The sequence below is a fragment of the Physcomitrium patens genome, chromosome 2, assembly GCF_059467195.1.
Source record: "Physcomitrium patens ecotype Gransden chromosome 2, ASM5946719v1, whole genome shotgun sequence".
Classification (NCBI taxonomy): domain Eukaryota; kingdom Viridiplantae; phylum Streptophyta; class Bryopsida; order Funariales; family Funariaceae; genus Physcomitrium; species Physcomitrium patens.
In genome coordinates this window covers 21,483,424-21,554,374 of record NC_143411.1, presented here as the reverse complement: position 1 = coordinate 21,554,374, position 70,951 = coordinate 21,483,424, and the positions used below count along the sequence as shown (strand labels likewise).

At 36.4% G+C, this 70,951-nt stretch overlaps 7 protein-coding genes and 2 long non-coding RNA genes across 14 annotated transcripts in view; 7 read left to right on the top strand and 2 right to left on the bottom strand.

The window, feature by feature from the left end:
- The window catches only part of LOC112274092 (uncharacterized), a 3,346-nt gene extending 1,635 nt beyond the window's left edge, over positions 1–1,711 (top strand). For both annotated transcript variants that reach the window (XM_090248326.1, XM_090248325.1), the window contains exon 4: positions 1–1,711. This exon is cut by the window's left edge and continues 245 nt beyond it. The gene's annotated coding sequence lies outside the window, so the exon portion shown is untranslated.
- Positions 1,712–4,217: 2,506 nt separating this feature from the next.
- Positions 4,218–7,709, top strand: LOC112278470 (uncharacterized). 5 transcript variants are annotated; one of them, XM_024512046.3, is made up of 4 exons: positions 4,329–5,049; positions 5,160–5,637; positions 6,011–6,187; positions 6,789–7,709. In XM_024512046.3, the coding sequence occupies exons 1-4, from the start codon at positions 5,019–5,021 to the stop codon at positions 7,516–7,518; spliced, it is 1,416 nt and encodes a 471-aa protein (XP_024367814.1). In that variant the 5' UTR covers positions 4,329–5,018; the 3' UTR covers positions 7,519–7,709. The 5 variants fall into 5 exon arrangements, with proteins under 5 accessions (XP_024367797.1, XP_024367788.1, XP_024367814.1 ...); XM_024512038.3 differs by having other exon boundaries at positions 4,442–5,049; positions 5,149–5,637; XM_090248324.1 differs by having other exon boundaries at positions 4,511–5,049; positions 5,149–5,637; positions 6,062–6,187.
- A 26,100-nt stretch (positions 7,710–33,809) lies between these two features.
- On the top strand, positions 33,810–36,066 carry LOC112278489 (uncharacterized). Its single transcript, XM_024512060.3, has 3 exons — positions 33,810–34,530; positions 34,737–34,880; positions 35,154–36,066. The coding sequence occupies exons 1-3, from the start codon at positions 34,118–34,120 to the stop codon at positions 35,875–35,877; spliced, it is 1,281 nt and encodes a 426-aa protein (XP_024367828.1). The 5' UTR covers positions 33,810–34,117; the 3' UTR covers positions 35,878–36,066.
- Positions 36,067–39,462: 3,396 nt separating this feature from the next.
- On the top strand, positions 39,463–41,588 carry LOC141045091 (uncharacterized). Its single transcript, XR_016501886.1, has 2 exons — positions 39,463–39,744; positions 40,919–41,588. It is a non-coding gene; the product is annotated as an uncharacterized LOC141045091 (long non-coding RNA).
- Positions 41,589–46,700: 5,112 nt separating this feature from the next.
- Positions 46,701–49,246, bottom strand: LOC112278808 (inositol phosphorylceramide glucuronosyltransferase 1). The gene has a single exon (XM_024512600.3). It carries the CDS (start codon positions 48,980–48,982, stop codon positions 47,279–47,281), a length of 1,704 nt encoding a protein of 567 aa, XP_024368368.1. The 5' UTR covers positions 48,983–49,246; the 3' UTR covers positions 46,701–47,278.
- Positions 49,247–49,589: 343 nt separating this feature from the next.
- Positions 49,590–52,064, top strand: LOC112278809 (vacuolar protein sorting-associated protein 20 homolog 1). Its single transcript, XM_024512601.3, has 5 exons — positions 49,590–49,871; positions 49,986–50,138; positions 50,345–50,428; positions 50,700–50,967; positions 51,477–52,064. The coding sequence occupies exons 1-5, from the start codon at positions 49,614–49,616 to the stop codon at positions 51,500–51,502; spliced, it is 789 nt and encodes a 262-aa protein (XP_024368369.1). The 5' UTR covers positions 49,590–49,613; the 3' UTR covers positions 51,503–52,064.
- A 573-nt stretch (positions 52,065–52,637) lies between these two features.
- On the bottom strand, positions 52,638–53,526 carry LOC149989797 (uncharacterized). The gene is made up of 2 exons (XR_016501836.1): positions 53,200–53,526; positions 52,638–52,973 (listed from the first exon to the last, which is right to left on the bottom strand). It is a non-coding gene; the product is annotated as an uncharacterized LOC149989797 (long non-coding RNA).
- A 1,163-nt stretch (positions 53,527–54,689) lies between these two features.
- Positions 54,690–63,263, top strand: LOC112278807 (dynamin-2A). The gene is made up of 21 exons (XM_024512599.3): positions 54,690–55,695; positions 56,634–56,684; positions 57,002–57,122; positions 57,287–57,382; positions 57,692–57,756; positions 57,945–58,062; positions 58,216–58,549; positions 58,635–58,782; positions 58,938–59,039; positions 59,147–59,266; positions 59,454–59,537; positions 59,665–59,792; positions 59,932–60,016; positions 60,551–60,650; positions 60,778–60,851; positions 61,136–61,358; positions 61,653–61,849; positions 61,962–62,081; positions 62,215–62,282; positions 62,436–62,599; positions 62,699–63,263. The coding sequence occupies exons 1-21, from the start codon at positions 55,531–55,533 to the stop codon at positions 62,938–62,940; spliced, it is 2,805 nt and encodes a 934-aa protein (XP_024368367.1). The 5' UTR covers positions 54,690–55,530; the 3' UTR covers positions 62,941–63,263.
- An 851-nt stretch (positions 63,264–64,114) lies between these two features.
- On the top strand, positions 64,115–65,732 carry LOC112292871 (small ribosomal subunit protein uS8). Its single transcript, XM_024541794.3, has 3 exons — positions 64,115–64,337; positions 64,763–64,923; positions 65,383–65,732. The coding sequence occupies exons 1-3, from the start codon at positions 64,205–64,207 to the stop codon at positions 65,479–65,481; spliced, it is 393 nt and encodes a 130-aa protein (XP_024397562.1). The 5' UTR covers positions 64,115–64,204; the 3' UTR covers positions 65,482–65,732.
- The last annotated feature ends 5,219 nt before the right edge of the window (positions 65,733–70,951 follow it).

The window sequence follows — 70,951 nt, the reverse complement described above, 5'->3', positions numbered from 1 at the left end:
TCGGGATTGTGCCAAGGATTTCCAAAGGATCGAAGACCACTATTCCTGAGCCTACAAGTCGAGTTTGGAGGTTTGGGAGTCAAAGACATCATGCACAGCCCTAAAACAGACGACGAGAAAGAGCTTTTACAGAAGTACGCATGGATGTCAGCCGATGGACAAGAGCAGATGAGCATCGTTTGAAACTCGACCTCAAATCCAGCGAATTGAACATCTGCGTAATTTCATGCATTTACAGCCGCCCGTCAAGGTCGGTGTCCACGTAGCACGTTTTGTCGATAGTACTCTCGAATATGGTAATGGAACTCACTTTCTTTTTATGGTGGTTTGAGTGTCGATTGGCACCGAGATGATGGTTAGCCGTACCTGATGGGTGCAAGAATTTTAGGACTCTGTGCAGATTTGTCGACACGTTGCAGATGGTAGATGTAGCGCTCACCCCTTAACACCTCGTCCCGCGAAATAGCAACCTGAAATGCAATGTTGACGCGGCAGTGACATCCCGAATAAATTGATTACCCGCAAGGATGATCACCTCTGAGACATTGGTTACATCACAAAAGAAGACGATTCTTCTGAGGAGCTACGGTGGCATAGAATCGATACAGCGCGAACAATCTGTCCAAAGCCAATTCGACACCACATCCTCTTAGACTCAGAGTCGTCGGGTCGTCTTCGTTGACTGCTTTGACCCCTCTTCAACCCATTACCTCGAGTCAAATACTGATGGATGGGACAATACGACTGCCACTTGCAACTTGCAATGATGATGCTATTATGAACATTGGCACTATCCATGACTGATTAGTTTATTCAACTTATGTCCCGAGGTCCATTTCTTGGACTTTTTCAATCTATCTTGGAATCTTGTGATCCATAGACGTGTGTTCGCAGCAGCCCTCGCAAGCTTCGAATGTTGTGTTTACTTTACAAGGCACTTTTTTGACACGAGGATCGTACGTAGTCACTCTTCTATCTAAGCTTCGAGATGAGGCATTCTGCGATCATGATTGTGCTTCACCAACGACGAGGCGTGAATGTAACTCGCCCGATTCCCGGTTTTAACGGTGGAGCTCGTCTGACCCTACAGATTCCGTGAATAGTGGATCTCCCAAAAATGGGTGGTGGTACCAATTACGGAGGGCCTTGACACGCGGCCACCGATGAAGATGAGCGCCAGCGTTTGCAGGGAAAGTTTATAACAACAAGCCAAGATTCAGTAACTCAACTTCGAGGCTTGCCGATTAGAGCTTCTTCTCAATCACTGCCCTCTATTAGTGGCCACTTCTCACATAATTGTCTTCACTTTATTGACAGAATTTTAATTACAAAATGCACTTCCTGCCGTTCCAGCTCTTATGCTAGCCGTGAGTTAACTCGAGGTTTACAATTCCTTACTAATGTTTTAGTACTCATCGCAGTGTTCAATAACATGTTTCTAGTTTTCTTATCTTTAAACCCACCCTCAGTTATAATGGATAGTAACAAATTTTTGGTGGCCTCTCCTTGAGGTCCATAGCAGTCAAAGGTATGTCAACTGAATGCCTGAGCTCCGGGTTCTCTATCACATCTCCAGTGTGAGTCGTTCTTTATTCTGGGGCAATGTGTTGTAACAGCTACATTTGTGTGGTCTGCATAATTCTGTCCACATTCGTCGCATTAAAGGAGAACTCTTTGAAAACCGGCAACATAATGTTCCGAGTTCCTGGACGAGTGCGATCTTATATTGACTTTTGTTTCTGTTGAACATAGTACATTTCTTTTCATTTCTTTTTTCTAATATTTAAATATTATGTACCATACTTGTTCCATCTAATATGCGGAATGCATCGTAGCCATCTAGAGCACAGTGGTTTGAAGAATCCAGCATAAGCTGGAAGTTAATTATCATCGAAGTCTGTTGATATCTCTCTCATCTAGTGTGCAAAGGTCAAGTTTGTGCCTTCTTAGTGCAATCTTACCCGATGGAAATGCACTGCTGATTCAGCACAAAGGCATCAACCTCACTTAATGGATCCACACGCATAGAAAAACTGTTTCGTTGAACCTGTGACTGGAATCCCAGGTAGTCGGGCTTGTTGACCAACACGACAGATTCACAAGGCTTGATGCCTTAAAAAATGACACCCCGCCTGTCACATAGGATGTCTCACAGATGAGATTGAATTCGGCGAAATAGCAGGAGGGCCCTGGTGCAAGCTCTCTCTGCAACGCATTCAGGTCAAAGCTCCTAGATATGGGATTCACGACGCTGAAAACCATTAACGTTTCAAGGTTACTAGTTGTTCCATGTATAGGATTACCCATGTCATAGACTGCTGGAAATTGCAGATCCTTTGTTGGATTATTTGCTGACAGTGGATGAGTAACCAGTAAACATGTGTCGTCGTTCCTCACAACAAACTTTCCTTCAAACCGGACCACCGATGAAGGATGGAACAAGTATTAACCCCCCCCCCCCACTGAAGGGCTAGCAACTGACTGATGACCGAGCGAGGATCAAGCCCATACCAACTACGGACGACTAAAATTCAATCCAAGCTTTACGTGAGACGACTTTTTGAGAGAAATAGACACACACACGAGAAAAAAGAAGGCCATGAAACTGAGTGTAGCAAAGAAAAACCGGAACCCAGAGTCAAAGTTGCGATCGATCTGCTCGCCAGATTTTTGAGAACTACGCAAATGGGTGCAGGTTTAGGAGAAGATTGGCTGGTTGATTCGATCGACTGACAAAGGAGCCGGGAAATAACAAGCGCAGGTTCTATCATTGACACCAGATCTTGCAGCAGGCGTGTTCCCTCCACCACCACCATCACCACCGGAAGAGGGTCCTAAATTGGGGGATGCATTATTGTTTATTGACTTGCAGCTCTAGCAACGGCACTGACGATCTATGAGGTGGAGCCTCAGGCTGCGGTAGATCCTTGGAAGTTAGTCTAAAAGGATGAGAGGTTCATTATGCTGTTCATCAAGACTCTGACGCAACCAGTTCGGCTTCTCATTCGGAGATAGCCTCCCGCGCTGCGTAGTACCTGGCCGCTAGAAACAGGAACGCCGAGGCTTCGACTTCAATTCCGTGACGGAAATAGCTCGCCCATGAGTGACACACGTCGGGAAACTCTGCCGGAAGCTGCCATGTCTGCCGGAGTAGGCCCTACCGACAAGGGCGCCCTCTATCTCGTTCATTCATTCCCACAGTGAACTGGAATTTTTCACGGTGTTATGTAACTTTGAACTCCTTGTCGTCATTATTCTCATTTATCAACATGTCCGTGTGTATGTGTGTGAATTTTGGTGTTTGTTGCTTTATTTTTTTGAATTTTATTTATTTATTCATTTGTTTGTTTGTTTGTTTGTTTGTTTTTTTTTTTCAATAAGTGTAAAGCATGGCACACAGAATATACAGTTCATTTCTTAGCTGCTGACAGTGTTGAATTTTTATTTTTTTATCTGTTAGTTTTTCTGTGATATTGAAATTTCTTACCTCATTGTATAAGTAGAAGCTAATTGAAAAAGATTAATTTCTAAAAATTGAAAAATTGAAAACATTGAAGATTATTTTTCAGTCAAATGATACAGAACATCAGTGACACCTGATTAAAATAAACTCCAATAAATTCATAATAATCGTTATAGTTTGGCAAGAGCTTTTTAGGCGTTACAAGTAACCAAGAATTAGTCTGACCCAATAAAACTAATTTTATTGAAATCATTTGTATGAAGTCATACATGATAAAACTTTTCAAATGTGCAATAATATGTCAAATTATAAATCTATGAGTGGACTTCATCTGGTAGATTTGCTTCTAAAGATTATTTATGTTAGCGATTCCCAATTAGTAACAATATTTTCTTATCGTCGATAGTATTGAATAAGACCTACTAGCAAAAACCATTTTCGAATTTAACCCTATTTATAATACAATGCGATGTATTGCATTATTTTCTTGCTTTGTTTTTGTAATATTTAAATCATCACCTTCACAAACCCTAAAGCTGTACAGTTTGCTGTCAAGAGTTGTGCATGTTCAACTACGATATGGGTTGAGTGTATTTCACCTTACAATACCCTTGCTACAGTTTTTTCTAGTACTCTCATGTACGAGTAAGAACTGTGGATACATCCAAAGCGGACTGAAAACTCTCTCTCTCTCTCTCTCTCTCTCTCTCTCTAGATATATATAATATCTGTAAATTTGTTAGTATATCTATGTTTGTGCATAAATCTTGTGCATGTGTTTGTGTGTTTGTTTATGTGCCAGCCGAGCATTCTTCTTAAAGAAAGGCATGTGGACTGCGAGGAGTAGACTTAGTATTATTTTATTGCTGGTTGTGAGTTTTCCGGGATATTGTTTAATGATGCTGTCTTCACCGTCGTTGACTGCTGTAGTGTGCCTTGCACACGAGTCGCTGCAATCGGCGTCCATTCGCATGGTGACTTTGGATGTTCTAGAGTCTCCGGAGAAGGTCAAAACATGGCACCGGCTTCGGAGTTGGTATAGCACTGAGAACTCCACGCAGTCGGATTGACTCACAGACCTACACAACCAATTCGGCAAAGTCGCTGGCAATTCCGGGAGGGTGAATATCGCTCTCTCCCACTCTCTATCGATCCCTCACTTTCTCCCCGTGTTCGACTTGGTAAAGCAGGAACCTGAGGGTGCTCAACACTGAAGATTGCGACGAGGCTGTAGAGTACTGGTACCGTCGACGGTAAACTTCGGTTCAGGGATCCTGGTGCTACCTTGGTTGTTCCCACATGTAGTTGGTTGAGTTGGTCTCTGCAATGGATCCAGAAGGACGTGGATCTGCCGGCAGTGGCAGTGGCCAACCTGAGAAAGATGTCCCTGGTGTGGGGAGTGGTACCGAGGACGAAGGTTTCTCGGGGGGTGGATTTGTGTCCTCTCCTCAGCGGGGATCGACTTCGTCGTTTGCGGATGCAGCTCCTAGCTTTGCAGACATGGATTCGACATGGCAGATGTTAGGCAGCGCAGAGTTTGATCAGCCAGAGGCACATGCTCCGTGGTGGGACAATCGTCAGCAAAGGTATCAGCAAAGAAATGACTTGAGCAATATTGAGCAATTAGCAGGTTCATCTAGTTTTCCTCGTGATCTTGAAGAACTTCCTAACGCGTGTCAGCTTAGAGGTCATGTAGCTCCAGGTTTAGATGCTTTCGAAGGATCAAGCCACTTCACACAGTACCAAGGGCTAGTACGACAGGAGTCATTGAACTTAATTACTGCCCAAATTGCGCGTGACCATGAGATTGAGAGGTATTCCCAGGAAGAGCTCAGAGGATTTCGAGACGAAATGGAGCGCTTCCTTTTTGACCAATCAGATTCCTTAACGCTGCCTAATCTTGAACCACAGTACTTCGGCACCAGCGGCACCAGCGGCACCAACCCTGACCCATTGGGCTATGCCGACACACCGGTGCCGGAAGTGTCGTCTCTCAGCATTGGACCTGACACCGAAGTTGATTTAAGTGATGCGTCCACCAGGGACTCGCAGGGTGCTTCTGAAGTGTCGTCTCCCGGTTCAAAGAGGAAATTGGAGGGAGTTTCGGCCGACCATGCTGGGGATCCTAATTATGATGGCAATTCCCCAAGAATTCGACAGCGCGTGCAATCCAGGTGAGCACTGCAGTCTCCAAATCATTCCCCGAGTGATTTGTTAAACCATTAAACTGGAAAGGATGGAATTAAAATACCTTAATTTAGGATCGAAATTAAAATTAGAATATGGGGAGAAAAAATATGGATAAATGCTGGAATACGGACTTATTATTATTTTCATTAATTGTTATATCTCGAATAGCCCGAGTGTACTGAACTAAACTGCCTCAACGTTTTAGATTCGTTGGTGTGACCTCTTGAGTATTGCCTTACTTCCAAAATCATGTGAACATGGTTATTTTCGCAAATTTAATGGGATTTCAACGTGCTGAGGATATTAGACACTGACTATATGTTCAACAATATGTACTAATACTATGAAGAAAATTAGCAACGACACTCTGCAGGAGTACAAGGGCAAGGGTTTGAAGGTTATAAACAGTCCTGCAGGTCGATCGCCGCAGTCACGAATAGCTATTCAAACTAGGACAGAAGTTGACGTGATAGACGATGGCTACAAATGGCGAAAGTATGGCCAGAAGCCGGTGAAGAACAGCGTTCATCCCAGGTCCTGTTCTCATCTCCGACTGTTTATTCATTTGCTGCCTCAATCAATTTTCACGTTCATAAGTATCCAGTTCAATGTGAATGATTAGGTGGGTCTTTGACCATATCTTTTAAGAACAATATTTAACAAAAAAGTATAAAGAGAAAAGAACAAAAGAAGAAAAAAAGGAAAGAAAACTTTTGTATGGAGAGTATAATATTACAGAACTCGTCTAAACGACAAATCTACCAGTCGAAACTGTTCATCTGATCATAAAATTTTAGTGAAACAAGGCGGAGTTACCAGTCTTCGTAGAAACAAGGGGTCCCCAAAAGCGGTTTCCATCCCCCCCCCCCCCCCCCCCCCCCCCCCCCAAGAAGAGCACCCTCATTGCACGACACATATGCTAGCATGCTGTGGAAAGATATCATGATTGGTTGGACGCCCATGTGTTAAGGTCCTTTTAGGAGGGTGTGTAGTCCTTTCCAACTGTTAAAATTATTCCTCTAAAAGCTAACATTCTGAGAGTATGTGAAGATAATACATATTGAATTTTCGGTGGCGGAGTTGACGACGCGAATTGATACTAATGCATCCACACGATGACCATAAATTGATGCAGAAATTACTACAAGTGCACCACTGCCAACTGCCCAGTTCGGAAGCGAGTGGAGCGCTGTACCGACGACCCCAGCCATGTACTCACCACCTACGACGGCACGCATACGCACCCGGAGACTTCGCCGCAAACTACCGATGGTTCCAATCCTCCTCGGAATGTCGGGTGTAATTTGGAGAGGATGGTCGATGAGGATGTATCGACATCATCAGCTCCTGTAACCCCGCTGGGACCACCCAGAGTGCCTAGCAATTACTGGCCGGTCCAGCCTAACGGTCTTGCTAATCTACTACTGGCCGGCTCGCAACTTCCAGATCAGAGGCGATGGAGTCATCCAGCGGCACAGCAAATTTTCAGGTTACAGTTCCAAACGCAATACCCCCTCCTCTTCAACATGCTCAATCTTATGCGCACATTCCCTCGAGCTCGTCCACCCCTCGTGGACCCTAGAATGAGCCCTAGGTTGGATTCCAGAGCATTACATGCAGCTCAGAGCTACGCCATGAGGACGGCAAGCGGCCACATCAATCAAGACGTAGTTGGTCCTGCTTCTGCCAAGGCATTGGATCCTCAAAACAGCAGCTCCGGGCTTGGACCTTCGAGCTCTGTCCCCGTGAGCTTCTCGAGAGCTCAGCAACGTCTCTTGTGGATGCGGCAACTGATGGGCGAATCGATATTGGGCGAGCAACGTACTGGTCAACACCCTGCCTCTGATTCCACCACAGACAACTAAGATCCGATGAGTAACTTGAGGGATCCTGCATGAGTATGCAACGCATCGTGTCTAAATTTTTTACTGAACAAATGCCCGGTACATGTGGATTCATGGTTGAGCGACCAAAAAAAAGTTGTAATAATAAAAAAATATGCACCGATCGTGCGAACCAGTTGTAGCTAAAGTGCTGACAGCTTTGCCTCAACAAATCCGATCTCCATAATGTCAAGCTATCTAGCTTCATTGAAAGTCCTGTTCGTCAATGGTTTTCTAACAAGTCATTGTGGGTCGATGCCGTACTAAACCATGCCGCCAGGAAAGAGTCAACAGGATACTCGCTTGACTTCCAAAACCCTGAATTCAACAACTTATCTCCCCAAATGCAACTCTGATACAGATTTTCCTGTTCCGCTCCAGTGCGATCTAGACTGACCGGTCCTATGTGCAGATTCTGATCACTACCCAAACATGATCCAAGCAACCATCTCCACACACACAGTTACATGCATACACACCTATGCATGCACATCTGCAGGAGTATTATCCGCTAGTTAGGTGCTGCAGGAGGTACAGAAATCGACGCAACAGCAGCAGGGGGTGGCCAAAAGCGAGTCAGGAGCTACTTGAGGGTGGGCTTTAAAGTCATCGGGTACTGTGTCGCGATGCACAATGACCTGGGCGCCGGACAAGGGGCGAATTGAACCAAACCTCCTTCACTGTTGCCTTCGCATTGACCCCCACCTCGGCTCCACAATCTTGATGGTCCGACTGCTTTGACTGCAATTCCTGGCGCCCCGCCTCTCCCATCCTCGCCGCGGCCGGCTCGTCCACGAATCCGGATTCAACCGACGGATGAACGCACGGTTGAGAATCTAAATGAACGAATGAATGAAAATTCTCGTTCATGACGAACTCAGTGAATGAATGAAGTCGTTCATAGATGTGAATTTCGATGAATAAAGATGTTCGTTTCATGGATGATGACATATTGTGGAGGATGAATGTGACGTGTTTTTCATTCATCGATAGATCCAAGCTCACCGATCATTTCCCTTTAATGGGGGCTTTACAAACGTCCGTTGTGCATTTGAGCAATTGTAGGTTTTTTATGAATATGCACTTAATTCTGGCGGACTTTCTTATGCTTTTCTGCCATATATCTCGTGGAATGATGCTACATTTATTGGCTGACTTTCATCCTTTTTTTCAACACATATATATTTTTTAATTTGCATGTGGTTGGATTTTCTAAAATTAACTCTTGATTAGTTTGATTATTTTGTTGTTGACTTAAACTATTTCTTTTTTGTTGTTGCATGTCAGAAGGCTTTGATTCTAGTTGCATTTCGGAGGTGGAATCATTGTTCGTAAATCATAAACTTTTCTTTTGCGCATAGTTTAAAACAAGCATATTTATGTCATTTAATGTGAACAATTGATTGTTGTTAAGTTTGAAAAGGATGGGCACAAATAATAACCTATACTATCTAAATTACAAGTTTTTTGACCTTAAGATAAACCATTTTTAACAAGAATAATAAATAGAAGTTTAATAAAGCAAGAAAAAAATATTAAATAGTGCCTAAGTGTAACAAGAGTTGTAAAAGTGGTTCAACTAGCTCCACAAGCCAAAACACCTTTGTATAGATATGTATTTAGAATTATTGGCAATATTGATGTTCTTTTCAGTTGTAGTAATATACTTGAATAATCATAAATGCATAATATTGTAACTATATTTAAAAGAATGATAAAGCAACTCAAATTTTTACTAAAGCAATTCACTCTATCTTAACCTTTATTGCACCCTTGTAGCCTCCATCTCTGTTCCCAGCCATTCCCCATTCTCAATTGTTGTTAAGGATAGGCATGAGAGATTGGGAACGTCAAGAACAAGGGCGATGGTTGAGAATAGGGGAACAATTGGAAATAGAGACAAGGTTAAAAGGGTACAATGATGGTTTAAACATGTAGGTCAATTTATTAAAAAACTGGATCACTTTATCATTTTCTTATATAAATATATAAAAATATCATTTGAAAATTCCAATCCTAAGCTATTACAAGTTATTCAATATTTGGTTCTTCAAGAAATTTCAAATGTATATATTTCAAAGCGTAATGTTAAATGCAAAACCACCCATAGATACACACCTCTTAAATTATGCTCAATATTCTTAAAGCCAAATAGAAAGATTAAATAAATAATTCAATCCCAATATTGGTACCTGTTTAATTCTATCGTTTATTATTTTTCTTTCTATTGATCTTAGGTCTTTTTGGCTGGGAATTCTCATTCTGTAAAAGATTTGAATGTCAGTCTAATTATTTATATATAAATTTGAATTTGATTTTTTTTGTAATAAAATAAAATTCTGAATCTTGAATATTGAACTTAACATATTAATTTAATTTACAAATATACAATAAAAAAATTATTCAAAAAAGAGAAATAGAAATCTTTAAAAAATAATCTCATCTATACTTCTTTTTAAACCATTTTTAATTATTAAATACATGAAAATGAATTTACTAATTTTTCTATACACCCAGATCTAGAATTAATCTTCAAAAAAATACATAGTATCTATTAGAATCCAACCACATTTTTGTTGCAAGTGGTTAATTGTAGAAAGTTATTTTTTAAAAAATGAAAGAAATAAATCTTATTATTCTTCTTCTATTTTAAGAATTGTAATATTATAAAAGTTAATATTGATGTCCATATACATACATACATACATACATACATACATATTGTATAAGTTCAATGTAAGCAAGTATAAGATGGAAAATTGTCAATAAACACAAAGTAAGATGCCATATTTTTTATTATTTGCTGAATTGGGAATTACCTATGAATTGACAATGATTGGACTTATATTATCACACAACGTTTTGGAAGCATGTTTAAATAGAACAAGATTCAAGACAATAATGAAAATAAAATAGAATAGAAATAAATTCTAAAAAATATACTTAAAAGAACAATAATCTATTGAAATATTAGGATCCAAGGACAAAATGAAGAGGAACTGTAATTTGACTTTTATTGTCTCTTGGAAACTGTATAACATTATATGCACATTCAAACACCATTTTATGTGCAATTTTATAATTTTGCTTCTTTTAGAAAACTTTCTACTCAGCTACTATATTTGTATAATGTATTAGAAATAATTTATTTTTCATGATATTTGTAATTCAATTAATTATCTAAAATGATTAGAAAATTAATAATAATATTTTAAACCTTTATTAAAATGTTTTTTTATCTTACATACATAAAATAACTAATATGTATATATATATATATATATATATATATATATATATATAAAATAGTATCATTATATTGGTGATTTTTTGTATGGATAATATCATTATAATTTTCTATTTTTAAAACAATCATTTAGATATTCAATAATTAAAATATCATAAAGAATTAGTCAATTTTGAATTTTTCAATTATAGGTTAGAGTAAGAAAATTTGTTATACATATCGTTTTTTATTCTTGATTCTATTAAAATCTTACATAAAAAATTAAAGATAAATTGATTATTATTATTATTATTATTAATTTGTAGTATTAAATCTTAAACTGCAGTATGTCTTTAATATAATAAATGAAATCTTAAAGATTAGATACTAAAATTATTCTTTAAATTATTTAATTTCAATAAAGATTTAACTTATAAAGATATATGGTTTATTTAATTATAAAAACCATATATAATGTGAATCCTAGTGAATCTTGATGTTTTTTGAAAAACTGACCCAATTGTTTCAGTCAATCAAAATTTTGACTTTGTTGAGTCAAGAATTCAATTAAATTGACCCTTTCAAAATGAGTCAATTCGACCAACTAAATGAATCCTCCAAACTAAGTCAATTTGACAAATTGCATTGAAGTTGATACTTGACATAAAATAGTGCTAACAACCAAATAAATTTTAATATAAAAGTGTTTAGGGATCAAAAAACATATTATATGATAAATGAAAAAGAAATATTTGGAAGAGAATAAAAGAATATATCTAAACAAGTGGCTGTTGAGGAATTGTGATTAAATGGAAGTGGAATTAATATAAGAGGATTATGTTTATTATTGTTGTGTTGGCAATTTTTTAGAAATTCTTTATTAAAAACTCAATATAACTTTATACATTTTTAGAATTAATCGTCTTTTTGTGAATTGTATGTTGGATTGTAATTTAGTTCTAAAAAGCTTAATAATATTACATGCAAATGTATGTACAAAGTCATCAAATAAGTTAACTATCATAATTTAAGAAAAATTAGTATAACAAGAAAAAAATAAAAATAAAAACTAATTAATTGAAGTAAGCTCTAATTATATTAGTAAAATATTGAATTGATTTTAAATAAAAGAAATCTTGCCAATATGCTAGATCACCAAACTAACATCCATACTCTAAGGATTGAAAAAAAAAAAAAAAAAAAAAAAAAAATCTCATTTTGTGGAAAAAGAGCCTAATGACATAAAGTATAAAAAAAAAAAAAAAAAAAAAAAAAAATAGAAACTGTTGATTGAAAAGATTAAAATATCAAAATATTATTGAAATTTCAATATTATGAAATTCCAATTTAATTTAATACTAAATTTGATTTGATGATAGGCTTAGTAAAAGCTAGATGCTAATTCTTTAGCTTCAAGAAAAAATAAAGATTGATAGTACCTAAAAAAGAAAAAAATAATTATAGCTTTAACATTGATTCTAAAAAAATCTTAAATATAGAAAATTTAAATCCAAATTTAACTCTAATAAGTCATTAATTCTTATTTCAATAGATTTTAATCTCATAAAATATGAATATGTAAATAAAATTAAAAATAAAATTAAAACTAATCTGATTAATTTATTAAGAAATTAAAAATTTTAAGAATTGATAATAGAAATTAATAATAATATATGAAAGATGTATTATTACAATTTTTTTTCAAACATAATATGAATTATCACAAAAGAGATTCAGAAGATATATATAAAAGATACAAAAGACATACAAAAATGGTCTTTTAGAATTTAGCAAGAATGTATATATATAGATAAAGAGAGAGAAAGAAGACATATATAAAAGATAAGAAAGACATAAAAAAAGTCTTTAAAAATTTAGCAAGAATATATATATATATATATATATATATATAAAGAGAGAGAGAGAGATCGGTTATAAAAATAAATAAATAAAATTATTTTTTTACCAAAGTAAATAAGAAAATTTTAATCATATATTATTACTATCTTTTTTTAAAACATTTTCTACAAATTTGTTTTTTAAAAATATATGGATTCTGTATCTAATTGGAAAATTATATTCTTTATTTTATTCTATTCACTTGAAAAAGATAATCTTTATTAAAGTAATAGAATTGTATTAATAATTATACTATTTACTTTAAAAATCAATAATATTCTACCACTACTTTTAGCTCACATAAAAGATAAATTCACTTAGATTGCTCTTTACAAAAATGTTTTAAAAAATATTGGACTTTACTATTATATTGTAAAGATTAAATCTTTTTTTAGTATACTAGATTCATGTATTATAAATGCTTTAAATATGTTTTTATTAATATAGCATCTATGAATATAACTTATATAAAACTTTATTTTTTTTTAGCATTAAATGATTTTGAATTATAATAGATATATATATATATTTTTTTTTTTGTTTTTTTTTTCCTTCTTATACCTCAATATTATTATTTTTTATTCTTAAAAATAAATTTCTTATTTTTCTCTTATCATGGACATTAAATTAATTTCTTTTATAAATTTTCTCTTTGAGCTATTCATTAAGCAAAGCTACATCTTTGTACAACCAAAAATTAGTATTGTGATATTTTATTCTAAAATAAAATATAAAAAATTCAAAATTTTGGATTTTTTAAATATTAATATTTTTTTGATTAAGAGATGTTAAACAAGGGTAAAAATTGCATTGCTTTTATCTAGAAAGAAGTCAAAGAAGAATGAAAAATGAAATTGCATAAGATAATATAGATATTGATGGCATGCCATTAATTAACAATTTTGCATAATAGATGTAAAAATAGATATTATGTCTTATTTTTAGTTGTTGTCAATGAATTTAACACTATTGTAAGTAAGAATATGAAAATATCATGTGTTTGGAATGCTGTTAATTTTATTTTTTTATTTTTTAAATAAAATCAAACATGTATAGTTTCTTATCTTTTCTAACATATAAGTCAAATTTTTTATGCCCTACTAGGTTAATTCAATTGTTTTGAATGCAAACTATTGATACCTAATAAAAATGATGTCATTTGTGATGGACCACAATTTAAAGGAATTAGATGGTCGAACATTGATTCATTTTGCATATCAAAGCATTAACTGCAAGTAATTTTTCATACATTTCAAATTTCATGATTATATAGTGTTTTTATTTTTTATACTTTTATTTCTATTTATTATACAATACTCTAATAAGTTATTAGGAAGTTAAATTCTTTATTTTAGATAATTTATTTTTTAAATCTTTTTAATGATATAAAAGATATGAAAATCTAAGTTAATAAAATTAAGTTTTGAAGGTTTAAAGATAAAAAGTGGAAAATTATATTAAAAAAAATTAATAAAAATATTTTAATTGAATGGTGATTTGCTTAAGAAATCAAGAGTTAAAGCCTCACTAAAGCTCACTTAGTAGTATATATGATGTTTTAGAGAGACCAGATGGACTTAGTCTTATACTCTTAAAGTAATATTAAAATAATTAAGTAAAAATGAATGGAGGATAAGTTATCTTATAGAAAATATTATTTTAGGTGAGTTGCTAATGATCAAAGGATTTATTCTTGGTATATGAAAAGCACATCCTATGGATATAAGATAAGGTTAAGGACCAAGAGTCGAAGTCAAGATTATAAAATATTAACTGGAAAATATCCAAAGATTAGATAAGAGTTAGTCTTTAGCATAGAATACCTTCATAGTTAGTAATATGTCAAAGTATCTTAGGAGCATAAGATATCCTCATGATAAATCAGATATCAAAGAATCTTAGAACCATATGTATAAAGTCAAAGAGTGGAATTTGTCTTTTAGGACAACAACCACTGCCTATAAGTAATGGATGTTAGAAATGACAGATATTTTATTCTATACTCTCTTTTTGTACAATCTTAATGATGCTATGTATTGTTACTTCAAAGAATATATATATATATATATATATATATATATATATTCAATAGATTATAAGTCCATCCATCTTCAATTGTGAGTTTTGAAGTTCTTTAGTTGTCACGGACACAGAATACAGACTGGATATCTACCAAGAAGTTCAAGAAGAACTGGCAAGAACTAGATTAATCAGATAAATACAAGAACAACACCAGAGAGGTGAGCTAGAGCTCCAAGAGATGTGTTGTCGAGACTGAAGAACTCTTCAGCCTCGATTCCAATATATACTCCTATTTGGGAAGCTTCTCAAGCAACTTCTACCAACTAGGAAGCTTCTAGAAGGTTCTAGAGACTTGCTTCTAGAAGGTTCTAGAAACTTATCTCTAGAAGGTTCTAAGGACTATGTCCCTAACATCTTCTATTAACTAAGAAGCTTCTAGAAGGTTTCAGAGACTTGCTTCTAGAAGGTTCTAGAAGCTTGTCTCTAAAAGGTTCTAGAAACTTATCTCTAGAAGGTTCTATGGACTATGTCTCTAACATCACCCCCTCTTTTAGCTTCGAGGTCTCTAAGAAGCAATGTTATTGTCAATCAGTACCAACGCAAGAAAATCAAGATCTGTCGCATAACGTCTGCTATGAATTCCAACTCTTGTTCACGAGGTAAGTGGTTCATCGACCCTTGAAGCCAACGTTAGTGGCCCACTCCTTCAACTTCTGACCAAGCATGAACTTCCGTGTCTTCATTGTGAAATTGTCCTGCAAATATGCCTTCTGGTTGACCATCGTAAGCAGGCTCGGACTCAAATACAATCACCAGTGATTGGTTACTTGGTATCCTCCGTCGTCGTCGTGGTGCAGGTGGTTCTTCATCTCGGGGTCGCCTTCGTGAACTAGTTGGTTGAGATAATCTGACTGGCATAGTATCTATCTCTTGGCTATCCATATCAAAAGACCAAACTATGGCTACTGAAAAAATTCCATTTTATCTTGGAAAAAATAACTACATCAATTATTAATTTTGGTGGTGCTCTCTCCCTTTCTTATATTCTTGGGTGAGCAAACTTCAGAAAGAAGCTATTGTCGAACCGACTAAGATTTATGAAGATGTTGTTGATGAAACTCCTGTATCTTTTGTGGCGCATTGGTGAGATTTTCAGCTAGTTCCCACGTTCGCTCATTAATGTCGTAGCTACACCAATAAACAAGATACTTCAACTTGCCCCACCTTCGCCTAGAATCCAGCACTTTTTCAACCTCGTATTCCTTGTGGTTCTCGATCTCAATACTAGGTGGCGGACATTGCACTCTTCAAGAAAAAGATGACTCTCGATAAGGCTCTAACAGAGAAACATGAAAGACTAGATGTACCTTCATAGAAGCCGGTAATTCCAAACGGTACGCCACTGGATTGATTTGCTTTTGGATGATAAATGGTCCCAATCTTCGATAGTCAAACTTATCACATGGTCGCTTGGTCTTGATATTCCGTCGAAGAAGCCATATTTTATCTCCAATTTTGAAAGTAGGTGCTTGATTCCGAAATCTATCCACAGACGCCTTGTAGGATTCTTGAGCGGATTGTAATTGAAGCTTCAACGTATTTTGAAGCTCTGATAGTTGTTTCGCAAATCCTTCAGCTGTTGGATTATTATTTGTTGATGGACTCAATAAATCAAGCTTTGGATGATACCCATAGTTGGAAAAGAATGGTGTGTATTGAGTCGACGCATGGAGGGTGTTGTTATATGCAAACTCGGCTAGCGGCAAATATGTGGTCCAATCGTCTTGCTAATAGTTGATGCTGCATCGTAAGTATTGTTCCAAGACTTGGTTCACCCGTTCTGTTTGACCGTCAATTTATAGATGAAAAGCCGAAGAAAGCTTGATATCCACCTTCAGTATCTCAAAGAGAGATCTCCAAAACTTCGATACGAACTGGGTTCCTCGATCTGATACGATATCATCTGGTAGTCCATGATATCGATACACATTATCGAGAAAGAGCCTTGCTGTGACTTCACTAGACGATGTCTTCTTGTAAGGGACAAAGTGTGCCATTTTTGTAAGCCGATCTACCATGACAAAGATGCTGTCAAATGAATTCGATGATGGCAGGTCCGTGATGAAGTCCATGGAAATTGAAGACAATGGTCGACGTGGAATCGGTAATGGTTGTAGGAGTCCATAAGGGCGATGTCGAGGATTCTTGGATCTTGAACAGATGTCGCAGGAGAGGACAAAATCTTTCACATTCTTCCACATTTGGGGCCACCAAAAATCTCAAGAAATAAGCTCCAAGGTCTTGTTGAATCCAAAATGTCCCGCAGCTGGAAAATCGTGGCGAGATTGAAGAACTCAGAGTCGTGCTGGTCCTTTTGGGATATACAACCGCTCTTCAAAGTATAAAAGATCTCCTTCTACCTTGAACTTGTCGTCATTGGCACGCTGCTTAATATCAATGGCTACTGAATCTTCAATGGTTACGGCACGTACCTGATTCAAGAAGTCAGCATCAATTGGCACAATAGTAGCGCAAAGCTGAAATTGCTCTGGCTTCAACAATGTCGTACATTGTTGATCAAACGCTGCTTCTCCAGCCTTTGGTACAAGATACGATCTCCTCGATAAGGCATCAGATAGTCCTTGCTGCTTTCCAGGTCGATAAGTGATAATAAAATCGAACCTAGATAGCAACATACTCCATCGAGCTTGACGTCGATTTAGAACTCGAGCCGACATGAAATACTCTAAATTCTTGTGATCTATGTATACGATGACTGGTTGTGTAGCTCCTTCAAGAAAGCGATGCCATTCTTGGAAAGAATCCACTATAGCAAGAAGTCATGGATCTCATAATTGATTTCAGTAGCAGAGAACTTTTGAGAATAGAATGCAACCGGATGGAGCTTCTTGTCTTCTCCCATTTTTGAAAGTACAGCTCTGAAGCATCAGTTTCTAAATAAAAGGCCTTTGTAAAGTCTGGATGTACCAAGATTGGAGCCGTAGTAAATGTCGTCTTCAGGTCTTGAAACGCCTTCTCCGCTAGAGGTCCCCATTCCAACTTATCCTTGCATGTCAACCGAGTGAGAGGAGCAGCAACTTGAGAGTAATTCTTGATGAAGATCCGATAGAAGTATGCAAAACCAAGAAAGCATTGTACGTCTCTAACTGTCTTTGGAACCTCCTAGGACACCATTGCTTCGACCTTCTTGGGGTCCATCTTCAAGCCTTTCGTAGTCGCTACGAATCCCAGAAACTCCATCTCTATTTGGTGAAATAAACACTTTTCTAACTTGGCATATAGTCCTCGCTTTCGTAGTTTCTCTAATACCAAACGAACGTGTTTTTCATGCTCTTCCTCATTTTTGGAGAATATCAAAATATCATCCAAATAGATGACAACAAAATCGTCAAGGTACTCTCCGAAAATGTCATTCATCATATGTTGAAAGACCGCTGGAGCATTGATAAGACCAAAGGGCATGACATTATATTCAAAATGGCCATACCTTGTACGGAACGCTGTCTTCCACTCATCTCCTTTCTTGATTCGTACGAGGTTGTAAGCTCCCCTTAGATCAATTTTTGTAAAGATCCTTGCACGTCCAAGTTGTTCTAAGAGACCAGAAATCAAGGATAACGGGTAATGATTCTTCTTTGTTACCTTGTTGAGGCCTCGATAGTCCACGCACATCCGCAACGAGCCATCTTTCTTCTTCACAAATAAGATGGGTGCTCGAGCTGATGATTTTGAATGACGGATGAAGTTCTTGGCTAGATTCTCGTCGATGTACTTCCGCAACTCTGTCAACTCCATCTGCGATAGATTGTAGATTAGGCCAAAAGGTGGTTGTGCTCCTTCTTGTAAGTCTATGGTGCAATCATATGGTTTGTGTTTCGGTAGCATGTCGGCATTTTTCTTTTGAAACACGTCTTTAAAATCCTTATATTGCTCCGGTACACTTGCTGTCGAGATCTTCTCTCCGGTAGTTGGAGCCGCATAAATGACAAACAGTGTGCCTACCTTGGACAATCTTATAAATGCTCTTGCTCCAATAAATAAGGATTTCTCTATTCCGGGTTTTCTACTAGGCTTGCTCTTGGGTGGTTTTGTGGGAAAGGTCATCTTCCGCAACTTCCAATCTATGGATGGATTATGCTTTTCCAACCAGGAAAGACCAAGAATATTAGGACTTGATGGGGTTCTAATAATATTGAAAATAATATGACTACTATGGTCCTTAAACATCACTTCTATAAGTTCTGATTCATGGATGATACTACCAGACAATAAAGGTCGTCCATCTATGATCTCAACGTGAACAGGTTTGGATTTTTGTACTAAAGGGATCTTATGACGCCTTGCAAATTCTTCGTCTAAGAAACAAGGTGATGCTCCTGAATCTAATAATGCTAAGGTTCTCAGTTTTTGAGGGCCAATAAGCAAAGGAATTGTAAAACAAAGGGCAGGTTGAGCGAAAAGAAAGGAATCTGGTTGTTGTTGCGATATTTCACTGTCCAGCCGCACGGTTCCTATTGTGGCTGGGCATCTTCATTTTCTTGAATATACGCATCCCTAGTCTTGATAATACGTTGATTTTGCTTCTTGGGGCAGTTTCCAACCTTGTGGCCTTCTTCACTACAATACAAGCATAGACCTTCCTCCATACGCGGCTTTTTTTCTTCTAGAGTAAGAGATTTGACACGTACCGCATCAATTTGCATGTCTTCTACCTCTGAATGTGAATTCACGCTACTTGCCGACATAGTTGGGGAGTGGCGAACCGTATGTTGTCTTGAACATTGGTCTTGGTGACGTTGGAATAGGCGGTTATCGCACTTCACAGCTTGGCTAATAGCTTCGTTGAGCGTTTGCAGATCAGGAAGAGTTAATAGCAAATCCTTCACATCGTCCCTTAAACCTCAATAGAATTGACTCATCAACGCTTCTTCATCCCAACTGATGTCGCATGCTAATTGCTTGAAGTCCGATGCATAGAGTGATGTAGAACGCATTTCTTGTCGTAGTGATCGGATCTTTGTTGTAGCCCATCGAACCTTGTCGTGTTCAACAAATGCTTCCGCAAATGCCTCCAAAAAGGTTTCAAAGTTGTTTATTATGGACGATCGTTTCTCGAACAAAGGAGCAAACCATGATAGAACTTGTCCTGTAAGTAAGGTTCCAACAAGCCCAATACGTGACTCCTCCATTGGATAGCATTCGGGCTGTAAAACCGTTATCAACTTGATTTGGTTGATGAATCCTCAAAACTTGGAACGTGTACCATCGAACTTATCCGGAAGGCTAACTCGGGGTTCCTTATGTTGTAGAACCAGCGGTGCTTGTCGAACTTGAGGCAAAGTTGCTTCTCCAAGTGTAGAAGTTTGAGGATGGTGCAACCTAGATTGTGCCATCTCAGATGCTCCATCATTATGAAGCCTTGCCACGACTCCTTCAATCGCTGCAGTTCTTTGTGATAACGTAGCGAGGGCATTCATGATAGCACCTAACTTGGACTTTGAACTTTCTGTCATACTAATGTCTTGGCCCCCAACCATTCTAAGAGAAGGACAGAAATGACTCTACAAGAAGACAATATCGGTTTAGAGGAGGGTACTCCACAACCTCTAAAATGCCTTAAGAGCTTCAAGAAAAGGGATAATCCGTTCTCTCCAAGAAGAATAAGACTCCAATATTGTAATAAAAGAAGTATCAGTTTAGAAGAGGGTAATCCGCAACCTCTAAAGTGCTAGTACACTTTCAAGCAGAGGGGTAATCCACACTCTAACAAAGAAGAAACTAGCTCTAATATCTGAGGTGAGTGAAGTCTCGACAAACTATGACGGACACAGAATACTGACTGGATATCTACCAAGAAGTTCAAGAAGAACTGGCAAGAACTAGATTAATCAGATGAATACAAGAACAACACCAGAGAGGTGAGCTAGAGCTCCAAGAGATGTGTTGTCGAGACTGAAGAACTCTTCAGCCTCGATTCCAATATATACTCCTATTTAGGAAGCTTCTCAAGCAACTTCTACCAACTAGGAAGCTTCTAGAAGGTTCCAGAGACTTGCTTCTAGAAGATTCTAGAAACTTATCTCTAGAAGGTTCTAAGGACTATGTCCCTAACATCTTCTATTAACTAAGAAGCTTCTAGAAGGTTCCAGAGACTTGGTTTTAGAAGGTTTTAGAAGCTTGTCTCTAGCAGGTTCTAGAAACTTATCTCTAGAAGGTTCTAAGGACTATGTCCCTAACATTAGTATCTTTTTTGTTGTGAAGAATAGATTCTATGATTGTTGCTAATGCTAGAATTTATTATCTTTTAATTCCACTTTTCTATCTAATTGTTGATGTCATTTTATTCTTGCTTATTATTATATACTTTCATGGTCTTAGAAGTTGTTAAACATCTTAAAATGATGTTTCAAAATACTAATTGTATATTTCTTTGTTGAATTAATCATTGATACACCAATATTATGCTCTCATGTACTTAAGTTCTTAAAAGATCTACTTATTGTGAAAAGAGGTATTTTATGAGATTAAAAGTATTATGTGAGATTAATAGTGATTAAAAAATAGAAAAGCTTATATAAGGGATTTAAATAGAATATAAGACTTGTGGTAAGTCTTTTAAATGAAGTTAATAGAGATTAAAGAATAAAATCACTATTTTATTTAAAAAGTGGGCATTTTAGATTTTTAAGGTAGTAATATTTATTTTTTTTATTTTGAAAGCTCTAACTTTTCTTTTTTTTTATTTTTTTTAATACATTTCTCCTTTAGATGCGACTTTAATTGAGCGTGAGGGCTTGAGAGTGATTGAAAAGTTTAAAAATGACAACTTTTATCATTAGAAGAAGAAAATCAAACTTTTATTTATTTTATTGGATCTTTGAAATAATGTTGATGAAAATGAAGAGCTTCTAAGGAATAATGCTAATATCAAGGTGAAGATATAATATAAACATCATACAAAGAATGCTTTTAGTTTAATTGTAATAAATCTTAATGATGCTAATTTTTTACATGTAATTGCTTGTAATAAACTAATAGAAGTATAGAAGTCTCTTTGCAATATCTACAGAGTAGAAATCTTTACAACATTCTATAGATAAGAAAGAAATTCTTAATGATATAGATGGAAGAAAGAAATGACCTCATCGCTCATGTTAACAAGATAAAAGCACTTGCAAACCAATTAGAAGTTGTTAATACAATAGTTGACATTGAATATGTGTTGATATTGCTCAAGAGTATTTTGAAATCTTATAACTACATCACTGTAGCATTAAAGGATATCAATATGAAGGAGTTTATCATAAATTATGATACATTAAGACTTATCTATAAAAAGACAAAGAAGTAAAAAAAACAGCTTCAAAAAGAAGATTTGGCTCTATTTTCAATACAAAACAAAGATAGCTACTATCACCAATTTAATAATTTAAAAAATAATATGAAAAATTACTATATTTGTAAAAAATTAGATTACTTTGTAAAAAATTATAATAAGAAAAAAAAAGGAGATATAGAGAATGCAAACAATGCTTATGATAGTTTTGGTAGAGATAACTATGCTTTTATAATAAGTGAAAGAGCCTCCATATCTAAGTAGATTATAGATTTGGATGCTACAAAGAATATGATATCATATAAGTATTTACTTGGTACTTATGAAGCAATTACAGCGACAAAAGTTTAGGTGGGAGACAATGATATAGCGTAAACCATTAAAATTGGCTCAATTATAGTAAGGATTGTTGTAAAGGACCAAATAAAGAAGATTGGATTGAAAGAAGTCTTGTATGTACTATAAATGAAGAAGAAACTCTTTTTGGTGAACAAACTTATATCACATGGTTGTAAGATTTAATTTCATATAAATGGATGTTTTGTAAAGATATTTAGATAAGATGTTGCCAATGACTTTAGAAATTACAACTTATATTTTATCAATTGTAAGAAAGTCAATAAAGTTAAAGTAGTGGCATTTGCTAAGTTTTTACAAGATTAAGACAAGTTTAGAACTTAGAATTTAGCATCAACAATTTAGTCTTTTGAATTCTAAAAGCATGAAGGAGCTCCAATCCATGATAAGTGGCTTTAATCTTAGTCAATTTAGTCACAATGCCATGATACTTGCTTGTGAAGGTTGTATCTAAGCTAAACAATAAAGAGCTTTATTTTTAAGTAGATTTGCAACAAGCACTAACAAATTCTTGGAGATTGTATATTTTGATATTTGTAAATCAATGGCAATTCTATCAATTGGAGAAGCAAGGTACTTTGTTACATTTATTAATGATTTTTCAAGAAAGGTGTAGATGCATATTCTTGAAGCTATGAGTGAGTATTTTTCAAGGTTTAAAGAATTTAAGATACTTATGAAGAAGCAATGTGAATACAAGATCTAAGTATTACACACATGTAATAAAAGTCAATATATATCAAAATATTTTAATAAATTTTTGAAATTTTAAGGTATTATAAGACAAACCTCTACTCTATATATTCTATAATAAAATAGAATTGCTGAAAAAACATATCTTATCATTGTGGAGATGGCAAAGAATATATTTCATATACAAAATCTTGCATATGAATATTGAATAGAAGCCATTATAAATGTAATATATACATGAAATAGGTGCCCTATAAGTGCACTCATATCAATGATTCTACAAAAAGCTTAAAGTGGCAAGAAACCTTATATTTTATAGATAAAGATTTTTGAATGCATTGATTGAACAAAGATATCAGATTGTGTGAAATCTAAAGTTAATATACAAGGTACAAAATGTATGTTTGTTGGATATTGTGAAGGAGCCAAGGCATATAAGCTTATGTATTAAAATACTAAGAAGATCATTAAGAATCATGATGTAAAATTTTTGGAGCATAAGAATGCTTGTGAGTATTAAGAGATGTGATTAAGTAGAAGCAATGATGTGTTTGTAGATATATTTTTAATTTTAGTAAAAATAAAAAATAAAAAATAAAAAATGATGACAATAAAGATGGTGGAAATACAAATAAAGATGAAGAGTCAAATAAGATAAATCAAAGTATGTCTACAATTGCTAGAACTAATAATAATAATAATAATAATAATTAAAATGTTGAAGATGATGATGATGAAGAGTATCAACTTTTGAATGTGAAGATATAAGTTTTAAGAGAAAAAAAGTTTGTAAGAGACCTTGAAGTAAATAAAGATGAATCTTCATCAAGTGAAAGAAGATATCTTATAAGAGAAAGAAAATAACTTGATAAATAGTAGAAGAATCACATCTTTCTTCAAGTAAATAAAGGACATGCCAATGTTGCCCTCTTTGTTGATCCATTGAATTTGTATGATGCAATAAAGTCCATAGATGCTATGAAGTTGGAGAATACTATGGATTAAGAATATAAATCACTAATGGATAATGGAACATAGAAATTGATTCAACATCTATCAAATTGATATTCAATTGGTTGTAGTTAAGTGTTTAAAATTAAAATGATGTAATGGATAATGTTATGAGATATTAGGCTAGATTGGTTGCAAAAAGATACTTATAAGTTGTTGGTGTTAATTTCAATGAAACATTTACTTTGTAGCCAAATTCACCACCATTAAAACCATTGCCATAATTAGGACAATAATAGATTTAGAAATGCATCAAATAGATGTAAAAATAGCTTTCTTAAATGAAAACTTAAAAAAGACATTTATATGGATCAACCTCAAGGATTTTTTGAAGAAAGAAAACAACATCTTGTTTGTAAGTTGAAAAAATACTTGTATGAGTCCAAGCACTCATCAAGAACATGGCACCAATGTATTGAAATATTCTTTGTAAATGAAGAATTTAAAAAGAGTGAAGTTAATCATTCTATATATGTAATATAATCAAATGACTTCTTATTGATTGTCATCCTCTTTTTTGATGATTTGATCATTTTAACTAATATCTTAAAGATGATGGAATGGTTGAAGGAATTTTTTTTAAAAATAAATATGAAATGAGTGCTTTAAAAGAGATTTTATATTATTTAAAAATGGCATTTATAAGAGATTGTGCTAATAAGACCATTACAATGGACCAAAGTAAGTATATTGATAAGGTGTTGAAATAATTCAATATAGAAGAATATAAGTCTATTGAAACACCTTTGAAAGCCAATTTGAAGTTCATGAAGCTCACAAATGAGGAGTTTGATGAAATTGAAGGTCAAATATAAGATATTCCATACAAAAAAATAATAGATTTATTTATATATAAGTGGAAGTTTTCTTTTAGGGTAATACCACTACCTTTAAGTAATGGATTTCAAAAATAAGATATCTTACTTCAAACTCTCTATCATGGACATATTCATATAAGCTAGTAATTACATATACAAATAGGTGGAAGTAAGTAAAAGTAGGTAAAAGTAAGTTGATTCTATAGTATTTGATATGGAAGCTTCCTAGAAGCTTCATAGATGCTACTTTGACTTCATAGGTGTCTTTAATTGACTTTTTGGATTAGAATCATGGTCAATAACGACATGTGCCACACATGTTGTTAGCTTGAAGATCAAGCTAATTATGCGGCCCACACGTAGAAAAACTTGCCTTATAAGTCAAGGCATATGTTCTACAAAGTCAACATATATTGGAGGTCCTATAGAATGTCACCACGTAGCCCCTAGTTAGATAGTATATATAGAGACAAGAGTGAAGCCTTCTTCACTCTTATCAACTCTTTTCTTACTTCCAGTCTAGTTTCAAGGGTCTCTAGTTTTCTTGTCTTTTGGCAATAGCCATTCCAGTTTCTCTTTCAATATACATACTTTTTTATTTATATTTTGTTACCTTTCTTTGAGTGAAGGCTCACTTTTCTAAATTGCTTTTTCATCGAGTTCTTGTCCTCGATAGATGGACAAGAGTACACCTACAATATCAGAGCTTTGTCTAATCTTGATTAAGAGTGAATTACTCCATTTTCTTGATAAGATATAAGCATATTAGAAGTTACGGATTACCCTCTTCTTAACTGATATTGTCCTTAGTATTTTCTTTGTTCTTAAGTCCTCTCTTCTATTTGTCTTGAGTGATATTAGACATCTTCTCTTTTCTAAGTGTTATCATGGTAGAACTTGTTGAAATGAAAAGTCCAATGGCACAAATGAAAGAATAATTAAGGGAGTTAATGCTTGCGATGCATCAACTTAATTTACCACCACAAGAAAGCAACAAGATTGACAGGAAGTGAAGATATAGAAATGGTTGGAGTTGCTTCAACATCTGCACCAAACTATGTCCTTTCTCCTATGGTGGAATGCCCTTCCAGTGTTAGAGAACCAAAAATTGCCCTATCCGAGAAGTTTGATGGCACCAGATCTAAGTTTCAAGGATTTGTCAATCAAGTGCAACTTGTGATTGAACTTCAACCCTAAAGCTATTTAACTCGAGGATCGTAAGTTAGATTCATTGGTACGCTTCTTTCAAGTTCAGCACTATCGTGGTTTTTATCTTTTTTTGAACGACGAGATCGAATATTGGATATTTTAGAGGCTTTTTTGACGAAGTTTCGATCCATGTATGGAGAATATGATGCAATTCATGTTGCAACCAATAAGATCTGTATTTTACGACAAGGTAATCGATTAGTAATGTTGTATGCTTCACAATTTTGATAACTTACAATTGATATCAAGTAGAATGATGCTGCACTTATTAGCCAATTTCTCTACGGATTACAATATGAGGTAAAAAAATTAATGCTCAACTTACTTGATCCTCAAACATTGAGTAGGGCAATTGACTTTGTTGTGAAGTGCGACAATCACCTTTTTGAATTTCGATCTGAGAACCGTACAAGTGTATCTCAACGTTACTATAATTCAATGGCAACACCAACACTTCTTCAACACATACATTCGGAAGTAGAGGATATGCAAATTGATGCAGTATGTTTCAAACCTCTTGCTGAGCCAGAAAAGACTCGTCGTCGTTAAGAAGGATTATGTTTATATTATAGAGAACCAAAGCACATTGCTCAACATTGTCGAAAGAAACGACGTAATCACAAAATGAGGAGTATGGCTGTGAAAGAAGACAATATGTCAGAAACGAAGTTTGTCCAGCTACAATAGGGACCGTGCGGCTAGAACCTTGTACAACATCTAGTAAAGATCCTATTCTCTCCTTAGAGCCTTCTCCTTGTTTTACATTAAATGTAATTTTAGGACCTAAATATTACAAAGCCTCTACCTTGTTAGATTCAAGAGCCTCAGTGTGTTTCTTAGATGAAGAATTTACTAAAAGACATAGCATATCTTTAGTAAAGAAAACTAAACCTATTTATGTAGAACTCATAGATGGTCGTCCATTGTCTTCTGGAGATATTACTCACGAAATCCTTCCTATAGAAGTAATAATCAATAGTCATAATAGCTTTGTAGCATTTAATAGGATTAGATCTCCCTCTAATCCAGTCATTTTAGATTTATCGTGGTTAGAAAAATACAACCCTCAAATAGATTGGATTTCCTGAACTCTTACTTTCTCTAAAAGTACAACTAACAATGTAGTTAATCAAGTAGAGAGTCATAAGTTCAATTCAATTAAATCCGTATTTATAGGTACAAAAGCTTTCTTGCATGCTGCTATAAAAGAATCACCATATATTATTTATGCCACACTTGTTTCTAATGGTGGAGAGACTTCAAGTGGCATTCCAAGCCAATATCATGAATTTCAAGATGTATTCAAAAAAAAGAATATGGATACACTCCCGAAACATCGTCCCTATGATTATTCAATTGACCTTCAAGAAAGAACACAACCGCCATTCAGACCAATCTACAGTTTATCACAAAATGAGTTGACTGACTCAAAAAATATATTGAAGAAAATCTTGCCAAGAATTTCATATGCCATTCTAAATCTCCGGCAAGAGCTCCAATTCTATTTGTGAAGAAAAAAGATGGATCATTGCGGATGTGTGTTGATTATCGAGGACTCAACAAGATTACCATCAAGAACAGGTATCCACTACCTTTAATATTTGAACTTCTTGATCAGCTGAATCAAGCTAATATCTATACAAAAATAGATCTCCGGGGAACATACAATCTAGTACACATCAAAGAAAGAGATGAATTGAAGAGTACGTTTTGAACTAGGTATGGACATTTTGAATACAATGTCATGCCATTTAGACTTACAAATGCACCAGCAGCTTTTCAACATCTAATGAATGATGTTTTTCAAGAGTTTTTGGACGATTTTGTGGTCTGTTATCTAGATGACATCTTGATCTATTCTAAGAATCCAGAAGAACATAAATTTCATGTTTGTCGTGTATTACAAAAATTAAGAGATACAGGACTCTATGCCAAGATAGAAAAGTGTGTATTCCACACTACTTAAGTCGATTTCTTAGCTTACATCATTTCAAATGATGGACTTATGATGGATCCTAAGAAAGTTCAAACTATTATAGATTGGAAGATCCCAAAAATGGTAAGAGATGTCTAATACTTTTTAGGATTTGCCAACTACTATCGAATCTTCATCAAGGACTTCTCTCAAGTTGCAGCTCCACTTATACATTTGACTTGTAAAGACAAAATTCAATGGAATCAAGAAGCGGAAATTGCTTTTGAATCTTTGAAGACAACGTTTGTTTCTGCACCAATCTTGTATCGTGTTGATTTTTCCAAAGCACTCTTTATGGAAACAGATCCATCAGACTTTACTCTAGGTGCGGTAGTATCACAAATGGGAACAGATGACAAACTTCATTCAGTAGCCTTTCATTCAAAAAAATTCTCAGCAAAAAAAATCAATTATGAGATCCAGAACAAAGAACTTCTTGCAATTGTGGATTCTTTTCAAGAATGACGTCATTATCTAGAAGGCACTTCTAGTCCAGTCATTGTGTATATGGATCACAAGAATTTCGAGTATTTTATGTCAATACGTATATTAAATCATCGTCAAGGTCATTGGAGTATGTCTTTATCAAGATTTGAATTCATCATCACTTATTGGCCAAGAAAATAAGAAGGTTTGTTCGATGCCTTGTCTAGACGTTCTTATCTTGTACCAAAAGAAGGAGATGCAGCTTTTGAGCAACAAAGAACGGTTCTCTTAAAGTCGGAGCAATTTCATCTTCAAGCAATAAAATCAACATTGACTATTGATTTAACTTTTCTTAAGCAAGTTTAGTTAAGTATGTCTTGAGACCCTCTTGTTCATGATATCAAGAATAATTCTTCTAAATCTCATGATCCTTCTAAATTTGAATTCAAAAACAACCTACTCTATTTCGAAGGACGCCTATATGTTCCAGAAGGAGAAGCACGTTTACATATTCTTTAAGCTCATCACGACTTCCCAGAAGTAGAATATTTTGGATATAATAAGACTTTAGAGCTGATATCTAGGGATTTTTAGTGCCCTCAAATGTGGAAGGCAGTCAAAGATTTTTTACAATTATGTGATATTTTCTCAAGATAAAAAACTTCTCGTCATCAACCTTTTGGACTTCTTCAGCCATTATCCATTCCAGATAACCATGGTCTTCTGTTTCTATGGACTTCATCACGGATCTTCCAATCTCAGGTTCTTATGACTCTATATTCGTGATAGTAGATCGTTTTACCAAGATGGCACATTTTGTATCATGTACAAAATCTATCACAGGTGAAGAAACAGTTAAGCTCTTTCTTGACAATATCTATCGCTATCATGGATTACCCAAGGATATTATATCAGATAGGGGAACTCAATTTGTATCAAGATTTTGGCGGACTCTTTTTAAGATTCTAAAAGTGGATATAAAACTATCTTCGGCATTCCATCCTCAAATTGATGGACAAATGGAGCGTGTTAATGAAGTTTTGGATCAATATTTAAGATATACCATTAACTACCAAGAAGATGATTCGACAACTCTTTTGCCATTGGCAGAGTTTGCTTACAATAACACGGTACATTCTTCTACAAAACAAATGCCTTTCTTTGCTAATTATGGTTATCATCCACGACTTGATACTTTTGACTTTTCAAAAGTTGATAATCCTGCTGCAAAAGATTTAGCAATTCATTTCTCAAAGCTATATGCAACAATGAAGGCACAGTTAAAAGAGGCTTAAGAACAACAAAAGGTCAATGCGGATTTCTATCGAAAGGAACAACCACCATTCCTCTTGGGTGATAAGATGTGGCTACTTTGTCGCAATATCAAGACCACTCGTTCTTGTGACTAGTTGGACTATCAAAGGCTAGGACCATTTTTTATTTCTATACAAATCAATCTAGTTGTATATTGTTTATATCTATCGGATTCAATGATAATCCATCTTGTATTCCACGTGTCTCTTCTTGAACCATACAAGACAGTGGACATACCAAGAAGATGACAAGCTCCACCTCCTTCTATAGAAGTGGACAATAATGAAGAGTTTGAAGTAGAAGAAGTCTTAGATTCAAGGCGGCGCTAAAATAAATTAGAATATCTTGTCTATTGGCGCAGATATAATATTAGTGAGCACACATGGGAGCCAATAAAGAATCTTGCAAATACAACAAAGGCGGTGGAGGCTTTTCATCGATGACATCCATCAAAATCAAGATGAAACCTTCTTTATAAAAGAAACAACATCTAGGTAAGATAATATTGTACTTCCAATCCTTGTTTGTAGCTTCTTTGTAGTTGTGATGCTTAAGAGATGGAGAACCAACAACTAGCAGATTCGACTCAAGAGCCTTCATTTGCTGACCTGCTGGATGAGACATTATGATTGTCACAACCTTCAAGACGATGCAATCGAGATGAAGATCTTCAAGAACGACATGTTCTTCTTCGAATAGATCAGAGTATGTAGCGAATATAATTTGTCGCATCATAGATTTCTTCAATATATGATGACCGCTCCTGGTAGAACTCGTCTCTAAAAGAGGGGGGTAATGTCACGGACATACTCATGTAAGCTAGTAATTACATATACAAATAGGTGGAAGTAAGTAAAAGTAGGTAAAAGTAAATTCTATAGTATTTGATATGAAAGCTTCCTAGAAGCTTCATAGATGTTACTTGGACTTCATAGGTGTCTTTAATTGACTTTTTAGATTAGAAACATGGTCAACAAGTTGACCATGTGCCACACATGTTGTTAGCTTGAAGATCAAACTAACTATGTGGCCTACACATAGAAAAACTTGCCTTGTAAGTCAAGGCATATGTCCTACAAAGTCAACACATATTGGAGGTCCTATAGAACGTCGCCACATAGCCCCTAATTAGATAGTATATATAGAGACAAGAGTGAAGCCTTCTTCACTCTTATCAATTCCTTTCTTACTTCCAGTTTAGTTTCAAGGGTCTCTAGTTTTTTTGTTTTTTGGCAATAGCCATTCCTATTTCTCTTTTAATATATATACTTATTTATTTATATTTTGTTAGCTTTCTTTGAGTAAAGGCTTACTTGTCTGAATTGCTTTTTCATCGAGTTCTTGTCCTTGACACTCTCTTTATATGCAATCTTGTTGATGCTATATATTGTGACACTAAAGTTTTTTTTTTTTTTTTTTTTTTTTTTGTTAAATAAGTAAGATCTTGATTGAAAAAATATTATGAAAAATTAGTTAAAGATTATAAATATATTTTTAATTATGAATATTTTTTAAAAAATATACATTGAATATGTTAGTATAGAAGTAATAATATCAACATATATATATATATATATATATATATATATATATATATATATATATATATATATATATATGTATCAAAAAGCTTATTATAATATTTTTAATAAGCTTTGTTTCTTCATTTCAAAATAATTCTATTGTTATGCTTATGTTAATTTATTTCCATGAATAAAATTAAAATTAAACATAAAATTTTAAAATATAATATTTATTATAAAAAATTGTAATAATTTTATTACAAAAAAATATAATTAAAATAAATTTTAGTATATCAAAAGAATAGTCATTATTTTTGTAGATATATGACATATATAATTTAGTTCAAATCAATTTTGTTTTTTGGTAACTACAATTTTGTATCTATGTATAGTCTTTTAAGTTTGTTTTTAAATTTTTTTTTAGATAAATAGATTATATTTATGTCATATATTTTTATTTTTTTTTATAAAAATGAAGTATTGTGAGCTTGATTGCCTTTTAGAACTTTATCTATAAAGATACTATTGCAAAGGAGAGAAGAAGAGACAATAATAAGGCACTCATAGGATAATGCATATTTGATTTGATGAATGATTAAGATATGTTATAAATAATCTTTATTAGATTTAACACTTCTATTTATATTTTAAAATAATAATTTTATTTTAATTAGAACATATATATATATATATATATATATATAGATTTTTTACAAAGAAATCATTAATCACTTTGTAATGTTTAAAATTTTGTATAAATATTTTTTTGTGATATATAAAAATATTTATGTGTAAATATATATATGTATATATAATTTTAATGATATTTTCATATTACTTATCATTTCAAATTTAGTTTTTTTTATAATTATTATATTTTTATAGTAATAATTTTTTAAATATTACAAAGTATATAATAAATTATTTGTTTGAATTGGGTGTTATTAGATTGGTTGTGGAATCCATACATCCATTTAAAAAAATTTATGTCAAATTGAGTAGATTAGTTTGATTTTTTGCATTAATATTTCTTTTATTAGAAGGTCTAAATTTTTTTATTTCATTCTATTAGTTAATGTGTATCACATTATTTTGCTTATTGCTAAACAATGTAGTCCTTCTTAATTGATCTCAGATTTTATTTTATTTTATTTTATTTTATTTTATTTTCTTGTAATAACTTTATTTTTCTATTGCCTAAAAATCAATATTCCACAATAATTAGATCATATATAAGTTAATGAAGACATATTATACATACGTGAATAAAATTTATTTTAAAAAAAAAAAAAAAAAAAAAAAAAAACAACAACAACAACAACAATAACAACAACAACTTTGTATTCAAATGTGTCTTTAGATCTTATCTTTTCTTCCCAACATAAATGGTTACTTATGAAACCATACAATTGATGCATCATTGTTTATTATGCATTAAAAACTCTCCAATAATGTACAAAAATAGTTATTTTTATCTTAATTGTTTGCAAACTAAATCACTCATAAACTTGTTAAATTACTATTTTAATAATATATACAGATATATAATAAAAATAAAAATAAAAAACCGTAAGAGATATTACAATATGACTTTTTTCATTTATTGAACATTGAATTATGACACACATGCAATTCTTAATTATATAACATATGTATTGGAGAATAGACCAATCTTTTTATTAGATCAATCCACCCATCCTGACCATCATGAAAAAAAAGAATGATTTCTAGGTGTAATTCTCCATTATTAGATTTGCAATGAAAACCAATAAAAACCAACCAAGTTCATAATGATTATCATATTCTTCATCAAAAGTGGGTCAATTTAGTAAAAGCATGGGTCTATTTAACTTTATTTATTTGTTTATATATATATATATATATAAATCGGACTAATGACGCAGCAGGAGGAAGCTTATCGTAACCATAGGGAATACAGGCACAAAGCGTTGACACATCCAGCGTTAGTCGGTAGACGCTGACCTCATTTCGAAGGGTCGCACGCGATCGATCATGTCTGCAAAGGGACGTAGAAACCAGTGAAGTTAAACCAGTGAAGCACCACAACGAACAGGCTGCCCAAATATCAAAACTAGGTGGGCAAAATTCAAGTCAATGGTTATGCTGGAACCCAGCTGATCTTCCAGCTGCGTCGCCTCCACGTCGAGGTCCACCATGGATGCGTTTACTGTAGCTTGAATTGCTACCGATCGACGAAGCAGTGAAGCTCCCATTGTAATCTGCGAGCTCTCTTCTTCTTTCTCTCTCTCGCCCTCACTGCAACCACGTCGGTGTCAACGCGTCTCAGTTGAAAAACCAGTCAGATCTAGAACCAGAGATAGCCGACTTCGATATAATATAGTAATTTTCCCGCTTTCCAAGGATGTGAGCATAAGTGAAGGTCAGACAGGACAACATACTTATGGTTTATTTGTGCATGTTTTCTCGTGAGCCACACGTCATTGCAAGAGTAGCTTGCACAGGTCGTGACTGAGAGCTAGGGAGCACCCCAGGTCTGATCAGTTAGCATCCTGAATCATCAATCCCGTAAGACGGTTTGCTTGGTTGGAATTGAGCAGTAGCAGCAACAGCAGTATCAAATGTGTTAAAGATGAAGCATCCAGTAGCTCTACCAGCGACGATTTGTTCGGAGATAGCGGCTGCCATCCAGTCTCTGCCAGGGGGTTCGAGGACTCATACTTGGAGGTCTTGAAAAAGAACTTGACTTTGAGGACTATCAGTTACCGGCTCATGATGGAAAAGTCTGGACCTGACGAAATTCAAGAGGTTGTTGCGCCTAGTTTTGAAGATAACGAAGATTTGGCAGCGTTGGTACAGCAATACTTTGAAAGCATTATTTCACCGAGCGGCTCTCTCAAAACTGAAGGCTTCCCCAAATATGATTCTTTTTGTTCATCTCCCTGTGGTCAGATCTGTTGCAGGAGGGGATCCAACGGTGGAACACTGACACACGATTCTAGTTCCTTGTCGCCGCCTTCGAGCTGTGTGAGTGATCCTTCCAGAACAACTGAAACGGGTTCTCTAAAACCAGCTTGTTTTAGAGATGACGAATGCAAGGATGGCATGAAGTTGCCACATGACGGAGAGGGAGGGGATGATGCGCCACTAGATGATGGACCTTTGATTGAAAGGAAAAATTTCTCGTAAGCTTCTACATTCTCACTCAATATTTTTCAATTCAAGTACAATGTTTAAGTTGCAAATCCTAGAATAAGACTGCACCAAAAAGACCCTCACTGCTTTTCGTAGCCTTTTAATTGTACGCCGCTAAGAGTTGCATACAAACATATCCATAATTTAAACTTTTTCAAAACAGTTGCGCTTACGTGTGTATTATAACATCCCCTAGATGGGCAAAGAAAAAGAAGGGTCTGAAGAAGGTGACCGATCCACGACACATCGTCAAAAGAAGAACCGACTTGGATATGGTAGAAGATGGATACAAATGGCGTAAGTATGGGCAAAAGACAGTGTTGAGCAGTCCTTATCCAAGGTAATTTGGATGCTTTACCAGATTTGAATACAAATCTAGTTCTAATTTCAACTGCATAATTATAATCACCGCCTGGTAGAGAACTTGATATCCTCATGTCGTGTAGAGATCGTGTTGGAGCCATCAATGCTGTGGATTAGGAGTATTACTTTACAACAAAGTCGAAATGTCACAAATCTAGGAGTTAGAAACACTTGGGGAAATTAACCAAGTTTTTCTAGCGTAATATTTCTCTCACTATCCTAACTAGTGAGTGTGACGCAACCATTACAGAAGCTATTACAAGTGCACAACTGCCGGGTGTCGTGTTCGTAAGCAAGTATCGAGGTGCGTCGAGGACAGAGGCCTTGTCATCGCCAGCTACGAAGGCGAACACCACCACCCAAAGATCAGCCAACAGACATGTTCTTCTAAGACCAGCCACTCCCAAAATACTGCTAAAATTCTGCTGGATTCCCTCAACCCACACAACAACCGACAAGCTAAGCAAGCGGGTTATTCACTGCCGAATCTTCTCCCGATCAACACGATACTTCCATATCCCGACCACTTTGGGTACTTAATGCAGCGAAGATGGCCGATCTTTGATCCTCACCAACTACAACCTCCATCAGTTCTGGATAGTATGAATATGATGATGGTGTACCAGGTGATGAAATTGAAGCAGGAGTTACAGGCCAGAACCCAGGAATTCATGAACTTCGCCACTCAAGGAAGCGGGATCTCAGATCTACTCGCCATGAATCTGCTCAACGTTCATCCGGAGGTTTACCCTCAAGCCCGAGCAGAACCTGGTCTCTCACTCGTTGATCTGATGAGACTTGCCAGTCGCACACATTGGGATCAGTCGGGGCAAAAATCTTCGCAACCAGAACCTTCAAGTAATCCTCGTTGCAGACGCTCGAATACCATCCGGACTACAGCACCTATACCTGGTTTGTCGACTGTTGTAAGTAGGCGACAGTCTGGGGGATCGTCCAATGATTCAGACGCTTGATTCATGAAAATTTAGTCTGTAATCTTCACTAATAATTCATTTGTAAAAATTAAACGATGTAGTACAGCATCTTTGCGGAACTGGTAAGAGTGGGTACATCTTTCATTCTATTTGTTTTTAGGCAATGTGAGTTGAACAATTCAATGACATATTTGACTTTGGGGACCAATCAAGGCCCATTCATTGAGACATTACAGAATTAACTTATGATTCAATATGGTTATTACTTCGAAACCTTCTGAATCATCATAGAACCATGGCTTACTTTCCTTGGTTTAGGATTAGTAGACCCATACCAAGTTTGTCAAAGGAAGACCTTTGATCAAAACGAACACCGTGGTTGTAGTCTTTAGAGGCGGGTTTTGTTTAAGTTGGTGAAAGTAGTGGTATAGTTGGTTCTATGATTTCATGTTCATATGCTAATCTGTGAACTGCAGATTAGAAAGTAAGACTTTTGTGCATCCGTAAAAGTGTTGCAAACCGCTAAAATCACATTAAAGGTTGGAATTGGGTACCGTCTCGGTCGAGTCTGGATTATGTTGGATCATGCTTTAAGAAAATGAAGTTCTATATGTATATGATATCATCATAGACTACTCTGTTTTATCATAGGCCTTGACCAGAATTCAGTAGTGACGGGAGCCAATAAAGCAATTTTTTCTTACCATGCATGACTGATCTATTTTAAGGTAATTTCGGATACTAGTTTGTTACCCAATGCTACCTAAGAAAACTATTCCCAGCACTCCAGTGTGTGGAACCGAAATTTTTAATCAATAGCTCAGTCAATTTAGTCAAACCATTGAAGGCTCGCTTATCATAGCACAAAGTTTAGGGTCACGAGGAGGACCTCGCTGATCAGCTGAATACTAGTCGCGCATGACGAAATATATCTACGACGTACATGCCTCAAAAATGTCATCGAACTCTTGAGTAACATCCATCACCGTCAAAGGAAAGTGCGTTCCTCGCAACTAGATCTGGTCATTAACTCAAGAAACCAATGACGACCGCACACGGAAGTCCAGTGTTACGTTAACAAAAGAATAGATCACAGATTTGCGTGGTAATAGATCCGAAGATGACATGGTTGTGCATAAAGATGACAAGATAAGCACAATGAGGGGTAGACGATGCGAGCTCCACACAGTCCTGGTTGGACTTGTAAACAAAACGAACAAATGTTTGTTTAGTACTGAACGTGGAGTGTGAACCGTCTCACACCGAGTCTCACTGTGGGCCACATTTGTTCAGACGACCAAGACTCCATTGTCAACTTCGGAATGTTTTCAACCATTCCAGAGCGGATGGAGGCGCGACTTATCAGCAGCTCCTGATGCTGAAAGCGGGGGGTACCCAAAAGTCAAATCGCCTGGGGACCTAGTCTAAAAATTAAAATAATCGCGACAAGTATGTTCTAATAAGCGATTCTCGAGCGCGTGCAACAAGATGAGCTTTAGCCCGCATTTGCAGAATCCTTTACCTGAAACTCAGTGTGAACCCATGCGCCGTCCATACCACAGTTTCAGATTTCAGGGAATCATGGTAGTAAGCTCCAACGAAGGGTACAGCAATCAGGTGCCGAAAGCAAGCTGGCCCAACAACTCCAGTTGAGGGGTCAACAAGTCAGACACACAGACGACGCCCTGTGTCGAAAACAGGAAGAGTGACCATCAATCCTCAATCTGAGATCATCGAAACTGCAACACGGATCCTCCCGTGGACCTGATTGTTGCGCACACCACAACCACATAATCATCGTCCCGATCGCATTGGGTTAGTCTGATCCGGTGAAGGCTGCAGCCTGCCGCAGCAAGCTCATAGTCATATGACCCAGAAAGTACTGTTTTTCGGTATGATCTATATGTTTTCGCATGTATTATACATGATTTTCTGTGACGCTTTTTATGTGATGCTTCTGAACGATGGCCACTACCGATTCATGGCGTGGTGTGTGAGTTAATCAGGCTGCCATGATCTTCATTGCTTCACCATTCTTCGTCGCTGTCACCGTGTTCCGTTTACTGTTTCTCGGCATCTGGACTGTTCATTGGTGTCATTACCTACATCTTTCTCTCTTTCTCTTACTTCCACTCTTCCTTTATTTGTTAATTTGCATATATACATGTACATACAAATATAGATTGATGTCAATGTTGCAGGAACTATTGAGTGAGGTTACGTGCCTGATATATATATATATATATATATATTCACAGATATATACTCGTGTTATCGTCTTTAGAGTACGGGAATCGGTAACGTGGACTGTGGGTGATTTGATTCTTTGAAGACATTTCATATGATTTCCCATGTGAAGTCCAAGTAATATTCTGATTGATAAAAATAAACAAAGTCACTTGTTTCTTTAGTAACATTTTACCATCTAAAGTCGCTTATTTTAGATTCGAAGTGAAATAATTTCTACTTAATATACAGCTGACAAGAATAAAATTTGACTTTGATTAATGAAAAGATTTGTTCACGTCCTTTGTTAAACTTCTGGATTATGTGGATTTCATATTCTTAACATATTATTTTATTGTATAAATTAATAATGAGTTCTTTCGGAGTGAATCATGTTCTTGTATTTAAATGTTAAAAACTTTGAGTGAGTAGTCCCACTTTTTGTTATTGTTTTTTGCAACAAAAGATCTTTCTGGATTTCTTTTGTTTAGCTCCATGTAAATACATTATGTTATATCACCAATTGATATTTACATACTTCAATTTATAACTATCCTTTTTTAAAATATTAACATCTAAGCACAATTATATTAGTGAAAAAAATTGCATTTGATTACAATTATAAATTATGTATTTGATATATATATATATATATATATATATATATATAAGAGATTAAAAATTCTAAATTTGTTATTTTAATAACATCTATGTTAAATTATCATTTCAAATGTTGGTTTTTTAACATTGAATGACAATTTATTTTTATTTTTATATTAATAAAGTTTCCTTAAAAATTCAGAGTTTTTTTTATCATTAATTATAGCCGTATTATACTTTTAAAAAATATTGCTTATACATACATACATTTGTACATACATACAAGGTTCTAAGAGCACATCATATTGAGTAAAAAAATATCTATCTAAAATAAACCTATACAGGAAAATATATGTATATATAGATACTAATATCTATGGTATATATTAAGATTGTAAAATATTATAATAATTATTATTATTATTTAAAATGTAAAAGAATAAATATAATCTTATTTTTACTTATTTAAATTTAACAATACTAGAAAGATATATAAATAAATAAAACAATATGTATAAAAAAACATAAAAAGAAAAAAAAAAAAAAAAAACTAATGTTTTCCAAAAAACAATCTTTAATAAGTGATTTCCTTTTGTATATTAATTATAAACATTTTTTAAGGAAAAATATACACATGCGCCTCAAATTTCCAAAAATATCAAGAATACCCCTCAAATCTTAATAATATCAAATCTACCCCTACCTTTTGCCCTTCGAAGTGATAACCCATCTTTTTCCAGTTTTTTTAAGTAAGAACTAGTGCCCAAAGTGGCACTTTTCTGCAATGTCTGAGCCTCACGCAAATCGGACGCCCCCGCCCCCGCTGCAGTCGCAAAAATCCCGCCACTGGCTCTTGCTCAATTCCTCGGCACCTCCCAAAATGGACGTCGCAAACTGCTCAACTTCCTCCTTTATATTATATGGTGTGTCTCATCTCGTCCTCCTTGGACATCGGCAGTTTTGGTTCTCGTCTCGTGCTATTTTTGGCGACCAAGGTTTCAGTGAGTTCTGGTTTCTGCGACCAAGGTGGCTTGTTAGTTGCTGTGCGGATGGCGGGGGTTTAGAAGCGTGCTCGAATTGGTAAGCACCAAATCCAATTTCGTGTGTATGTGTTGATGAGATTACATTGCTGGTCAAATCCAATTGCATTAAGTCTGCCAATCACCAGGCGAGAGAGTGGTGAAGCCCCTTGTGTGCCGAGTTCTTGATTGTAGTTGGTTTCAGATTGTCTACTTCTGTGTAGCATTGTTCTTTCTGTTCTTTTTCATGTTTTAATATGGTCTGAATTGGAACACACGTGAAAATGCGAGTAGAAATTGAGTTGACAACGGAAGAGCAAGAGGGTGTGAAAACTAGAGAGTGGTATATGACAGCGGTAGTTAAGCAGGGGTGTCAAGGATGCAAAAGGAGAGGACAGATGGATGAAGTGTGGTGAGTTTTTGTAAACCTCTGAGGCAAGATGTGTGAAATCGGTGTCATCGATGATTAAGTGCAGTGTAGCAATGACAAGAATGAACTAGCTGCAAGTAGAACAATTTGTGACGGTGAGTGTTCTTGCTCAGTGATCACATTTCAATGTTTGCGGTCTGTACTTAGTTCATCGCGACTGCTAGGAATGTGGTTGTGGTAGGAGACCACTTTCGATCTTTCTATACAAAGTTTTCTTAGCCCTCGAAATATGCTCTCTCATAACAAAAGACTTTTCAGTCTGTTTATAGAGACCCATGTGATGATGGATGTGAGAGCCCTTTTAGCTTCTAAGTTAGGATTGGACGTAAGTTAACAGTAAGAGGGATTTGATCGCTACTTTTTATGCGACCTCACAAACTCTCTTGATTATACTTATTTTTTCTGGAGATATTAAGAGCAGCAATCTAGTGCTACCATTCTGCGTCTCTCTGCTTGTCTGTATTACTTCCGGAGAGTCAAAATTTGTCGTTGGATTTGCAAGGAGTGATCTTGGTTAATATCAAGTTCTGTAAAGTCATTAAAATTTGTGGACTCTTTGAGAGGGCGTGGAAGACATTTCTCATTTCTCCTCTCAGGTGTGCGCAAACTACATCATGATTGTGGGATGTTGGGGAGAAGATTTCATTTATGGCTATGGGCTTAAAAACACATGTACTTTGACTAGATCTTATTGTTGGCAAAATACTTAAAGCTAATCAGTTTGATGGAATCCCCTACTGGAGTTAAAATGTGCCTCCAAGAGAAGTGACAGCATGTACAACATGCTTGACTTGTTCATGTGCAGGAAGTATTAGTAGGTGGACATAGCTTTTCTACATCCTGGGACGGTGTTCAGATTCGTCACATGTGGCTAATGGACGCCAAACGCTCCTGCGGACCAAGCTAAATGATGAGTTTAGTTTGAACTGGGGCCCAACAACACTTAAAAAAGACTACACTCACCCCAACCTAAATTTTGTTTTGCTCTACATTTTCTACTGTTTAATACACTCTTGTCATGCAAAGTGAGAAGGGAAGCTTGGCACCCTATCCACAAAAATTGGCATGCTCTTGAATAGTTTTTTCTTCTCAGGAACTTTTTCAGCGAAAATCATATGTTAAAAAGTTTTCTAATTGTGAGTGTTGTTTTTAGTAATATTAACAAACTGAAGCAAGCTATTTGTCATGATGCAATTAGTAAGCATTATGAAACAACCATTATTAAGTCCATTCCAACAAGATACATTGTGGAGTGTTCCAATAACACTTGTAAATAGAGATTACATGCATCACAATCTCAATCAGTAGGTAGAAGTGAATTTGTCATTTGGACATTTGTCTTTGAACACACATGCATTGGTGCTCACCACATAGGCAAGCAACATGCTAATACAAGTTGGGTAGCGGGTAGCGAGTAGCGTGATGAACAAATTAAAAGACACACCACAATATAGAGTTGTAGATATCTAAAAGAATATTTGACACAATGAGGGTGTTACAATATTGTACTTAATGGCATGGTGTAAAAAAAAAAAAAAAAAAAGATTGTTTTTGACCTAATTAGCTCTTATGGAGATAGCTACACCAACTTGAAAGCATATTATCACCAAATCAAGACAACAAATCTTAAAAGTTATGCAAAATTAGAAGTTAATGAAAAAAAATTGCTTTCTTCAATTATTTATTATTTACAATGGAAGTTTACATGACTTGCAACATCATCAACTTGTCATTGGTATAGATGGCACTTATTAAAAAAGAAATCCCACAATATTTTCTTGTTGCTACAATAATTGATGTAGAAGGGCAATTATTTCCTATTGCATTCAATATTATGAATGCTAAAAATGACAAAAATTGGTTGTAGTTCTTGTAGAAATTCAAGACATCAATTCTTATATCTTATACTCCGAACATCAAACTTTCAAAGTTCACATTTTTGTCTAATCAACCAAAAAAGTTTTATTGATGTTTTTAACTTTATATTTCTAACATATAATTATGCATATTGTATACATTATTTAGTTGAAAATTTCTAATAACAATTTGAGAATCTAAGGCTTATATGACATCTTTGGAGAATTGTACAAGTATCACTTACTTCAAATTTTAATATTAGACTTTCAAAAGTCTGAGGTATATCTAAAGAAGTTGTAAAGTACTTAATAAGTATTGAACAACACTATTAGGCATCATCATAGTTTGACAAAAATTAATTTGACCATATGACTTTGAATATTATAGAATCTCAAAATTCATGGATTTTAGAAGCATATAAGATGCTAGTAATTCCAATGTTGGAAACAATTCATTGTCAATTCATAGTATGGTACAATGAATGACATCTCATGGCCAACACAATTACTTGACTATTGTCAATAAGTGCACATCAAGAGAGCAAATGGTTACAAATATTTGCACATGGATACTAAATCATTTCTTCATATGATACTATTTTTGAATGCATGTTGGAACAATTGCCTAATATTTTAGATTTATAAAAACATACATACACTTGCAAATGGTGGCAACTATTTAGAATCCTATATATGCATGCAATTAGCATTGTGTTATTCATAGAGCAATCTATTGCCAACTAAACTACTTGTTTTCATATTATTGAATCCCAACCAGTAATCTAAGCAATAACCATTATTTCAATACCATCTATTGAATATTGGACAAAACCAAGTGACAACAAAATCAATATTGCTCCAATCCTATTGCCCTACACACAATGTCCATTTAGTTGCTTAAAGATGTGTTATATCTACATGGAAGATAGAAGAATAGCCAAAGGAGTGTTTAAATATAATCAATACAAGAGTATTGGGTATAATTGCTTAATTTGTAAGTAACCAACTTGGTTCCAATATTAACATGACACTTCATATGATGTTTAATTTTATTTTTAATAGTTGTATTTTGGATCAAATTATGAAGATATTATGAGTTAAATATTTTTATTTTTATTTTCAAATAACCACTATTAAATTTTAGACTTACAAAAAATAACATGTAATTTTTTATAGATTATAATAAAAAATTAATTATATAAAGCCATACTCATTAATTATATTATAGATATAGTAAAATATAAATAATAAATAAATGAAAACTTTAAAATATACTTACATAAATCTTGTTATATTAAAAACTTTTAATTTAAAATTTTAATATTTTAATATTTTTTTATAAAGTGTAGATTGTATGTCAAAATTATCTATATCACTTATATATTATAAGCATGACCAAAATATTTTGTAAGATTGTAACAATAAAAAATCACTTCTTTGATTTTCTTAATTCATAAATTTCTTTCACTTCAAAAGTTTTATTGTTTAAATTCTAATATTCATCAAACATCAAATTTTATGAATAAAATAAAAACTCTCTACTTATACATATCTTATATTTAACTTATATTATAGATCAATAAAAAATCCAAAGTAAAAATAATATATTATAATATATGATATTTTTTATGTATTTTAAATTTAAAGATTAAAAAAATTCTAACAATAATAATAATAATAAAATATGAAACTCAAAACAATACACCATATTATAGCCTTAAAAGACCTTTTTTAAACTGAAGTCGATTCTAATACATATAAATATCACATGAATCTCCTTCTTTATTATATAGCTTCACCTTCTCTACTTGTTATAGGCTACTGAATTAGAGGAAGGATTTAATTTTAAAAAGGAATTTGTAAAATTTTAGAATATTGTTGTTTATGTATATAGATCTTTAATTTTTGATCAATGGTCAAGTTTTATTGAAAAAAAATCGTAGAAAAAAAGTAAAAAAGAAAAAAGAAAAAAAAAAATAGACAAAGAAAATGAAAAGATTGGATGATTGAATCATTAAGTTGATGATTTTCGACAAAGAATATAGTTGTTATTTTTATATTTTTTTCCAAAACTTTATAAGTGAATTTCTACTTGTTAAAATTTTATATATTTCTTTTTCTTATTGTAAATCAAGCTTATCCAATTTATACAATTTGAATTATCTTCATGATTTTTGATCTTTGATTAATTAACTATTTATTTAATTCTAAAAATGATTAATTTTATTAGCAAAGAAATAAGCATATATATATATATATATATATAATGTCAAAAATAACTATTGTAAAGAATAGAAAAAACTAACAAGTTAATTTCAATTATTTTCATGATATAAGATTATAATATTTATTTAATTTGCATCTAATAAAACATTTCTTATCTATTAAGTTAGTTTATCTATAATTTTATTTTCAATAAAATATTTTAAATAAAACAAAATAATTTTATATAAAATAAATAGCCATAAATTCTAGAATTTTTCTTTGAAGCTAATTTTTTATTCTTAGACTATAATATTTTAACTAAATTTTAATAGTGTCTAAAATTTATTAATGAAACTTTTTTTTTTATTCAATAAATTTTTTAATAAATTATAAAATTTTAAAGAATATTAATTATTAACAAAATATTAAGAGATATATATATATATATATATATATATATATACACTAAAAAAATCTTATTTTTGGAAAACAAAAAAATTAGTTTTATTTTTTCTATTAGATGAAAATATTATTATTAGATTAAATACATAAAACTCTAAACATATCTATTTTAAATTTATGATTTTTAAAAATATATATTAAAAAAAATTATATATATATATATATATATATAGAGAGAGAGAGAGAGAGATACATACACACATACTTATATACATCAATTAAAATTATGTTACATTTTAAAATTATATAATTATGTGTAAGGTTTTGAAATTGTTTAGAAAATATATATATATATATATATATATAGATATATAGATATATATAGAAAGAGAAAGATGTTAAAATAATCCACTATTAATAATAAAATGACCCACCCTATCATGGAAAACGAGGAAGGACAAGGGAAGTTGGGATGAGAGTTGAGAATGGGGGGAGGAGCATATGGGGGGTTGGAATCAAGAAGGCTAGGAATGAAGGGTGCAGGACTAAGAACGAGGGGATTTGGGATAAGGGCTATGATTGTAATGATGGTTTCTAGAAATGACCATCATTACAATCATAATCCTATTTTTTTTAATGATAGTTACAATAGGATGGATTGATTTAGTAAATGAGTGGGTCATTTAAACATTTCCTTGTATATATTCTTTTGTTTGTAAAAGTTTTAGATATTATGTGAAAAATAAAATATTTTTTATCTATAGTTTATAAATTTGTTTTAAATTTTTTTTTTTTTATTATTGAGTTTCATTGAAACATAATTTTATCATCTATGTTGATGAAAAACATAATGTTAAAAATATTACTTTCCAAAGGAACTTTTTCAGACACACTCTTATACTAAAATTTTAGACAAATACTATAAATTAGTTTTTTATCTACAATAGATCTAATCTAGGCAAAAAATTTAGTTGCCCTACTTGTTGCTTGTATGTTGCCTACATGTTAACTAAATTATGAACAAGAGGACCAAACCCTACTTTTAAGAATATTTGTAGGACTTAGAAAGCTAAAAAAATGATTGTTAGCTTTATTGGGCAATGACATGTTCCATATTTCATATGCTCTTGGTTTGAACTCCATTGTCAATTTATTTGAATTCCATGTTGACATTGTTGACATTCTTGCACAATTTGTTTGAACTCCATGTTGACATTGTTGACATTCTTGCACAATTTGTTTGAACTCCATATTTACATTCATTCACAATTTGTTTGAATTCCATGTTGACTTTCTAGCACAATTTGTTTTTTTGATCCAATATAGCAAACATGTTATGATACTATACTATTAATATGACTATCTTTCCTTGGGCAATTATCTCACCCCCTGGCTACTTAGCTGGACAATCAAAACCCTCTATTTTAAAAAAAAATGGATTTACCCTCACTCAAAGAATGAACAAAAGTTTCATTTTGATCGTCGAAATGCACACTCTGACGGGATTCTCGGTAACCCTAAACTGAGCCGCAGGACAGCCTTTGCAATCAGTCTGGTATGCCTCGAAAATCCGATTAGGGTTTCGAGGTAAACCATGGCGCAGAGACTGTGCTAATCTTGTTTGATCACCAGATCGCTTCTGGAGGTTCAGAGCAGTAATATTGGAGTAAGTGTAGGACCTCACACAGATCGGGCATTCAGGTTCATGCACTCTAACATGTAGAAATGCGAAGAAGATTTCTTAGGTTATCGAGGCGCAGGTCTTGAGAAATTGAAGCTGTGAATCTGTTGGTGGGTATCCCACTGCCGAACTCTGAGATCCCCGCTGCAGCACCGTTTGATGTGGTCGACACATTTCTCACTGACGTTTTGTACCGAATGAATTGTATTCCAAAGTGGTTTCACTCGCACCAAAATCGATCGGGCTTTCGATGAGGTCAAATCCACCATTTCAGGCATGGTTGTGACAATCTAAGCAACGCTCGTGTCTTGCATCATAGTTGGAGCACTGGCTCGCTACGCTGAGCACAAGGTGCACTTGCCCTGGAACTCTATAAAAACTGTTCCATCACGACATACGAAAGCTGAGAGATGTGCCGGCAAAACGGACTTAATGAACGAATGTCAAGAGGGATTCCAACGGTCAATGAAGCTCTTCACATAATTATTCAGCACTTCCGGTGCTATCCAACCTTGACAGTGTCTCGCCGGCACCGTGCTTGATAACGGTAAAGGATACAAAATGCAACGAAATCTCTCGTAAAAAGAGAGCAGTCTCCCCAGAACAGCCTAATCACTTCGTAAGCTCCAACTTCAGTACAACACTGAACTGCCATTCCTAAATGAGATTAGAAAAAAAAAATCCAAACCTTGTCTGTCGGGGCTGTGTCATCCCGAATCCTGTCTAAACCCAAAATAACTCTCCAGTTTCCTCTACCGTGCACAAAGACCATTTAAAACAATCATCCACCGCAATCGTGCAACCGAAGTATGTGAATCTTCGATTGTGATGCTTAGCCCCAAAGTGGAGGAACAGAGGTCGCCTAGTCTAAGTGATCTGACATCTAGGTCTATAAATTGGCAAAAGCTAAAACTCAAGCGTAGCCTCTAATTAACACGGAAGCCTAAGTTAATCGATAATTAGCCAAAAACTACCTGCACAACTATCGTTTAATTCATAGAGCATAGAAAAGATGTTAAAACTATCTTTCCAAGTAGCTGCAATCATTTTGCCCCTTCAAAAACCAGTGGACGGCCAGCTTCTCGGCAGAGTAGGTTGCCACCACAGCAAGTAGAAAAACCCCTGATACCATGAGACCAGCGCGAGCGAAAATAGCTGTGGTGCCAAAAATGCGAGGTAAAGCAGGGATGAGGAGGGCAACTAGCGCGGTGACAATACCGTATGTGCTCGTTTCAGTATCCCATGAGACTGAGTTCTTGGAATGTAGTTTGTCTGTGCTGTACAAACTGATCTCTTCAGCAACACTCAATGACTTTGTGGCAGTGCCTCTTCCCCAGGAATACACATAGTCGAGATACTTTGCAAACACCACGAGAAATGTGAAGAATGTCCACTCGTATGTCAAGAGAAATCCCGTCCACGGCATCACTTGTCGGGGAATCAGAAATGCAGCCAGTCCCAGAGATCCAAACAAAGTGAAGAAACATACAGCAATTGCCGATATCCCCAAATAATTTGGTACTACGCAAGACAACCCTGCATCACCGTTCGCATCTTTGGGATCCCTATGAATGGCGGTAATTAAGGTAGAGTAGGTAGGCAAGGTAGCTCCTGGCTTGTACTTATACCATAGCTGTCGAGCATAAGTGAAGAAAACAGACCCACTGCTCGCAAGGCCGAATAGGTCTTTCTGAATCTGAAGAAGCAATGCTCTCTTCATGTAGGACAAAGCTAGTAAAGGAATCAGAAAAAGAGTCCATGTGATCAGACTTGTGCGTGGATCACGGCCTTGCCCAGTTCCAGGTATGATCTCCTCCAAGGTCACTCTGATATCTTGCCACATCTTTACAGGCTCCAGTAGCCATTCTGCATACCAATCCCACGGCTTCAATGGCCCAAGTGTGTAATGTATCACGCGGAGCTCACTCGCATCGACCATCCATTTGTTCGCCAATGCGAACAAACCAACATCGGCATTGTAGAGAGTAGTGAGGCGCTCCATTTTCTTTGGGCGAGCTTTCCGAATCTCAGGTGAGAGTTCCGGATTGAAAAGCTCAGCATCCGCGAAGCCTACATAATACGAGTTTAGGAAACCTTGGTCTCCACCTGTGTAAGAGTATGTGTTCCCCACCTTTGACATCATGTCCTCAAAGAGATCCCTCGAAGGTTCTACCACCATCACGCCAGAATTCAAGCGCTCAGAATGCTTCAGGTTCGCACAAAAGCTCTGGCATTCGAAAAGATCTTCAATGCTGCGAGTTACGATAGTATCGGCATCCAGATATACAACCTTCCTGTAATCAGTCATATTAAAAATCTTTAGCTTCGTGTAAACACCCCAGAACCGGGTAGGTCGCTTGGAATTAGGGTTAGCAAGTAGCTCGATACGCTGAACAATCCACCCATCTGCTTCCAAAAGACGAATACCGGCATCCGAGACACCATCTGAAACAAGCGCCACCATGTCCTTGGTTACACCCGTATCCCGTATGGACTTCCCCAAAACCCTCACCCCAAGTAGAAACTCGTCACCATACAAAAGAGTTGCATATGCATGCTCGCTTCGGCTCTGTCCCGCAATTTTGGCTTGCGGATTGAGACCTTCTGTGAGAAAACTCCGCGAACTTGATCCAGCGCTCGATACGAACACGTTAGAGAAAATAACAACGAGAAAGAGCACTAAAACCAGGCGCCCCCTAAACATCGTGCACACTTCTGTCCCCATTCCTAAGCACCCTTCCCTGCATAGAATCGAGACCAGCTCCCTCTAGCTGAACCTGTCTACTATACCCTCTAATTCTAACAGAGCAAGTGTCGCATGTGATCGCCTATCACTCAAAATTCTGCACCCTAATACCGAATCCGCTTGCGCAACTCTCAAAGCCTCCGCCAAATTTCAATTCCCAAACCCTTCACAACGACAAGCGCCCTGGCTTTGGAGCAGATCCGAAAAAAAAACCCAAGATGTACCTCATCTCGCGAGAGCGACAACAGCGTAGCAGCTCGTGACACTCCGAAAGCTTGTATTCTTCAGCCGAATCATCGCCACCGCAGACGCGCGTCGACGTCTATAATTTTAGGGAATAAATTCAGCATCTGCGGCGTCAAATTTGGGTAGAATAACCAGACCTGGTGTAGAAACCAAGGATGATATTCACACCGTAGTCTTGCCCTTGAAGTAAAAGGCTCTTGAAAGACGAAATGGCCAGAACGCCACGCGTATTCTGAGTTGTCCCTGCTCTTTGTTAGGGTGTGTGGCATCCAAGCCGGTCCCAAATCGTCCGGCTTATGGTCTCAATTCCAGTGGGTTTTTTCACATGATTTGATTGAGGGGATCGTAGCCAAGGTCGAGAGCCATGGGTAATCTCTTGGTCAAGAAGAAGGTCCAGGTCACGGAGGTGGACAAGGCGGTTTTGTCCCTCAAGACGCAGCGCCGGAAGTTGATACAGTATCAGAAGCAGCTCGAAACGGTAATTGAGAGGGAGAAAGAGGTGGCCAGAGAGCTCGTGCGGGAGAAACGCCGAGATCGTGCATTGATTGCTTTGAAGAAGAAGAAGGTGCAGGAGGATTTGTTGAAGCAGGTCGACGTCTGGCTTACCAATGTTGAGCAACAGGTGAGTTATTAGGTTTTTGGGTCCCTACTGGTTTTTCTGCTTTGGTACCCAATGCTTTGGCTGATTTTGGTGAAATTTCAGTTGCCTCAATCAGTGTTTGCTTGATGTTCGCAGCTCTTGGATATAGATGTGGCGTCCAAGCAGAAGGCTGTGTTTGAGAGCCTTAAGACTGGGAACAGCGCTATCAAGCAGCTGCAAAGTGAGGTTAAGTTGGAGGATGTACAGAAGCTCATGGACGACACAGCGGAGGCGCAGGCCTACCAGGAGGTATGCGTTACTTGGAGACTTCTCCGTTCTGAATTTGTGATCATCATTATGAAGAACATGGTAGCTTTGTGTTTCGTTTCTAAAACCGTGACCATTTCTACGGCACTCTACGGTCGACGTCCAGTTTTTAGGGTTTCTAACCTAGTTGCTACCTATTGAATGATACGGGCGGTGTTTCACTAAAGCCTGTACTTTGTATGGTTCAGGAATTAAACGCGGCATTAGGTGAACAATTGTCTGCTGAAGATGAGGAGGCTGTGATGGCTGAGTTCGACGAACTTGAGACACTAGTGAGTTCACCGGCTTTACTTTGTGCTTTTGTGTTACGGTTTCAAACTTCGGCAATTTCTGTTTGGAAAGAAATAGGTTCATTTTTCTTGTCCTTGCCATTCAAGACTAGGATTCATATTGCGATGCCTACTACGGTCCCTGATTTCTTGGATTACTAAGCAATCTGATAACTTATACATTGCATGCTTGTGCATTGCTCGACATTGCTTGGGTGTTGACTTAGATGAACTTGATTACTCAAAGCGCTTTTGCGATTTTTTGTCTTGGTAGATGGCAACCGAAGATATGCCAGATGTTCCTCTTCCAGTTAGCCAACCTTCGAAACAAGACATTGAGGAGCCCGTCAAGGAGCCCATCAAGGAGCCAATTGCGGAGCTTGCAGAGACATCCACGAATGAAAAGAATAGAAAAGAGTATTCTCAAGATCATGAAGCTAATGATGAAGAAATCGAGGGTTTGGATCTGCCTGATGTTCCAACTTCACCAGTTAGAAAGAATCAAGAAGAAGCTCCTCAAAAGACGAAAAGTAAAACTCGAGGTAATGTGTCAATTTCTGCATTTTCCTCTCAAACCTGGCCGGTTTGGCTCGCTCCCACTGAGATTGAAACGAGAGATGAATATTTACTCTTTTTTTATTTTTTTTTATTTTTTCTTTCTTTTTTCCTTCATTTGTGTTTTCTTGAGAGAATGGTGCCTTAAACATTTTTTTCTGGTAAAGACGCTGTTCATACATGAAACACTCGAGCAACTTCATTATAACTAATACATATTTAACAGCGGATCCAACCTTATCAGGATGAATCTTAGAAACAGAACTTAAATCATATACTCAGTTTTCTCACTGCAAATGTGTATATGCTCTCGATGTTATTATGGATAAGTGGTCAAATTTGTGATCCTCCCATGTGATGATTGCTTGTATGAAGGGGACCAATCCGTTCTACTTTTCGTTATTCGCAATGATCTCTCGTGAGTCTTGCCGTTATTTAAAGTCCCTTACTGAATACTTACCAACAGGCTTATAACCAAGAGTACATGTGCTTGCAGTTATAGAAGAACCACTAGCTGCATAATGCTTCACTATTTGCCTGTCAAGTGGAGCATGCTGTTACAGGCGAATGATTATAGGTTTATGGTGGATGAAAATCTCCTCCTTGAACTCGAAAAATTCATATTTAAGATATGAGGTAGGCATCAATGATCAGTGACCAAGGCAGCAAGTGACCAAGAATTTGAATCACGTATGATCATTGTCATGTAACATTTCTTTACATGGTTTGGGAGCCAGGCACTTGGTAAGACACCTTCACATAAGTCTCTTAACAGATGAATTTGTTTCATCTACCTTGTATAGTGTGCATAGTATGAACAAGGTACATTGTGATATGTCTAATAAGTACGCTGCAATGCAATTCGATTGTGCAGCAGTTGTAGATTTAGAATCATCATCTTACTGGTATTTATTTGTCACCATTGCCAAGTTTATTAGTTGCGTGTCCAGGAAGATATGATCGACTTCAAAAAATTGAAAATGAGCTTCAACAGATTGGGTAGCTTTGAAATACTGTGCCCTATTTTGTAGCAGCTGTGCGACGCTTGCCCACGTAATTGAACATTTGTGATTATGTTCTGTTCTTTTCTGTTGATTTACTCGTTGAAGTGTGGAAAGTATACTAAAGGCTGCTAAATTGCGAAGATATGGGTGTGGGATTTCGAGCATGGAATGTAAAAGTTAAAAAATGTCGGATTGCTACTGCGGACCATGTCCAATGATTTGTCTCTGCATTGAAAGTCCCGTAGTTGTATCTGGAAACTTCTTCGTTTAAATTTCTCAGATCTGGTATAAGCTACACTTACCAATATGAATTCCGTAGTAGCAATCAACTCTATGTAATCTAAAACTAAATTCCTTATGAAACTGTCTCCGTTCTACTCTTTAATGGGTGTCAACGACCGGGCAGTTTTCTTACAGAATCAATTTGTTGAGAGGCCTGGAGCTAAAAAAAACTTTCAGATGTGAATAATCCTACAGAAGCGGAGCCTGCTAGAATAACCGCTTGGTGAGTTCCGTTTTAGCTTTCCATTTGAAGCATCGACTTCACAACTACAATCACTGAACAGCAAACAAATAAGTTGTCAAGAAGTCGTAGTTCGGGTCGACCTTGGAGAACAGTGAAGCCCGATTAAGTTGCAGAAGAAGGAAGTGAATTGTTGGGTTGAATCTATATAGAAGTTAATGAAACGGTTTCGTAAAGCCTCTCATATTTTTGCGATCTTTTTCCTGGATATTGACTCTAGAAAACGTAAGATACGCCCGCAACTTCCCAATACCAAAAAATCTTCTCCTCTTCTGCACACAATGATAAATGGGAAATCATATGTGCCTAATTCGCTGAATAAACTAATGCTGACTGACCCAGCTGTTGTGCTATTGAGTTTTGCATAACACTCCAAACTGGCCATCTTTATAAAAATAAGCTCCCGTGTAGGATTCTCAAGTTGCAGACTAAGCAAGTACGGGCAGATTATCGTTGTTCAAGCTGCCTGAGAAATTGATGCAAGAGAAGAGAGCTTTAGCTCACCTAGTTGCATAACGAAAATGACAGATTTGACACAAAAGCAATACCACCTCTCCTCAAAACTGGTGTTAGAAAAAAGAAGCTAACCCCAACATCCTTGTCCTACGGAAAAAAGCATGCCAAGATGATCGAGACGCTTCGACCCTGACGCTATCCGGGTGCTCCAAATCATCTCTAAATAAATGGAGTACCTGGAACGAGACAGGCCAATCTCCTTTAAAGAAGCCTCTTCAGCGATCATAGCTTTGACGGCGGTTTCAGATTCAACCTCAACCCTCATCAAGCTTCGAAACCTCTTTTTCTTTCCTCAGCTGTAAATCATTGTGCTTCTCCCATACCGCACCGATTGATCATTCGCAACCACGAGTTCTACGAACACACTGGTGAACACTCGACGACTCAAAGAAAACTACATTTCCAACTTCCAGACGATTTCAGAAGAAAAAGTGATTCAGCAGTTCACTGCAATCGACATGAAATAGTCATGCGAGCCAAGGCTGCTTCGTCAAAACTCTAAAAGGAAACACAATTTATCGTAATGAGGTCGATTTCCAAGACATCCGATGTCGAAGTTCGACATCCAGAGCTCCCTTAGGATTTCGGGAAGGCTTCCAATAGTCTTGGATGAATGCGAAAACGTTCGTCCCCCCCATCGTAAGTACATCATTCATCCAAGTTGAGTCAATTATTTGCATTTGGATCAACGGAACGTCACGTATGTTTCCATCTTCATAGATGGATGTTGAAATGGACCTTTTTTAAATCATATTATTCATGTCCAGTAGACTTGAGATAATTGCTTGCAATAAAACTGTAATAACCCTAATTCAAAAACTGAGAGAAGCACAGATGGTTATTTTTCTAGTATCAAAAGTGATATCAAAATTTACTCATACAGAATCGTGAACATCTATGTATTTATTTGGTGGCATCCACCAAAATATCAAGCGCCCAATTCCCAAAAAGAACAGTAAAGCAAAAGAAAAAAACCATCGAATTTTGGACAATTATACACACTTACCATCACATCCCAAAAAGTAATAAACACACGTCTTTTCGATTTTTAAAAAATTTACTTGAACTACCCCAAAAGTCAAAGGCCCATCTAAACAAGTCCATTAAAAATGGACGCCATGTGAGCATGAGACTAAACATGACGGATGATACAATAGGACACTTCTGTGTACATAATCATCCACTACATGGGAAACAAAACGGTTCTGTAAGAGCGACAGTCAATCATAGAGCTCACACAAGAAGACAGTGTCAGTTTAGACCACAAGAGCACTCCGAACAAGTCAAAAACTATGGGGAGAACAATCACAAGTAACCGCGATCAAATCCCACGTTGCTAACGCAGCTCCAGATGCTGCTGCTACTACTTCGGCGGCTGCTCGGAGAGCATCCCGACTGTTTGGTCCATCGACAATGTCTTTGAGATTCCGACTATTCCATGCAGCAAACTACGAGACACACTTAAAATTACAACCATGACCACGCGCTTGCTTGGGAGTGCAAAATAAGAACTACAACGCAAGAATATTATCAATGCACGCGCCACCTAATCGCCGAGAGAAGTATCCACGAAACCCTAATGCGCCATGTATTGAGCCTGCTGAAGCCAGAGGCAATGCATGGGAAGGAAGGGGAGAAACGGCAGGAAGTAGTAGAGGAGCCGTCCGAGGACCACCTCCGGCGGCACTATGCGCGGTGTGGTGAGTGAGGCGGGCGCAGATTTGCGACGAAGGTTATGAACGGCGTAGGTGACCGAGTGGTAAAGGGTGGATGAATTAGATCTGCCAATATTAACACGGTTTGGGTAAAGCCGTGGGACTAGGCCCAGCTGTGGATCGATCGACTACCACTTCATTACAATGCTTCCGAAGATTGGGTTACTCATTTGCTCTGCAGTCACCCACAGACCCGAGGCCGAGTCCATCGCCAGCCAGCCGGCCCGCCTGCCCTCCCTCGACCCCACCCCTCCCCACTCCACCTCGCCCTCGGCACCACTCGGCCTACCTAGTCTCTCACCGAGGGGTTGCTCGGAATCGCTGTTCCGTAGATCCTGGATTCTAGCGAGATCAGCAATCAGGGGAGGCACATTATTTGAGAGATTGGTGGTGATAAGTTGAAAGGGCAGCGGAAGGGAGAAACGGGGAGACTTAGATCTGGGGGAAATGGTTGCATTGGGGAGATCGACGGGCTTCGTGTGATTAATCCCTGGTGGGATGGTGGTTTTGAGGCTAGAACTCACGGTGATGGTGATGCAGGTGGTGAGTTAGTCGGGGAGTCTCGAGACTTGGTCGGATCTTGAATTGTTGCCCTAGGGTGCAAGGGTGGTGGATTGTAAGCTGTTGTGTTCCTGGCGGTCTTGGTGTGGAGACGAGGTGCAGTGTGGAAGTTTAAGGGGGGTGACGGCGAGGATCGTGGGTGAGAGGCGGAAGTGCAGAGTGGAGTGGTAGTGAGGAGAGAGAGAGAGAGAGAGAGAGAGAGATTGTGTCGATCGGGCCTGTTTTATTAGGATGGGGGACAACAAAGCAGCGACGGAGCGGTTCGTGGGAGTTATGGACAATTTAATCACTCTTGCCGACACAATGTCGCAAGCCGGTGCTATATTGGCGGACGAGGATGGCGATGCTCCCAAAGCGTCGACGTCGTTTCTCAGTGCCATCGCACTAGGGAGTGTGGTACGTTCTTCATCATTGGTTACCAGGTTGAAGGATTTTGTCCGCGTAAATTTAGGTCATCGTGATGCGTGCTTGAACGCTTATACACAAGTTTTATCGTTAAGATCCCGAGTGAGGTCTTGAGGTTACGCCTTGTTGTGGTTGAAACAAGGCATCGCGGAGGGAGAGAGGAGGGTGGGTTTGACGGCAGATAGAGTCCAGAATCACAATTAGTTTACAATTCTCGATCCATCAGTGTCGGTTTACTAAAGGCTATGCTTGTCTTGGGCTTGTTTCACCTTTGTTCTTTCTTGAGAGCTAAGTTTGTGCGTGCTTGTGTAAATTATCATCCGACTTGGTTCTGAATCTCAGTGGGAGGAATGTGCGAAATATAGGATACAGGTGCTCGCCTCATAATTTCAGGCAAGTAGACAAGTGTATTTTTTAGAGAACATTTACGTAGTTTCTGGGCAGGCGACACTGTGCATTCCTGCGGAAAGACTAGGTTATAAGACTGATTGGGCGTGAGGATGCTGGGCTTGATTGGATTCAGGAGTTCAGATAACTCGAACATTAACCACTCAATTCTTGGTCAACAGTTGGCATTGCTGATGGGTGCTTTAGTTGATTTCACGACATCGCAAGCGTTAGAATAGTGAACTTCTTGTTTGATCAATGATGCAATATACCAATGTACGGAACTTATACAGCTAGTTTTTGCATGAATTTCTTTGAGATTTAAGGGGAACGTGTTAATGTCAGCACCCCGTTTTCGTCGGAATGACAATCCGAGGTGGTTTTCTCAGAGGAGCGTCGTGGATTAGGAACTTTCTGTTGGAATTCGCGGAACTCATTGTGATCAGAATTGGGATTGCAATCCTCAATGCAGGAAAACATAGTATTGCTACTTGATTTTTGTATTTTCTGTGTGCTTATTGCTTTGTGTTTCATGAACACAGAGTGCAGGAAAGTCAGCGGTCCTGAACACCATCATCGGTCATCCTGTACTGGTATGGTTTGTCTTACCACAATAGTGTTGGTTTATTTGGAGCGCCTAGGATAAATTATGATGATAGTGGGATTAATCGCAGGATTTTAAGGAAATGCAATATCTCTCTTGTGTCCTCGACACTTTGAGTGTCGAATGATTTTTTATGCGTTTTTTTTTTTTTTTTTTTTTTTTGCGTTTGATTTTAACCTAGCGATGCCCTTGACGTTTCAGAGATGGCCTGTTTGATACGTCATGCATCACAATGATTCTTGCCACTTGAATTAAACTGGCGCGCTGATTACTTGCTTTTTTATTTTGAAATCTGAAAAAATTCAGCCGACTGGAGAAAATGGTGCTACTCGTGCTCCAATCATTATCGATATGGAACGTGATAAATCTGGTAGACCAGGGGGGTTGGCCGTTGTTTTGGAAGGAAGAACTCAAAATGTATCTGCCAGTAAGTTCAGTGACGTTAAAGAATGACTAGATTTTGCATTAGGCTCTGCTGTGTGGATAGGAAAACATATTACCTCTGGTAAGATTCTACTGTACATAATCTTCTCATTTGCGGTCAGTTGAATCAAAGTGGCTGACACTGTTTCTGACTGCGATACGATACAGGTGATGTTAGGCACTCACTTCAAGGGCGTTTGAAAAGTGTCAGTTCATCAAAGAGTAGAGGTGACGGGATTCGTCTCACCCTGCGCTCAAATTCGGGTAAGTGGCGTGTGGTCGTGTAGCTTCTGTTAGCGTCTGAAGACTTCGTTTAGCTGAATGATTTGAATGTTTATTATTTTTGTGGCTTGCGTATCATCGGTAAATGCCTACGAGGCTGTTAGTCTGCTTTTCATGATCTGGTGAAGCGTTAAAATTAAGTGAAGTTTTCAAAATAACAGCATAGATTCTCCACTGGGACATCGCTTCTCACAAGAAATACACAGAATATCAGACACGATAACCGCAGTCGAAGTTAAAACCAGACTCAATGTAGATACTGATAATACCTCTGAGTCGTGTGGAGCGCAGGTCCTCCTTTGAAGTTGATAGATCTTCCAGGAATTGACTCTCGGGGTTCACTTGATGATTCACCTGTGAGTGGCCAACTTCTCCCTATCTCTCGTGCTTCTAACCTGCTAGGGCCAGATGCAACAGCCACTTTTTCTTTGATTGTCACATTTGATCCTTTTTGTTACCGTCAATATGCCATCAGTAAAGTTTTGATCATATTGTTGTGATCGAGAGATTTATCATTTTGTGGTCTCGTGACTCATTTTTGTAGGCTCACGACCTGGCTGCCAACAATGATACCATACTTCTCGTTGTGATAGCTGCTACGTCATGTCGAGATGTGGCTGTGAATCGTGCTTTGAAACTGGCTCAAGAGTTAGACTCGGATGGTGAGCTGAAAGTGGGGTTTTAGTCTGTATTTGTTGTGTAAGTTTTGTGATTCTTTTTTGAAGTGAAAATTGAAGGTTTAACACTGGAAGGGAGTGTGGTTTGCTAGGTGTACGTGTAATTGTACTTACCGGGATCAAGTAACCTTTGTGCAGGTTCGCGGACCGTTGGTGTGATCAGCAAAGTTGACCAAGCAGCTTCCGACCCGAGGAGCTTAGCTGCTGTGAATGCTCTTATTTCTGGACAAGGCCCTTCTAACACTCAGGACATACCATGGGTAGCTCTAATCGGCCAGTCAGTGTCTATAGCAGCCGCTCACTCTAGTCCCGAAGATTCGTTGGACACAGCGTGGAAGGCTGAAATGGAATCCTTGAAGACTATCTTGAAAGGTGCTCCATCAGCAAAATTAGGGCGGATAGCCTTATTGGAAACCTTGGCCAGTAAAATCCAGTCACGACTGAAGCAACGTATTCCGAACCTTCTTTCTGGGTAAAGTTGCCTCTATTTCGTAACTTTCCGCAGTTTTAGAACAATGTTTTAGAACCTGTACTTATTAGATGTCCTAATTCTGCAGGTTGGAGGGGAAGTCACACATGGTAGCGGAGGAGTTAGCAAGGCTTGGGGAACTAAGAGTAACTAGCTCAGAAGGAAATGTCGCAGTTGCATTGGAGTTGTGTCGGGAGTTCGAAGATAAGTTTTTAGCCCACATCAATACTGGAGAAGTAAGCTTAATTCCGACTCATTTGTCTATTTGCCTTTCTAGATTAATGCATCCAATTTCAAGGTCCCATGTCGCATATCATTTGTTTATGTATGTTAACTTTCACGAATTAGTAATTCTTTATTTCCGATAATTTAATGTACTATGACTGAACAGGGGCAAGGCTGGAAAATTGTGGCAAGTTTCGAGGGTGTACTGCCTAAAAGGATGAAGGGTCTGCCGCTTGATCAGATGTTTGAGATAAGCAGCATAAAAAAGGTATGGCGCACAAAGAATTTCGGGAACACATTTGTATTTGTGTGAAACAGTTTATTATGGACGAGCAGAATGGACTGACTTATTACCCCTTTGTCTTATTGGTGCAGTTGGTACTTGAAGCAGATGGTTATCAACCATACCTTTTGTCACCTGAAAAAGGTTTAAGAGCACTCATTAAAAAGGCGCTAGAATTGGCCAAAGAACCAGCAAAATCTTGTGTGGATGAGGTGTGATTATTTGGTTTCGATTGTCTCAGCAACTTTCTGTTCTGCGTTGCGTTGAGGTGTTCAATGTCGCTAGTCTAGTCAGTTTAGATCGTACTGATATTATAGGGTTTCCTTATTTTGGTTATGCATCCCTAATTGCTTCTCGGAAATATTCTTAAGACTTATGACCACATCTTGGGATATGCAGGTCCATCGTGTTTTGGTTGACATTGTATCAGCTTCTGCAAGCGGAACTCCTGGTCTGTCAAGATATCCACCCTTGAAGAGAGAGGTACTTGTTTGCTTGTTCTAGTTGTTTCTCTGCAATGGTGCTTTTCATCGGTCATTTCATAGTGTGCTCTTTTTATGTTATATGATTTCATATCTCAGGCTACTAATTAGGCCGTTATGTCTTTCAGATTGTATCAATCGCCAGTGCAGCTCTGGAAGAGTACAGAGTTGAAGCCAAGAAAATGGCTGTTGCCCTAGTTGATATGGAGCGCGTATTTATTCCACCGCAACATTTTATCAGATTGGTGCAACGCAGGTAATACACAACTTTCCTCATTGTTTTTCCAGGTACCTGGACCTCTTAAATTGGAACATTACTCTCGATTTACTGGACAGTATCATCTGACACGGTATAATCCTTTGGCTGGATTTTTGGGAACGCCTTGTGTACATAGGATGGAAAGAGCTCAGAAATTAGATACCTTACAAGGAGCGCAGACAAAGAAAGCCCAAGTAGCAGAGCAGTCGTTACTGAGTAAGGTGGGTGTTTCAATTAGTTCGGTGGATTTTGAATGGCATATTTTTCAGTAGAATTAACTTCGTTCGTATACCTCAGTGGTGCGTTTTATGAGTTTATTTTATTTTATTTTATTTTATTTTTCATTCATCAGTATGCCTCGATCACTGCAGGATGCATTTACATCATGCAACTACAATCTCATATACAATTCTCTTCAATAATGAAGTGGAACTAGCTTTGCCTTCTGAACTATCGTCCTGGTACACTAATACAGTCTAGTCCGTACATGTGCACGTTCAGGCACCTGGCACATTTATAGGGTCCTTATTCTGTGCTTTAAAATTTATTTTGACGTCTATATTATATTTTACAGACATGCCTGTATTATATGACATTCTGTATTCAATAGAATTTTGTATCATCAGTACTTTTTCCGAAGATTTACGGTAATCAGAACCTGATGATAGACATTTCCGCTCTCCAAATGTTTCAACGACTCTGAGAATTAAGTGAAGCGATCCAGATTTGCTCTAATCGGACTGAGCGATGTGCAGGCAACTGCTCTGATTAGCACCAAGAAAGAGGATACTAAGGTAGAGGAACCTAAGAAAGATTCCCCACCTGTGTTGCAGACCGTCGGTGACAATAGTGCTGGTATGGCTTCTAATTGTATTGTGCCGTGTTACTTTGTTGACGTTAGGTTTTTTGAATTTATTTAGAATCTCTTAAAAACTGCATGAGACGTGGACATTGTGAGAACATCGTCTTTGGTCTTGTATAGGTTACCTGTACAAGAAAAGTGACAAGAACGAATGGGTGAAGCGCTGGTTTGTTCTCAATGAGAAGACGGGCAAGGTATCCGTCTGTCCACACAATAGTAATGAATGCCGACAGGATGAACGGACTTGAGAACTGCGATCTTACGATGGTCATACTTCGTTTGGTTTCTTTGTTTGCATAGATTTTCTCGTTTGTATAGGACCTTGTAAGTATTAGTTTCAATTTTCAAGTTATCATCACTATACAGATGTTTTTATCTATTGTATTTGACATGTGAGTTCATGTTGAATATAGAATGATAAAATTGACTCAATCCTTAGCATATTGAATAGTAATGCTTTGTATCACATTTTCATCAGCTAGCGTACACCAAAAAGCCTGAAGAAAGAAGTTTCCGAGGAGTCATTCCTTTAGAAGAGTGTATGCTGGAGGATGGACCTGAGGAAACTGGAGCTGAGGAAGCCAATGGAAAGTCATCCAAGAGTAAATCTTCATCTAATGGCACTGCAGAGAAAGAAGATCCCATGGCCAGCCTGATTTTCAGAGTTAGTCATAAAGTGGCGTACAAGACAGTCCTAAAAGGTGCTATTCTAATACTTTCTTAAATATAGCTATCAAGTCACTGCTTTGGATACAACTGCCCTGATCTTGTTTTAATGTTTTGAATATGCACAAGCACTACTTAGATAATGTTAACAACTTGGCGAGAACTCAGATAAAGATGTCCTTCTTAACTTACACTGTGATTGCATAATCTTGAATTCTTTTTTGAGTTGTCTTCTCAACTTGGCTTCATGCGCTGACTCTCGATGGCTCATTTTCGTATCGGCCCCTGAACGTTTATCTGACTACTTGTGGAACGTCTGGAACTGGCAGCTGAACACTCAGTCCATTTGAGAGCTGAAAATATGGCCGAGAAGCTTGAATGGATGTCCAAAATCAGAGCTTGTATTGAATCTTCAAGTCAAGGGGAACCGGTTAAATCTTCCAAAGATTCAGCTAAAGCTTCGAAGGATTCGAAGGATTCGGATAATAACTCATCTGCACGTTCAGGATCAACTGCGGCGTCTTCAGTAAGTGGAGGCGGAAATTTTTGTGCTAATCTCAAAATGTTACCGTTTTCAAAAGTTGCAGGGCGTTGTTCCTTGGTCACGTGCTGACATACATTTTTTGGGTGGACAATAGGATATGTCGACGGTATTACGGCGGCCTTCCGACCCTGAAGAGGATCTAAGACTCATGGCACAGGAAGTTCGAGATTACGTTGAGGCGGTGTTGAACAGTCTAGCAGCTAATGTTCCCAAAGTAAGTACTTTATCAGTTAATATTGTTTTTAGTTTCATTCATGATTCCGTTTAGTAGTAGAGATTGTTTCCGTTGTGGTGTTGATGAGCATGATCGATCTTAAGCGATTTGCTCGCAATGTTTGATATGTCAGGCGGTAGTGCTTTGCCAAGTGGAGAGAGCAAAGGATGCTATGCTGAATCAGCTTTACAGCTCCATCAGGTGCGGTATATTGATGAGTGGAATGTAGCTCGGCATAATTGTGTTCCTTGTTTCTGAGAATATAGAACGTCATGGCATTTCTCAACATTGCTCTTCGTTCTTCTCTTTTGTGGTTCTCACTCCTTTGTATGTAACTTTTTTTATGAATTTCAGTAGTATGGCTACTGCAAGAATTCAAGAGCTCTTAATGGAGGATCAAGAAGTGAAGACGCGTCGGGAGAGAGCTCACAAACAGTCAGCAGCTTTGGCGAAATTGACCAAGACACTAGGCTTGCATGAAGCTCGTGCGGCTGTTGTATCTACTGACGATTCCAACTGTAAGCTTCTGTTATTCGAATACATAGGGACCAGCACTTTTAACTTGTCTCTGAATATAGATGTGCGAGCTGACGAAGATTCTTTTTCTTTGGTTGCAGCGGATTCTAAATCCGACGGTGGCCTACCAGGAGCAGAGGACTGGCGGGTAGCGTTTCAGGAGGCAGGTAGTAGGTCCAGCCACTCTCAGTCACCTTCAAGATCATCTAGAAACGAATCTCCCATGCATGGCCGATCATCACGGAGCATCGGCAGCGAAAATGGTGATGTGGGCGCCAGTCGTCGCACACCGGCTCGAACCCCACCACCTCCTCCCCCTGGTGGTGGTATGTATAAATACTAGAAAGATTTTGGCGTGCGCAATCGATCCGCTCAGCATGCATCCTCAGGCACATGGAAATGCTGTCAAGATTTGCGGCTTCTCTGAACTCCTCAGACATGGGGACAGTAGATTGTTATGCACATTGACCATGTGCTGGATTCGTTGATACGATAAGCAGCAACAGTTTTGATTTAGGTGGTAATGAATGTAAACCATTAATTCTTTCTTGCTGTCGTGTGGAGTCCAGAAGTGGGTGTTGTCATCCACAAGCCCTTGAACCTGTCATTTCACATTGAGCAACCCATTATTGCTTCATAATATATTGTTCTCTTGATGTAATCAAATGTTGTCAAACTGAGGTTCGATGTCCATGAGTCCTTATAACCTCCTAAAAGAAAGTACGGAATAGGTAGTTGTTTTAGTTTCTCAAAGGATTATAGAAGAATCTAGTAACATGCAGAGACCTTCAAAAAAGATACAATTGCTTGAGAAAAAAGATTTTGAAGCATGTAAAAACGGAATTCGACATTTGTGGTACATGGAATTTTACGGATAACCAAAGTAAGTGGTCATGATGTATCTTACAGACGAAGGCATTATAACGCAAAATAAACACGTAGAATCGAGTTGCTTCCATTCGCAATCGTTTTATTACATTTTTTCGCGTATACTTTGTGTATATTTTACTTGACGTTTCTATGTGTTAAACTGTAAACCTACATATATGAATGTATTGATAGTGTTGCAAAAGCAATTTATTTTTTAAAATAATATATCATGGAAATTGTGCTTTAAGTTAGCACACATTAATGCTTATATTTGTATGGAAAATATTCTTGTAGACAAATCCAATGACATGATTGTATATATATGTACAATCAATTTGTATATATATGTGTATATATATATATATATATATATATATGCAGTAAAATATAAATACACCTCACCAAATTGAACGAAAGGAGAAAAATAATAAATTAGTGAAGTTCCGGCCTCATTCAAACTACTCATTCTCAACAAACAAATCCGTCGTCTAGCGACAGAGAACTGCCCAGGGTCCGAACCCATGCCGAACTGAACTCCGCCTCGGCACCAAGGCTGGCCCGAACCGTGGCCATTTAGGTCTGGCGGGTCATCTTTCTCCCGCACAAGAGTGCGCGTGTTGCATCGAAACCCTCCTTTCGCCTCTCGCCCCCGACCTCCCCGGCTCTGCGAGCTCCGTCCCCCCCCACCCGTCCTGCCCTGCCTGCCGGTGTTGGTTGTCTGGCACAGTCCGCCCATCATGGTTAGAATTAGCGTTCTCAACGATGCGTTGAAGAACATGTTCAACGCGGAGAAGCGCGGCAAGCGCCAAGTGCTCATCCGCCCCTCCTCCAAGGTCGTCATCAAGTTCCTGTCCGTGATGCAGAAGCACGGTATGTGGTTATAATCTAAACCCCCTTACTCGTGCAGGCGTGCCTTGTACTGGGTCAGTGGATGACAGTGCTCGGAGTATTACGAGTGTTGGGCATTACGGGTTCTCAGGTTTAGGGCTTAGGGTTTCTCGTTGTGCTCCTTTCAGGTGACGTTGATACATTTGTTTATTTATCTCCGTTTCATTTAGTTCTTCGGAAACCTTAGCCTATTCAGCTCCGTATGTGTGTATGCCATTGGAGCTAGGCAGTGCGTCTGGTCGAACTATTTCGATGGATCAGAATCACCAAAGTGTTTGCAATTTTAGTGCGACAAATGGAAAATGGACTCTCTCTCTCTCTCTCATCTACGAAAATAAACTATTTATCTTCGCGTCTAAGTTGCAGCATTGATAGCGGATCGTTTTCTCTCTTTTGGCTCTTTTCAGGTTATATTGGAGAGTTTGAGCTTGTTGATGACCACCGAGCTGGCAAGATTGTGGTAGAGCTCAATGGAAGATTGAACAAGTGCGGTGTCATCAGTCCTCGTTACAACGTTGGAGTTGGTGAGCTCGAAGCTTGGACTGCCCGGCTCCTACCATCTCGTCAGGTTTGTGTTTGTCAAGCAATTTTGATCATTGAATGCGCAATTTTACAAAGATTTTAGGTCACCTTCAAATTACAGTTTCACATGCTGAAATATTCTGCTGCGTACTTAGTTTTCCACTTTTGCAGACAAATGTACGTAGGGGTTAGATCTCGTTTTTGGATGCATTTCATGGCACTCTTAGTTTAATGTTTTTCATATATTCTTCCATATTCTGATACTCAAGTGTAGACTAGTTTTTGTCGGCTGATTTTTGCGCGTCTAGTTTCTCTCATTCTTGCGGTTTGGTTTATCCTAAATCTTGGATCACAATGAGATTGTTGTCTACAATGTCCACACGAACCTGTCGAAGTTTCATATTTTCTGTATTTGGCATTCACATTATTGTCTTGGCAACAAGTCAATGAACCCACGAATTGGAAGAGCATATCTTCTCATGGACTTGTGATTTTTTTGGGGCAGTTCGGTTACATTGTATTGACGACCTCAGCTGGTATTATGGATCACGATGAGGCCAGGCGTAAGAACGTAGGAGGCAAAGTCCTGGGTTTCTTCTATTGAGATTGTCTAAGGTTAGATATCCGGCACTGAAGGCTCTGGCTGCAAGGATTGGCTGAAGTGCCAAGGGAGGTGCAATGTAAGGGTCAGAGATTGGCTGTTTGCCAAACTGAGTTTTCACTGCAATTTCTGGGGAATAAGCTTTCAAGTTCCCTGTACTTGTATCTTTTCAATCCATTCGTGGTGCAACGTTTTCAGTAATGATGTCTACATGTCATTAAACCATAAACATCACGCTTTTGTTGACCAACTTTTATACTGCTGCCGTGGTGAACAGATTTTTGTCTATTGTATGAAATTTGCGAAAAGAGACCTAAGTGGTTATGTGTGTGTGTGTGTTTGTGTTTCACAAGGTCTTTCAACTACTTAAACATAGAAATTGAAGTGAATGCATTGTACCAAGAGGTTAATGATCTTGATTCAAACTTGTACGAATTGTTGGTTAAAATCATTTTAACCAATTTATTTTGCGAGAAACATATAATGATGTTTTAGTGCTTGCACTTTAGATGAAGGTGTATTTTAATTAGAATGATGGTGCATCTTATTAACGCTATTTTAAATAGATTGTATGATTTAGTTACCAACTGTGTAGCTTGGGATGTTAAGATTAGATGAACGTAGTATTATAATTTAATCGCACATCAAAATTAGTTATTAACTTTTAAAGTAATAGATATAGTTATATTACCCTTCTGTACAAGATTAATTCATGATTTATTTTTTAATAGGAATAATGTGTGGATGAAACCAATTATACATATATACAAACACATATGTAGATAAATGGTTTATTTAATTATTTACTTGGTATAATCATAGTTGTAAAAGAAAGTGAGGTTTTTAAATTGCAGCCATGAATTCTTTAATTTAATTTTATAAAAATATTGTGATATTTTCTTCTTCTTCTATTTTGATGAAAAGAGAACAGCATTATAGTAACATAAAGATGGATAAAGTATATCATGTAAAGAACAATAATACATTAACAAAATGAATTAATTTTAATTTTTATAATATTTTTTATTTTATTTTATTTCTTACAATTGCTTTTATAGATAATCCATGTTATTAAAAAAATGGTAATTGAAAGTTTATTAAAATATATAATTATATATATGTATACATAAAGAAAATATTGTCTCATTTTGTTTTTAAATTATATAAATGTAATAACTTCACAAATAAAATTTAATTAGACAAAGGTCACACTAGATTTATACCATTAGAAAATTAGTATCAATATTCAATTTTTTTCTCTACATATATAATGTTTTATTTTCACAATCAAATCCACATTTTTAAGTTAAAAAAACATGAAATTAGTGTTATTTTTTCGTAATAATTTAAACTGTGTACAAAAAAAAAAACAATGATTTTGAATAATGTAAAAATCAAATCTCAAAATTTTATAAATGTCTTGTAAAATTCAAAATTCACAAATTAAAATTTAACATGAGAACATTTTGTATTGTCAAATACAACATACATATTTTATGTTCATATTTTTTTATTTTTGTAATAGTGCAATTCTTTAAACAATAAATAAATAAACTGACATGAATCACACTTACAATTTATCAATCCTATACTTTCAACATGTAGGAAAGACTAATATTATCCTTACATTTAAACATCACAAATCATAGCACTATATTATAAGATCTATCCTTTTAAATTTATCACCTAGATCATTGAAAAAGTAAATCCTTAATAAAAGCCAAAAACCATTTTGTAAGAAACACGATTTCCTATATACAATATGGTATTATTGTTCTATTCAAAATCCTCAAATATCACATATTTCTTCTATGTTCCTTTACACACTCTCATTGTATCAAAATAAATCAACATGATCTATATTTTCCATGTTTCCTTTTTGTACGTATCACTTGCCATATTATATCCCACAATGTACAAACACACACACACACACACACCCCCCCCCTCCTCCCACAACCCTAAAACATCCTCATTTCAAGACCTTAAAAAAGATTTCCTATTCTAAACACTTAGGAAAATCCTCATCTTATAATCCCAAAAAATGAATAGTTGGATATCATTGTCACACAAGGGCAGAAATGTGCAGGATACATCAATAATGGTTTTAACAATAAATAACTAAACATGCAATAAAACAAACAACAATCAACTTCAACAGATCTAGGGACAGCCATTGAATGAGCCTCACAAGGAAGGCCTTTCAACCCCTGAGCCTACGCGGGCCTGGCGGGGTGAGCCCACCCTGTGCCAGCTGGGTGCTCGTGATTGGGCGGACCCTCGCGGACCCGTTATATTTTATACGTGTTGGGGATTGATGGCGTGGATGTTTTATAAGTCTTGTAATTCTTTAACCTCAATAATTAGTTATGTTATTGAGATTAATTAGGGTTCCATTTATATTAAGCACATGATCTAGGGAATGGTCCCAACGTACATGGAATTTTTTTTTACCCTAACTTTTACTTTTGATATATATATATATATATATATATATATATATTTCACTCCAAGACAAGGGGTGTCTTCGAAAGGAGATTCAAGCCAAGCCTTTCAAGGCAAACAAAGGACTGAAAACAATTGGCATATTACCCATCAAATTTATTGCTCTATAGAGGTACCATGAAGACATTTAACAACAAAAGTTACCCTTAATGACTTTTCACTTTTTTAGTTATTTTTATTTGTTAATTTAATTACCTTATTTCATTTAAATTTTTTGTACTTACGATTAAAATTTGAAACTTGACTTGGGTCAAATCCAGCCTTTTAGGGGGTTAGAAAGGGCAGGTACAGCAGTGACACCCTAAGTAAGTACTGATTAGTACTGGTAGTTACTTGATTAGCGGCACCAGCGTGATTAAGCACGTGGATTGATTAAATTGATCTGTGGGATTAGGACACTTGCCTTCTCACTAGTGGGTTGGCTCTTGTTTTCTAACAATTAAAGGATGAAAAATATATATATATATATATATATATATATATATGTGTGTATTTATTTATTTATTTTAAATTAAATGGAGACTCTCGTGATATATATATATATATATATATATATAAAAATATATCTGTGTGTGTGTGTATTTCTTCTTAAATGTAATTTAATTTTAATCTCTATTAATATTCTATCCCAACAATACTGTCAGGGTTCTGAAATAATTAATCTCAAATATTTCAATTACATTTTAGCATGTGTTTAGAATTCGTATACAACAAGATAGGTCAGTTTTAATTTTATTTTCAGTAACCAAAAACAACTTCTTCGTTTTCCATTTTTGTGGGTCTTAGATATTTTATTTAACGACAACACTTTCCATTTCAGCATACTATTTTTTTCCACTCTAAATAATAACCAAACTCGCCTAATTGTATGTAAAGTTTATGAGAACGAAATCATGTTTGTTTTGATCAAATATCAACAGGAACCAATCTTTAAAAACAACAAGCACACATGTTTTATTATATTTTATTTTGATATATTACAACCATCCTAGCCAATGCACAAAACAAAACTCCTGCAATCCAAAGGCGTTGAAAGCAAGTTTTAATATTATACTCAAAGGCATGGGTTCCCCTTTCCTGAAATGGGTCATTCCATCATTTTACAGTTTAATAATACAAGTGAGGAAACGGTCTTGATAGGAACGTCGTACCCTACGATGTTCCATTACCCATGGCCCCTGTTAGATTTGATTGGAACGGCCCTGTCGACGACTCATTCCGCGCCATAATCAGCATGCCACGTCACCTTCTGCCATGTCACCGCATTCGTCAGCCCCTGCTTGCCTCGCATCCACCACCGTCACTGCCCAGCTGGAAAATATTTTTGCCTGCCACTCGCTGCCCGACGCCGTTGAACTGGCGTTTGTGACGAAGCAGGCAACCACCGCCCGTCACCGGCCACTTCTATTTACAAATATAAAAAGTAAAAGCTCACTGTGGGTTCGGGAAACAGAGGTGTGTCAGTTGCTTAGTTAATCCTAATCTGCAAGTGTCAGAGTGGAGCCGAAAAAGTAAAAGTAAACTTATGAATTTAGTTGGTTTGATGTACTTTTTCCTATACTTGGAAATTACGGCCACATTCTAATGTTGCCAAAAATGGATAATGGAAGATGGTATATACATGCTAGTGATATGATAAGAGTAGAATAGTGGTTTTAAAATAAATATTTGTTCAAGGGTTGTTTACATGCATGTGTAATTCTTATCATACAATATTATATTCATCTTTCATATCAAAAATAAAATGGTATACCAATTCATTGTTGTGTGTGTTAGCAAATAGACAACATGTGTTGAAAGAAATCTTATTAATTTGTCATGTGGCTTACCATGATAAATGCAAAAATATGTCAATTAAATACTGTAAAATATGATGTTTTTTTTGCTATGTTTTTTTTTTGTTAGAAAAGAGAGTAAAAAAATTCAAAAAATTCAAAAAAAAATAAAATTATGGTTCTTATGCAGTGTTTAATAATTAGATGCAGAATTATGCCTACTTGACGTCATTAAACTACTGTCCTGTAATGCTGTAATCCTTACTATCACATGCACTCCATTTTGTTCCCATTTTAATTTAATTTCATTCATTCATTGTGTAGAGTGTGGGTTTAAAGCCTTTCGTAATAGTAAATGCAACCAATATAATGTTACTGTGCAATTAGTTTGGCATAGTTGGCATCTAGGTTTATCTTTGCAAAGACTATCTTCTGTGGTCATGTACAGATTGAGATTTTTAATTTTTTAAATTTATTATTATTATTGATTATTTTTTTTGTACTTCTAAAAATATTATTAAGAGGATTTTTTCTACTATATGTTTTTGGTGATCTCTTCTATCACACAATAATCACATCCAAAAAATAATTCAACATGTGTTTTCATACTAATCTGATCATTCAACACTTTCATATTTTTACAGGAGGGTTTTACAGTAAATGTTATATTTTGAAATCATGAGCTGATTCTTAATTTCAAAGTTTGGTATTAGAAAAAATAATTAATTAATTATGCATGAAGCAAAATCAAGAGTTGGTATTTAGAAAATATTAATAATTTAAAAACAAAAAAAATTGATACTTAAATTTGAAACATTGATCAAACATCATTGCCGAGGTATTTAAAATTTTATTTTATTTATTTTGGTTATGAACTGAATGGGGTTTTTATGTTAGACTCAACTCACCAATAGGCCTTGACTTATGGATGAATGAATACAATTCCAAGCCCAACATCCAAATGAAATGGATGACAAAGGGAGCCCGTTTGCCTCAACACAGATAAGACATCACTCCCATCCCCACACACACATGCTCTTTTGCTTTGATCCGACATAAAAGCATCCATCCAGGCATAAAAGCATCTTTCTTTTCAGTATCTTTCTTGGAATTTGGTCCATTGAAACTGGGCCACCGTCGTTTTTGAAAAGAAAGAAGAAGTAGAAAGAAAAGCAGGAAAAAAGATAAAGAAA

Coding starts and splice junctions, on each gene's coding strand:
- LOC112292871 (XM_024541794.3), top strand. CDS start 64,205: ATGGTTAGAATTAGCGTTCTCAACGATGCGTTGAAGAACATGTTCAAC. Junction 64,338..64,762: donor GTCCGTGATGCAGAAGCACG/GTATGTGGTTAT, acceptor GGCTCTTTTCAG/GTTATATTGGAGAGTTTGAG. Junction 64,924..65,382: donor GGCTCCTACCATCTCGTCAG/GTTTGTGTTTGT, acceptor TTTTTGGGGCAG/TTCGGTTACATTGTATTGAC.
- LOC112278809 (XM_024512601.3), top strand. CDS start 49,614: ATGGGTAATCTCTTGGTCAAGAAGAAGGTCCAGGTCACGGAGGTGGAC. Junction 50,139..50,344: donor AGGCGCAGGCCTACCAGGAG/GTATGCGTTACT, acceptor TGTATGGTTCAG/GAATTAAACGCGGCATTAGG. Junction 50,968..51,476: donor GACGAAAAGTAAAACTCGAG/GTAATGTGTCAA, acceptor ATGTGCTTGCAG/TTATAGAAGAACCACTAGCT.
- LOC112278808 (XM_024512600.3), bottom strand. CDS start 48,982: ATGGGGACAGAAGTGTGCACGATGTTTAGGGGGCGCCTGGTTTTAGTG.
- LOC112278489 (XM_024512060.3), top strand. CDS start 34,118: ATGATGGAAAAGTCTGGACCTGACGAAATTCAAGAGGTTGTTGCGCCT. Junction 34,531..34,736: donor ATTGAAAGGAAAAATTTCTC/GTAAGCTTCTAC, acceptor AACATCCCCTAG/ATGGGCAAAGAAAAAGAAGG. Junction 34,881..35,153: donor TTGAGCAGTCCTTATCCAAG/GTAATTTGGATG, acceptor CAACCATTACAG/AAGCTATTACAAGTGCACAA.
- LOC112278470 (XM_024512020.3), top strand. CDS start 4,790: ATGGATCCAGAAGGACGTGGATCTGCCGGCAGTGGCAGTGGCCAACCT. Junction 5,638..6,010: donor CGACAGCGCGTGCAATCCAG/GTGAGCACTGCA, acceptor GAAGAAAATTAG/CAACGACACTCTGCAGGAGT. Junction 6,188..6,788: donor AAGAACAGCGTTCATCCCAG/GTCCTGTTCTCA, acceptor AAATTGATGCAG/AAATTACTACAAGTGCACCA.
- LOC112278807 (XM_024512599.3), top strand. CDS start 55,531: ATGGGGGACAACAAAGCAGCGACGGAGCGGTTCGTGGGAGTTATGGAC. Junction 59,538..59,664: donor ATCCACCCTTGAAGAGAGAG/GTACTTGTTTGC, acceptor TATGTCTTTCAG/ATTGTATCAATCGCCAGTGC. Junction 60,852..61,135: donor TCAATGAGAAGACGGGCAAG/GTATCCGTCTGT, acceptor CATTTTCATCAG/CTAGCGTACACCAAAAAGCC.